The sequence below is a fragment of the Triticum dicoccoides genome, chromosome 5B (assembly GCF_002162155.2).
Source record: "Triticum dicoccoides isolate Atlit2015 ecotype Zavitan chromosome 5B, WEW_v2.0, whole genome shotgun sequence".
NCBI classification, from domain to species: domain Eukaryota; kingdom Viridiplantae; phylum Streptophyta; class Magnoliopsida; order Poales; family Poaceae; genus Triticum; species Triticum dicoccoides.
The window spans coordinates 553,881,422-553,952,878 of NC_041389.1; the positions used below are offsets into that span (position 1 = coordinate 553,881,422).

Genomic DNA, 71,457 nt, shown 5'->3' on the forward strand with positions numbered 1-71,457 from the left:
TTTTTACATCATATATGGATTGCCATCTGCTTACTTGCTTACTATATAAATCATATATTTGAATTATATCATGCCATCATGTTTACATAGTACATACACATCATCTATCTGAATTATGGCATGGCAACCCATTTAATAAAGACATCATATAGTTATATCATCTCATCCTGTTTAGTGTTTACAGTCATCATATTTTGAATTATGGCATTCTATCCGTGAATGTATGTGAATTATGGCATGCCAACCTATTTAATAAACACATTATATAGTTATATCATGTCATCCTGTTTACAAAGTCAACATATTTTGAACTAGAGAAAAATTCACTAGAGGTCCTTATACTTGTCGCGTTGGCCACATTTCTCCTCGTACTTGCAAATACCCAAAATACAGTCCTACAACTTGTCTCAGGTGGTCGTCTATGGTCCAAAATACCATTTCCTCTACGTACGTGTTGACTTGGCTGTTGACTGGCTAGTCCACGCGGGCTTTGACCGCCAGCTCAGCAAAAGACGCCCTAGGCGGGGGGATAGGGGGGAATGCGAGGGGGTTTATTGCAAAAGCGTCTGGCAATAAAACATCAGCCGCCACCTGGTCGGACCGATCCATCCACCTGGTCCGACCCGACCAGACCGAGCCGCTCTGCTCCCCTCCCCTGTTCGTCATCGTTGCCCTCCTCTCGCCGGGCGTGGTGGTCTGTGGCAGTGCCCGCCATGAGCTCGTCGTCGGACGTTGAGCCGCCGTCGTCTGCTCCGTTTGGTCAGGGCCTGCGTGACGTTCCTCTCGCTCCCTCCTATCGTCAGGATCATGCCGAGCCGCCGCTGTACAGTACGTCACTGTCGTCAGCACCTTCTCTGCCCAATCTGTCCGTTTTGGCTAGGGGAAAGAGTGCGCGCCCTACTCAATTGCGCATACGGGGTAGGGTTTAGGGTTCTTGGCCATCTTTTTCTGTCACGGGTTTAGGGTGTAGGGTTTTAGCCGTGGATGGTGAAGTTAGTGGCAGATGCAAATTAGGGTTTCATGAGGCCTTTCGATAGGTTAGTTGTAGATGAAATATGGTTGTGCAGAGGTAATAAAGGTTTTGATTACTCAAATTGTTAGGCAAAGTGGATGCCCTATTTTTTGGCCGTCAATGTTAGTTTAAATTAGGTTACATGCGTCGACCATATGTTGTTTTGTTAATGAGATGACTGTTTGTTTGCCAGATCCAGCAAAGGAACAGGCTTTTGGACGTGAAAGATCATCAATTTGTTTACTTGATATGCCATGAATGCCATCATTTTGTTCTGGAAATGTCTGAACTTTCAATTATCTATGTCTGAACCTATATCTGATACATTTGTCTACATTGTCTATTTTTGGACCTGTATGAAAATTGACATTTTGGTTAGATTGGTGCACTTACACTGAGCATATTTGTAGTAAAGATGCTTTCAAATAGCATGGTTGGGTCATGTCTTCAACTAGCTGAACATTTTTTGTCTGAACATTGACAGTTTTGTTATTACTGACTTAACATTTTTTTGTCTGAACATTGACAGTTGTGTTAGACTGGTGCAGTTACATTGTGTCAATTTCCTAGATCAGATGATCTCAAATAGCATGGTTGTGTCATTGTGTAGTTACATTGTCTCTTCATCTCTGTTATTACTGTTTGTTATTGCATTGTGCAGTTGCATTCTCTGTCATCTCTGTTATTACTGTCTGTCTAAAGATTTTTTCATTTCATTTGTTTTCCAGGCCCCTTAAGCAACCATTTCTCTGTTGAGGTCATACATGGTGGCTATTTCCTATGTGCAAGCAAGCATAGGGGTTATCACAAGGGCCACTCCATTTGGTATGACTACTATGATACAGATAATTGGATACCTACAGTTGTTGCCAGTCTGGTGGAGGAAATTGGGTATGAGTTTGAGGGCAGGATAAGGGCTTACTGGTGTGTTCCTGGACTGACAGTCTATAAGAATGGCTTAAGAGAAATTAAGTTAGGGGACAACACAATGACAGAGAACATTAAGGATTGTGTTCTTAATGGGAACCATTTCGAGCAAATATTTCTTGATCATGATGACAGTATGAGGTCATATATTTCCCTTGTTGAAGTTCATTCTGATGATGAAGATCCTCCTCAAGTCAAATTCAGTGACCTGAGACCTAAGAAGGAGCAAGTGCCAGTGCAAGAGGATCATTCTGACCAAGTGCAAGAGGAAAATGCTGATCAAGTGCAAGAGGAGCAGGCTAAGCAAGATCAGTTGTATGATGCAGAAAGTGAGGAAGAGTCAGAAGAAGAGGAGTACATACCAGGGCCTCCTTGGCCAGGAGAATATGTTCATATATTTCAATTTGAGTTCAGGGGCAGAAGGAAAACCTGTAGGGTTTTAAACATGGATGCAGAAGATGGAATTGGTGATTCAGCAATGAGATCTTCAGCAATTCATGATTCTGATGAAGATTTCAATCCACAACTTGTTGATTCAGATATTGATCTGCAAGATGATGATGACTTGTTTGACAGAAATGTTGATTGTGATAAAGGTAAAGGTTTAGCAGTCCAAGAACAACCTGATGATCCTGTTGAAGATGTGGACCTGTGTTTGCCTTCTTCTGACGAAGATAAGGTTAAGCTCAATTTCAAAAGTTTCAGAGAAGAAGACCTGTCTAAACCATAGTTCCAAGTGGGACAGACATTTGCAAGTGTTGAGTTACTGAGGAAAGCTATCAAAGAGTACAGCTGTAGGGAAAGGGTTGACATTAAGTGCCCAGAAATGATAGGAAAAGACTACAAGCCATTTGTGAAGAAGGTTGCCCTTGGTCTTTGTTTGCATCATTTGATTGCAGAACAAAATGCTTGATGGTCAAGAAATACAATCCAAACCATAGTTGCATAAAGAAATGGTCTGTGAAGTCATTCACTGCTCCCTTCATGGCAGGAAAATACATTGATTCTTTCAGAGTAGATGAAAACATGAACATGAAGAATTTTGCAAGGGTGGTTCAGAAGGACTGGAACATGACAACTACAAGGAGCAAACTTAGAAGGGGTAAGAGGCTAGTCAAGAAGGTCCTTGAAGGAGATGAGTTAGAGCAGTACAGCAGCATGTGGTATTATGCACAAGAAGTCAGAACATCAAACCCAGGTAACTCTTTCTATGTGGGTGTCAATGATGGCATATTTGGAAGTTGCTATTTATCTCTGGATGCCTGCAAAAGGGGTTTCATGCAAGCCTGCAGGCCTGTCTTATGTTTAGATGGATGTCACCTAAAGAGCAAGTATGGAGGTGTTATGTTGTGTGCTGTTGGGATGGATCCCAATGACTGCATTTACCCTCTGGCATTTGCAGTCATGGAGGTAGAGAACACTGATACATGGAAATGGTTTTTGTCAAACCTGAAGAGTGACTTGGGAATACTCAACACAGAACCATGGACTGTTATGTCAGACAAACAAAAGAGGCTGATCAAGGGAGTGAGGCAGCACTTTCCTGATTCAGAGCACAATCATTGTGTCAGGCATATATGGCAGAATTTTCAGCAAACACACAAAGGAGATGTACTGAAGAACTAGTTATGGAAGTGTGCAAGGAGAACAACACCTGAACTGTGGGCTGCAAACATGGAGGAGCTAAAGGCCATGAGCTTGGAAGCCTACACATGGCTTGAGCAGCTACCACCAAACACTTGGGTGAGGGGTTTCCAAAGAGAATTGCCTAAGTGTGATATCCTTCTGAACAACAACTGTGAGGTTTTCAACAAATATATCCTTGAGGCTAGGGAGATGCTGATCAGATCAATGGTTGACAAGATCAAAAGCCAGCTTATGGTCAGATTCTACAATAAAAGAAAGGAGGCAGAGAACTGGCCTGGCTCTATATGCCCAAAAATAAGGAAAAGAGTTGAAAAGAATATTGAGCTGTCAGCTACATGCATGGTTTCAGGGGCTGGTGATGGCATTTTCCAGGTTGGCAACAAGAACCGGACATACATTGTTGACATCAAGGAAGAGAGTTGTACATGCAAGAGGTGGGATCTTAGTGGAGTTCCATGTCACCATGCAATTGCATGCTGCAGACATGAAAGAATTGACCCTGAGACTTTGGTGCACTCTTGCTACAGTATTGAGGCATTCAAGCTAGCATACCAACCCATTATCAAGCCTTGCAGAGATAGGAGAGAGTGGAAGAAGATGAATGGGTGTGAAATCAAGCCACCTGTCTATGAAAAAAAAGTAGGGAGGCCTTCAAACAAGAGTAGGAGAAAGCAGCCTTATGAGATTGAAAAGAAAGATGGAACCAAGGTGATGAGCAGACATGGAGTTAAGATAACATGCTCCTACTGCCATGAATCAGGCCACAACATCAAAGGATGCAATCAAAGGAAGGCTGGCATTTTGCCAAAGATAAAAGTGAGAAGGGGGCAAATGGCTATACCTGATGATGTGTCAGATGATGACCAACAAGTTGCTGGCCAAGCACCACATGCTGATCAGCAAGAAGGCTAACTCCCACAGCAGGAAGTCAATCTAACACAAGATGGTGGCCAGCTCACACAGGATGAGGTTAATCTAGCAGAATATGATGCCCAAGTACCACAGCATAAGGTCAATGTAACACAAGATGATGGCCAACTCACACAGGAGGAGGTCCATATTGCTCAAAATGCCGCTCAAGAAGATGAAGAGTATGATACACCAGTTGTATTTCAGGTAAATGCTAATCTTTTGTCCACTTTTTACCAGTGTATTTCAGGTAAATGCTAGGATGCTTATAAGTTGTGTCCACCTCTTGTCTTTGAACAGGTGCAGGACTTTGGATGTACAATGCTACACAGGATGCAGCAAGCTAGACCAGTGCCTAGAGATTGCAATGAAACCACTGTGCCAGATTCAACATTTGTCTCTATGGCAGCTAATTCTCAAGCTACAACACATACAACAACAGCTACAACAGCTATAACTGATGGGAATCTGACCATGAAACTGTTGAAGATGAAGAAGGACAAAGAAAGGCAGATGGCAGCCAGAAGAGATGCAGCACTGGAGTCCATGAATGAGTTGGCAGAGAAAAGAGTAGAGGAGGCAAAAGCAAAAAGGCAAGATGTTGCTATCAGGAAAGCAGAGCAGGCAGCAAGAAGAAGAAGAGCAGCAAAAGAGAAGAAGGGTGAGGAAACAACAGCAAAGCATCAAGCAACAGTAGCAAGGAAAGCAGCATTGCAACAAGAGAAGGAAGCAAAAGCAATTGAAGCAATTGCAGCTAAAGCAGAGGCATCACTTAAGAGAAAAGAAGAACAAGAAGCAAAGAGAGCAGAGGCATCACTTAAGAGGAAGGAAGATCAAGAAGCAAAGAGGAAACAACAAGAAGAGGCCAAGAGAAGAAGAGCTGAGGAGAAGAAGCAAGTAGGGCCAAGTGCACATGTGCCCAAGAAGCACAAACGAGTCACTATGTTTGATGAGTTTAGATGAATCTCTGGTGTTGTACTTGCAGCCATCTCATTTTTTGTCAAAAACTTCATTCTGAGTGCTTGAAACTATTCAAATGTGCCAGCCATTCAGTGTTTGAAACTATTGAAATGTAGTTCAATCATTGGCTCATTCAGTTAACTGCATGTTTGACTAATATTTATGCAAGTTAGTACACCCCCGTGGCCATCTCATCTGAATGTTTTGACTTACATTTATGAAAGTTGATTGTTTGAGTTCATACAGATCAACCTGAGTGTTTTGATCTGATCAGCACTGATATTTTTTGATTGAAAAAAGACATTAAAAATGTTTGGCCTGAATGTAAATAGGTGTATTTCTGATCAGCACTAACTAGATGAAAAATGAATTTTTGATTCAAAAAAAACAAAAAAATGGCTAGCCTGGGGCTCGAACCCAGGCCTGTGGTATGAAGAGATGCGTGCATTGCCAGTGGGATAGTACTAGTAGTCTGACCAAATGCTACTTGACACACACCTTATTATTTCATTGTGGCCCTCAGGTCCAGCGTTCGTTGCACATTATATACGGCGACCGTGCGCTGTGTTGTCTGCATGCCGTTTTGGTTTCTCCGACTCTGTCTTTAAGCCCACCCACCCACCCGCTGCTCTCCACTCGCCACTCGCCACTCGCCACTCGTGTCCACAGTCCACTCGCCAATAGCGTCGCCTAGGTTTCTCCTCGCTCAGTCACCGCCGACGACCACACCGCCTTCACCGGCATGGAGAACAGCCCCGCCTGGCAGAGGGTCATCGATGACCTTGCAGGCAACGACCAGGTGATGCACGCCGACTCGTCTTGGTCGACTGGCTGGGAGGAGCCAGAGGTGATCGTTCTCTCTGACGACGAGCTGGAGGTGCAGATGGCGGTGCCCGTCGTCCCCAAGCCGGAGGTCCAGATGGTGGCGCCTGTCGCCAGGGAGGGTGACAAGCACCGCCCAATTGACGTCGACGTGCTTCTATATGTTCCTGACATCGTCAAGCAGGAGGTGGAGGTGGTCTTGGCACTTGAAGCACATGCAGAGGTGGCTGACAAGAAGATGAACAAGAAGAAGAGGAAGATGCCTGAAGAAGGTGTAGCTGAGGTTCGCCGGTCAGAGCGCCTGAAGAAGATGTCCTGAAGAAGTGAAGGTGGTTAGTTAGGTATACTGAAAGTATAGTATTTTCAGCATATAAGTTATAATTAAAGATGTTTGGTTAGTTAGGTGTACTTGTATAATGTGAGCACATAAGTTAATTATTACTGCTAGTCTTGTTTGGGTAATGTGAACAAGTGCTATGGAATGATGAATGTTGCTGTCATGTTTGTGGACAAGTACTATGAACTACTGTCATTGTTGCTGTCATATTCAGTTGTTAGGTATGCTGAATGTTGTCAACATTCAGTTCAACATTTCTGTCTTTTGTCAGCACCAAATAAACAACTAAATAAATCCTTGCAGTTGAACTGTTAGGTATGCATATGTGGTTAGCTGCTGGATAAACAAATTGACTTGAATAACATCAAACTGGAATTTGAGCTAGTACAACATCAGTTCAATCAAATTCATTAAGCATCTAGTACTACATCAGTACAACATTAGTACAACACCAGTTAAATCATTCAGCATGTAGTACAACATCAGCTCAATCAAAATCATCCAGCATCCCCTTAAGCTTCCTTATCTTCTCCTTGGTGTCCTCTTTGTGTTTGAACAAGTCACCAATCATGTATTCAAGCTTTCTCTTCTCTTGCTTTAATTTATCCCTCTCTCCAATGACTTGGTCCCTCTCCTGGATCACTTGATCTCTCTCTTTTTCTGCCTTAGCCCTAAATACCTGATGAATGCTTGTTACTGTTTTGTCATTCATCTTCCTCTTCTCAAGCTCTGCCCTAAGCTTAGCCATAGCAATTTGTGTGCTACCTAATTGGCTAATTGCATGCTCCTTCTCAGGCAAAAGATTAGCAAAATCAAGTTTGAAATTGCTAAGCTCTTTTTCCAACTTCTTCTTCCCTTCCAAAATCTTCAAGTTTTCCTCGGCATTCAGAACATTTTGTCTGAGATTATGTTTTGTCTTCTCTTCATACATGCTCCATATCCTAGCTAGGCTCATCTTCATAGCATCAGGCCACTCAGGGTCAACCCACTCCACATAGTTGCAGCTAGGTACTTCCTATGAATTTAAAACAAACATAATTTCAGTTAACTAATCAAGAAATTCAGTTAACTACTCAACAAATTTCAGTTAACTAAACATAGCACTTTAAATGGCATACAAATTGACTACTCAAAAATAACTAAAATTTGAGCTTTTTAAACTTTTGACAGTGTGAATGAGTTTGTACTAACCTTCTGGGCACAGGTTAGGAACCTCCTGCCAGTATTATCCAAATGCCACAACCTTCTCACACAAAGTTCCATGCTGACATGTAAAACTAGGCAAATCTATGGCCAGGCCTCTCCATTCCTCACAGAAAATTGTGGCAGGAGCCTAAAACAAATCCAGATTTGGATTCAGACTGAAGAAACAAGAGAAAAACCTAGCTGTTGGTAACCCTAGTAGGAGATGAGGAGATGACCAACCTTGCTGGTAACAGAGTTGTCTCCAAAAGAGCTAGGGAGATCATCCCATGACACCTTGGATCTTTGTGGTGCTGGAGAAGAAGAGAAGAACTTTGTGGCGCTGGAGAAGAAGAGAAGAATGGGAATGAGTGGCTGGGGGAGGAAGATATACTTGTGGCTGGGGGAGGAAGCACAGGTGGATCTGGTGGTTGTGGACCAAAGGCAAACATACAATGCAAGTTGTAGGGTGCCAGTGTGCATTGTTGTGGACAAATCAGTTAACTGAATATTTGTTCAGTTAAGTTCAGTTATATTTTGGCCATATCAAACAAGCTCATTTAACTTAATCCTTGTTCAGTTAAGTTCAAATACATTTTGGGCATATCAATCAAGCTCATTTAACTGAATCTTTGGTTCAGTTAAGTTGATTTACAATTTGGCCATATCAATCAAGCTCATTTAACTGAATATTTGGCTCAGAAAAGACCAAGTGCAGTCAACATTGACACTGACCAAGTGCAGTTAACTGAATATTTGGCTCAGAGAGCTCAGAGAAGACAAAGTTAACTAAATATTAACAACAAATTGGAAGATTCAACATTGACACTGAAACATCGATATTACTTCATAGATACATATCCATTACAACCATACAGCCAAAATAACATCATATCCATTATAGCCATTGATACATATCCAGCTCAGACAGCCATAGATACTAATTTATCAACATCTCACTTCTTCATAATGAAGATGAAAGACAATACACAAAGAACCACAACACTAGCCATAAGAAGCTTTAGCACTAGAAGGATCTCTCTACCTAATCTAAGAAGCATAGCAACTTGCTGCTTGGTAGCAAGGTTTTTCTCACTAGGGCTGTCAAAATTCACCCTGCCTGCAATGCCTCTTCCAGCCAAGGCCCTTCCAGCTAAGTTTCTTCCTCCCATCCACTCAGTCCTCTTCCTCTCAAGATCTTCCCTCCTGTCCTCAACTGCACCAATTGCATCTACAGCAACATTGCCAACAAGAACTCTAGTTTCAACCAGATGCTGCACATATTCCATCTCCCAGCGCCAGAAATCACAGGTGACCTACAACCAAAGCAATGCAATGTGTGAAAATGACTGACAAAGTGCAGTTAACATGAAAAAATGTTAAGTTAAGGACTAAATTTCAGTTAACCATGGCTACTGAGCACATTCAAGACTTCTAATCACATGATGACTACTGAACATTCAGTTAAGAGATCTCTCCAATTAACTTCTAAGCACATCACAACTAGTTAACGCAGCCATCATGCCTACTGAGCAGAGCATGGCTACTGAATATGGCAGGTGCATGAATCGAACAGAGCAAGACTGAAGCTTACATTGTCGTGGGTGCACTTGTAGAAAACCCAACCATCATGCTCATCAGTGCTAGAGCGGTAGCACTTGATGGGTTCGCCACAATCGGGGCATCCGACCAGCGGCACCTCAACAGAGCGGCCACGCAGACCAGAGCGCACACCGGAGCGGGAGGATCTCACAGATGACATGCCGTTGGTGAGAGGTAGCAGCAGATCCAGGCGGTGGTGCCTGCGGCGACGGCGGCGGAGCAGGGGGCGGTGGTGGAGCAGGCGACGGTGATTAGGGTTCGATACGGGAGAGGAGAGGGAGAGGTGCGGTGCGGTGCGGTGTGTGCGGTCCGACCAGGTGGGTGCAATCGCGATCCGACCAGGTGGGTGGGTAAGGCGCGGTCCGTCCAGGCGGGGGACAAACGAAAATTCATTGTTTTTGCAATAAACCCCCTTGTATTCTCCCGCTCAGGTGAGCTGGCGGTCAAAGCCCGCATGGACTAGCCAGTCAACAGCCAAGTCAGCACATACGTAGAGGAAATGGTATTTTGGACCGTAGATGACCACCTGAGACAAGTTGTAGGACTGTATTTTGGGTATTTGCAAGTACGAGGAGAAATGCGGCCAACGCGACAAGTATGAGGACATGCAGTGAATTTTTCTCTTTGAACTATGTCTTTCCATCTTTTTTAGTTAGCCATCATAATGTGAAATTGTGTCATGCTATCCTGGTTAGTTAGCCATCATATATGTGAAATTGTGCCATGCTATCCTGTTTGGTTAGACAACATAAATATGAATTATTTCATGTCCTCTTTTATTCCCCACTATCCATTGCACCTGTCTATATACAATGTCTATACTTTCAATTACTTTTCTTGTTTATCAGCCATTTGAATTGGAGAGGGTGATGGCAGTATCTAAGGGAGTAACAACATGATCTTCAGAAAAGATAGTGCTACCGGTTGATGCAGATAGAACCATGGTTGTACTTGCCCAAGGACCAGATCCACCACACATAACCCAGACTCTCGCAGATTGTACCCCTACCCAGTTGGACAGAGAACCAGCTACACCCCTTCTAACCCCAACCCCGGCAGATAATAACCCAGTTCCAGTTGACACAGCACCGTCTCCACCACAGAGCACCCAAACACGAGCAGTTAGTAAGGGAACTGCAGTGCCCAAAGCACGAGGACCACCACTCCGAATCCCAACTCAACGCTTAAAGGAGAAGAAGATTTGTTCTCAGGTCAGGTTATGTAGCTATGGTTCATACTCCTTTGCTCTTGCATTACTGTATTTACTCATACCAACTATTTTCAAATTTGAAGGATGGAATTGAAACTCCAATGGTGCAACAGGTATGTTTCAAACCTGTTTCTTTAACTGGTTTGCTGTTGTAACCTGCTCTATGTTGATTTCAGTTTCAATTGAATAAACAGTTATGTTCTCATGTCATGCACATTAAAAGTGTTGTTATTGCTCTATAGTTTCCCACACTTATATTCTGTCTATTCTGCTTTGTCTTGAACAAATATTATTTGAATTGTGTCTCTATCTTGATTTGGCAACAAAAACTAGAATGGTATAGACCATAAAGTGACCATGGTACATAGATATATGTTTGTTTCATGTTGTTATCCTGTCCACTTTACTACTGAACTCATTTACCAAAATGAGTTTCATATACAACATGGTAAACTTGTGATGTATCTGCTTGTTTCTCTTTTAGAATGCGGACAAAATATTGGAGAACAGTACCGCGTTATGCAATGGTAAAGGAAGTAATGCATATAAGGTTCAAGATAGTGAGACATCCCTGTTGGTCTCCAAGAAAGCTGGTAAAAACTATCTTGATGACAGTGAGAGAACCCAAAAGTCATGTCTTGATGTAGTGTTCAAGTTACTGGCCACTACTGCTGGCACAAGCTCTTCGAACTCGCTGCCTGAATCAGTTCGTCTTCTTGAGTCTCAACTTCAAGTTGAAAGACATCGATCAGATGTGCTGCGACAGGAAGCTGAAGGACTGAGGAAGTCCCTGCGGAATTCAGATGCATATTTCCTGGTGCAACAACAAGCGTTGGAGGATTTAAGCACCAAACAAGAGAAAGTTAATAAGCTTGCTAAGCGTCTTGCCAGCATTATGGGTACCCAGGATATTGTTTCTTGAGATCTTCTGAAGTGGTTTCAGTTCTAGATTTGTTTTGTTGCGGCGTTTATTTATGCTGGTCGCCAACTTTGACAACCAGTGTATATGATATGCTGCTTTGTTCCCTATATTTGCACTGGTGGCGAACTTCGATGCCCAGTGGATGTAATATGTGTAATAGCCATGATAGCCTAGCGTTAGTTGCTTGCTTATTTATTTCCTTTTTGTCTTGTTTATTTGTTTGCTTGTAGTCATTGCAGTTCTTTTTCCGCGGTTTGCTAGTGGCTGCAATAACCTATTTTTTAAAACTAGGCCATAATAACCATGGCTAATATTTACTGTAGTGACATTGGGCCTCCTACGGGATGTAGAAACAGTGGGCCTTCTACGGGCCGTAGAAACAATGGGCCTTCTACGGGCCGTATCATCAATGGGCCTTATACGAGCCGTATGATCGATTGGCCAAACATGGGCCAAACAGACCACATTATGGCCGTAAACGGGCTAGAGTTGGAATCGCCCGTTCATGGGCCGACCATAACGGGCCATCGTTAATAGGTCGTATTTGATGACGCTATGAAAACAGCCCAACGTATTAACGGACCACAAACGGGCCGACTGTAACCACGGGCTGAATTTGGCCCACAAGCAGAAAATGACAGTAACGGGCCATAAGTAAGCGAATGCTGGAAATGAGCCCAAGAATAAATGGGCTCTGAGAAGGCCGAAAGATAACATGGGCTGGAAACGGCCCAACAGAATAACGGGCCGTTAATGGGTATAAAGTGATACACTGTTCATTACGGGCCAGTTTCAGCATGGGTCGTTAATGGGTGTAAAGTGATACACTGTTCATTACAAGCCAGTTTCACGATGGGCCGTTAATGGGCCAAGAGTTACAAAGGGCCTCATATGGGCCGAAAGACGTCATGGGCCATACATGGGCCAGAAGTGAAAACGGGCTGGAATCATATTGGATGGCCCAGATGATGCTATTGGGCCTAATTTGGATAGGGCGTAACGTGCCTTGGGTTAGTAGGTTGTAAATGGGCTATATGCAAACAGGCCGTTAACAAGCTTTCCATGGGCCGGCCTGCCACCTTTTGACCAAGTCAAACGGGCCGGCCTTTTCACAGGAATGGGCCTCTGTTGGGCCGTGCCACGTGTCAACGTATCATAGGCGCCTTCTATCCAATGAGTGGATGACATCTGTCCCAACGATGAGCCGACACGTGTTTCCTCCAGCCAATGATGATTTTACACGTGGAAAATCCCCATTGGTCGGGGCTGTTAACAGGTTATTAGATCCAAAACCCGACCCGATAGCTTAGCAGCGTTCCGTTACGGTGGATGCCACGTGTCGGTCACCCTTGACGAAAGCACTTCTGTGACGCGCGATTTATCGTCATGGAAGTGGACACTTCCATGATGATAATTTTGGTAATGTCATGGAACACTTCTACGACAGCACATGTATGACTATCTTGATTCTGTCATAAAATCGTCATGGATGTACATGCATGACAAAAAACGCGACCTACTGTGGCAAACACATATCATCACAGAAGTGTATTTTTTTTGTAGTGCTCCCACATCCCTTCTTCGCCCTATAAAATCCCAAATATTCCAAAACCCTTCGGGGTTAACCTAGATCAGAAGTTCCGCCACCGCAAGGTCTCTATATCCGTGAAAACCAATCTAGACCTTGTTTCGGCACCCTGCTGGAGGGGAGAATCATCTCCGGTGGCCATCTTCATCATCCCGGCGGCCATCACAATGAGGAGGGAGTAGTCCACCCTCGGGGCTGAGGGTTTATACCAGTAGCTATGTGTTTGATCTCTCTCTCTCTCTCTCTCTCGTGATCTATATCATGGACTTTGTTAATATAATCGGATCATATGATGTTTCTCCCCTCTATACTCTTGTTATGATGAATTGAATCTTTACCCTTCAAAGTTTTGTCTTGTCGGATTGAATATTCAGAGATGAGAACACATGATATATGTCTGGCAATATGAATACTTGAGGTGACAATGATGTATCTTATTGATTCACTTGATATGTGTTATGGCATTCAACTCGCGGATTCCCGCGGTGATATTGGGGTAACCTATGCATAGGGGTTGATGCACGTTTTTCTTCGACGAAAACTTTGGGATCTCTTTATAGTTCTTTGTGCGGATTGAGTAATGAATATGAATTCATTTTGGTATTATTCTAGTACGAACTCTTGAATAGATCGAATAGAAAGAATAGCTTTGAGGTGGTTTCGTGACCTACAAACAATTCCTATCTTTTGTTCTCCGCTAATAGGAACTCGGGAGTGATTCTTTATTGCACTTTGAGGGATAATCATATGATTCAAGTATGTTAGCATTGTTGAGAGGTTGCACTAGCGAAAGTACGGACCCTAGGCCTCATTTTTAAGCATTGCAACACCGTTTTTGTGCCCGTTTACTATTTGCTACCTTGCTATTTTTATTTATTCAGATTATAAAAATATATTTCTACCATCCATATTACACTTTTATCACCATCTCTTTGCCGAACTAGTGCACGTATACAATTTGCCATTGTATTGGGTGTGTTGGGGACACAAGAGATTTCTTGTATTTGGTTGTAGGGTCATTTGAGAGAGACCATCTTCATCGTACACCTCTCACGGATTGATAAACCTTAGGTCATCCACTTGAGGGAAAATTGCTACTATCCTACAAAATTCTGTGCTTGGAGGCCCAACACATGTCTACAAGAATAAAGTTGCGTAGTAGACATCAGACAGCACCCCGATCAGCATCCAAGAATGGAATAAGAAGAAGCACGTTGAAGTATCTTATGTCAACGATAGAAAGAAAGATGAGTTTTGGAACTCGCTCATGACAAAATTCAGCGTACCGCCAGAGGAGGATCCAAATAACCCAGTTATACAGTGACAAGTCAAGGCGTGGGCTCTTAAGAAGATGGAAGAACAATTCAAGAACTAGAAGAAAAGATTGAACGAGTTTGTTGAGAAAGACAAGACTCCAGAATTCAGCGGTCAATATGCAAAGATAAAAGATCACTAGCCCGCATTTGTAGCGTACAAGAAATCGGAGAAAGCTAAGACTAGGTCACAGATAAATAAGCAAAATGCTGCAAAGAAGAAGTATCACCATGTTATGGGTTCAGGTGGCTACAACTTTTCCCGGCCTACGTGGGACAAAACTGAGAACGACCTGTTTGCTAAAGGGGTCCAACCAGCGACATTGAACTGGCCCGAACGGGCAAGTACTTGGCTCTTCGGGCATGGGGGAACTTTGGACCCAGAAACAGGGAAGTGTGTTTTCACGAAAGCTCAACTTGAAACACCCATCATAAAGATTCAGGAAACAATCAAGGAAGTGTAGGAAGGGAGGTTCCATCCTGACAGAGAGAAGGACGAGCTATCACACACCCTCGAGAATCTTGAACACCCTAGACGAACATGAGGCACATCAGGCTCAAGCATGGGTTTCCTGAAAGCACTGGTTATAGAAGCCGAGGGAGAAAGAAGAAAGAGGAAGCAGACCAGATGCAGAAGATGGAAGAAAGATTAGCGTTGCATGAGAAGAAACTAGAGGCACTTACCAATCAGCGAGCTACCGGCCCACCATCTCAGCAGCACGAAGATCCTTCATTCATGTTGTCCACGAAGAAGCTATCCCACCATCTCAGGGGAAAAGCAGTGTGGCTTCCAAGGAGCTCGTTCGTCCTGATATCACAGCTCCTCGCTACCCCGTGGATGATATCACGGAGAGGGAACATTGTGAGCTAATGGCGAAATGCTTGAACCGAACCTTGAAGGTGATGGTCGGCTATGTCTTACCTCCTGCACCAGATGGAACTTTCCATTGCAATCCGATTCCAGATGGCTATGCTGTTGTTGGGGTGGATGAAGTTACCAACGTATTCGAGGGGCTGGACCATGACTACCCTATAGGTGAAGGGGAGACTCATCTGGTAGATGTCGTAAGGACGACCATTCTATGGAGAAAGGAAAACATTGCGCTTCCAAACTGGACGCGGCCTCAGCAGACTCAGCTGGAGGAGGCCCCTCAGCAAACTCCTCACATTCCAGCTCTATCTCCGTTGCATCAGCTGCCTCCGCCGTGTCAGCGGACTCCAGTAAAGGAGGCCCTCAGCAGAATCCTCCTCCGCCTCAGCTATCTCTGCCGTGTCAGTGGACTCCGCCTCCTTCGCCATGTCAGCTGACTCCGCCACCTCAGCAACGGCGAAAGAGAGCCGCCGCCGCTCCGGCGGCTATTAGTACAATAACAAAGAAATCCAGAGCAGGTACAAGCGTCAAGAAGGCTCCTGCCAAGTTACCATATGAGATGACTGAGGAGGAAAACAATGACATCGTGGCTACCGATGTGAAACGCCAGCTTGCACCAAAACGTCCACCTCCAAAGGAGAAAATAGATCTGGTAAAAGCAAAGCGCATACTGGATGCCCTTAGGCGACCACCACCGCCTCCGCCACTATCACACTATGATCGTTGTATTGTAAAGACATATGAGAACCGGTTGGGAAGTACTAGCAATGCTGCAAAAAGTGGGAAAACAATTCTCCAGCTCGTCAAACAGGAAAAGCAATCATGCCCCCGCTCAAGGTGTTTACCGATATCGTTAATGATCCGGTGGTAGCGGCCGGTGGTCTTGGTCTCACTCTTGGTGATTACTTGGGTGATGAGGATATTGATCTATAGTTCGAAATGGTTGAGGTAGTAGCCTTTAGATACGAGCACGGGAAGCCACTCGTCAAACCTGAGCAGCTCCCGCATCTATCAATGATGATGCGAAGATTACATGACTGGTACTTGAAAACCTGCAAGGATGGGACCGACAATATCTTGCTGGGGATTAAAGATGAGCACGACTTCATTGGAGTCGACATGTTGTACGTTGAATTTGAAGAATTATTCCAGTTATACAATCAAGACACCCTCGACAAAACTCTCATGAGTTGCTATTGTCTGTAATTATTATTTCTGTAATTAAGTCTCTAGCTCAGCTTGTTCATTGCATGTATAATTATCTTGAAGATCCTCGAATGCAAAAGAGGACAAATCTATGATATTGGGCTCATTAACCCGAATACCGTAAATGAATAAACGGTACAAAAGAACCCCAACGGAACTGAGAAAAACTTGCTAAAGGCATTACTTAAACAACAAAATAGAAGGGAAATACTCTTTTCTTACAACTTCAAGTGAGTGTTACTCTCTTGTGCATATTATGTTTCGCTTATTCGAGGTTAAGTGTAATTGATGAGTTGTGTGTGCGCAACTTCCACTTTATTCTACTAGCCATTCAGCTTGACGCAGGGCTAGTAATTGTGTTGGACTCGAGACGTAAAGAGCCTAAGGAGTGAGCGGACATCAGTGAAATGCTTTAGAAGTAAGTTCAATCATTATCGCACCATATTGGCAACTTTTGTTCATTTCCTGATATCAAGTAATCATTTTCTTTGTTGGGCAAGGTTTGGAAAAAGTTCACCAGCAAGGTACCGGGTGAATGGAAAAAGGAGCTGCGATTTTCACACCCCAAAGTAAGTCGTATTAGCTAGTTCCGCACATCTCTCATTGATTCTAGTTTGAATACCATTATCATGCTTGATTATCATTTTGATTGAACTCTATTCTCGTAAAGTGCTTGTGGCAGGCACCCGGGAATAATTTATGTGGATACCACGTTTGCGAGTTCATTTGCCACTCAACCTTTGAGCGGGGCAGATCTTCACGTCAATTTGAAGTACGTAAAAAAATCTTCACTATTTTATTTTATTACCATCAATTGTGTTGAGTTTCATTCATATATATGTATTGACCCCTTCTTTAAATTAGATCTAAGAGAAGCGGGACAAACTCCTACCAAATGATCGCATCAGAGCAATTCAAGAGGAATTGGCGAGATTCTTTGTTGAGCACGCCATACCTACAGATGGAGAATACCATTGGGAATTGCAATGCGATTTTGGTAGATGTTAGGGATCTTAAGAGATGTTATATTGTATATATGCATGATCGTGTACTATATGTAGTAGCGCCGGATAGATATACGAAAACTTGTTGTTCGGCCAAGCACAGAGAAAGAGAGGTCACTTCTCTCTATATATGTTCATGACGATGTTGTGTAATGGTTCCTTCGTTGCTATATGTAGTAGCTAGCGTCGAGTTGAATGGAAAATATAAAATAAAAATGAAACCCTAAATGTAAAAGAATTGAAGGGTAAACACAAAAATAAAAAGGGGAAACACAATATGAAAACCCCTAAACCCCTCCTTAAAAAAACAAAAATCCCAGCGCCTGCAGCTGCTGACGTGTGGCTGCCTTTTTTAGTCCCGGTCGGTGTTACAAACCAGGACTAAAGGTCCTCCTGCCTGGGCGCCCCACAGCGGCCACGTGGAGCCCTTTAGTCCCGATTGTTTAGTCCCGGTTGCAGAACCGGGACTAAAGGCCCTTTGGAACCAGGACTGATGCCTTGTTTCCTAACAGTGATATATTGCCTTCCTCCAAGCATGACATATAGCCCATAGTGTCACGTGCACTCGGACAAAGTCTGGATGTGGCAATGAATCCAGTAGAAAAATATCAAATGATTGGCATCAGGTTCCCTCATTTGGTTCATCTTTTCCACTAGGTCCTGGTCAGCTAAAGCCTAGACGCATTGTGACATGGTGCAATTCATAAGGGAATGCTTCCAAGAATCATCTGCCCAACAAAGGGCGCAGTTGCTAGTGATTGCCATGTTGCGATGATAAAACGGGTCTGCACGTGGGATGGACTCTTGTGCAAGACTCCGTAGGAAGATTCTAATTTTTTTGACAAAATTTGCACTTTCGACAACTTGCACCACGTCTGTTTCACTTGCTTGGAGTTTGATGAGTCCGCCCGACCATCAAGCCACGCCTCACATCAGTGCTTGGTCGAGACTATCATTCTATAAGTAGACTTCACCGGAAAGATACCTCCGCAGTCATAATTCCATACCAAAAAATCTTGAACCTACCTGGTACAAAGTGAGATAGCTAGAATCGCCTAGTCATCAACTTGTATGAAGGTGTTCTAGATTAGTTCCGTGTTCCAGTTCATCACATTTGGTAAGATGAGGTCACTTACTCGACGTGGTGGGTCTTGGCCGAGACAAGTGCTTGGCATCATACTGTAATCAATAGGTATCCAGTCGTCCCTCCATATATCTGTCGTTTGGCCATTGCCAATTCTACGAATCAAGCCTTGGGAAAGCACATCTCTTCCTTCAACTATTACTCTCCAAATCTGAGAAGGTGAATTGCCTAGTTGGGCTTGCAAGAACTCGGAATCTGGACAATACCTTGCTGTGACGATAAAAGCGCTAAGAGAACCTAGATTTTGTAGGATGTACCAATCCTGGAGAGCTAATAAACCAAGATTAAAAATTTCTATGTCTCCAAGCTTCCCAATAATTTTGGCTTAGTCATGACATCCCAATACACCAAGGTTGTTTTCCTTTCACCTTACTTGCTTCCCCGCCAACATTTGCAGATTAATGAGTTGATGTGTTTTTTAGAAGATGAGTTGATGTGTTGACACAAACCTCGAGGCAATTTGAAACTAGACATAGAATATATTGGGACCGGTTGTGCAACTGACTTGATCAACACATATTTTCCACCAGCTGAAAGAAGTTTCTCCATCCAACCCTTGACCATGTTCCCTACCCTATCTCCCAAGTATTTAAAGGCTTCAGTTTTTGGGTTGCCAACATCTGACGACATTCCCAAATATTTTTTCAGAGAGAGAGAGAGAGAGAGAGAGAGATTCATTTGGTACCCCAAGGATTTGCTTCACCTCATTCCTTAGTACCTCGGGACAGCCCTTGCTGAAAAAGGTAGAAGACTTGGCCAAATTTATTTTATGTTCCAAAGCTTTACAATAGCATTCCATCACCATTTTCTTGAAGAATAGCAGACTATCATCCACAAAAAGCAAAGACTCATCAACGGAGCTGACTGAGCCACTTTTATGCCACTAAGGTGTGATGACTGCGAATTTGTTTTTAAGAGGCATGAAAGGTCCTCCGCTGCCAACAAAAACAAATATAAAAAATAGGTTGCCCTTGATGGATACCATACGTAAGTTTAAACTTCTCAAGTTTGTCATCAAACAAAACCAAAAATTTAACAGAGCTTACCAACCCCATTATCAGAGAGATCCAAGCTAGTGCAAACCCCAACTTTTCCATTATAGCCTTCATTCCACTTGACTCAGTCGTAGGCTTTCATCATATCCAGTTTTAGAGCACATAACCAGTTTTACTTAGTTGTGTTTCTCTTCATCAAGTGCAAACATTCATATGCTAAGATAATGTTATCAGTGATCAGGTGGTCTGGAACAAAGGCGGATTGCTATTCGGAAATAATCTTGGGCAAAATGAGCTTCAGACGATTAGATACCACCTTGGAAGCAATTTTGTACAGGACATTGCATAGGCTAATAGGAAGGAACTAAGAGGAGAGTAGGGTTAGCCACCTTTGGTATACGAAACAAGATTTTCTCATTAAGCACTTGAACACCCTCTTCCCCACGCAATATTCTCATAACAATATCACTGACCTCCTCTCCCACGAGATTCTAGTTGCATTATAAAAAATGTGCGGGATACCCGTCCAGACCTGAAGATTTGTTGGGAACATCTGGAAGATGGCCGTTTTCACTTGATCATTAGAATAGGGAGCAAGTAGTTGATCGTTCATCATAGTTGTGACTTTAACTAGAACCTTATCATTGACGTCTTCCATCCCCGAAGTGCCTTCATCCGAGAACAAATCTTTGTAGAAGAAGGTTGTCAGATTTTCCAGCTCCTCCGGGTCCGACGTGGTGGTTCCATCACCAAGAGTCAACTCTTTTATTATGTTTTTCTGCCTTCACATGCTCACACGTTGTTGGAAGAACTTTGTGTTTCTATTGCCATCCGACAGCCAATCAATCCTCGAGCGCTAACGCATAAGGATTTCCTCCATATATGAGATCGAACAGATGGAATTGTCGAGATATATAGGGAGCTCCTATGTGGCGCCTTCAGTGCCACTTGGGGAACCGGCGCCTCAAGCGCCCCTCCTCGTGGGCCGGCCCATGTAGAGTGCGGTTGACCATTACAAAATACAAAAAACTGGAAAAAGTATGAAAACCGGAAAAAAGAAAAAAATTGAAAAATTCGTGAATTCAAAAATGTTCATGGATTTTGGGAAAAGGTTCAAAAATTTTACAAAAAGTTCATGAATTAAAAAAAGGTTCAACAATTCTCAAAAAATTTCATAAAATTCAAAAAAATCATCAAATTCAAAAAAAGTTCACCGAAATTTGAAAAAAGTTCAACGCTTTTGAAAAAAAGTTCACCACAAAGAAAATCAAATCAATTTGAAAAAAATCATTGATTTTGAAAAAACGTTCACCGAAATTCAAAAGAAGTTCATGGATTTTGACAAAAAAATCATCGATTTGAAAAAAAGTTCATCAATTAAAAAAAACTTCACATATTTGCAAACAATTCATCGGCCAGGAAAAAAAAGAAAAAAACTGAAAATAAAAAAGGAAAAAATGAAAACAAAAGAAAGGAAAAAAGAACAAATAGAAGACACATAGGTTAAAAGGTTAGCACATCCATGCTGTTTGGCGGGGTGGTTACAGCAGCCAACCTTCAACAAGGAGGTTGCAGGTTCGAATCCTTCACGGCGTGCTCTTTCTTTCTATTCTAACAGAAAAAGGAGGAAAGCAAAATGAGCCGAGCCCAACTAGCCGCGCCCTTCTGGCGACCACCCTTCTTCCATGAGCTTGTGCCAGTCGCAAGGCAGAAAACTGTAACAACAAACAGGTTGTCCTCCACCGCTCGGAACGACACACCTCACTGGCCACTAGATCAATGTAGAATCTCTCAAAAATCCGCTTTTTGATCAGTGATTCACCAGCCACTACATTCTTGGATCCCACCTTATTCTCAAACCTTTTTTTTTTAGGGATAACCTTATTCTCAAACCTGGTGGCTCGCTTGATTGGCAGTCTATTTGGTTCGTTTTTCCTGACTAGCCCATCTACACATGGGCCATCAAGTAGAGAGCTAGCCCATCTTATTCACATCTGGGCTCGTAAACATGTTTTTCCAAATTCGTGACTGGCCCATATATACAGTAGGCCCGCTTTGAACAAGATAGGATTAACAACAAACATGTCGGCCCAGTATCACAAGCACAGTCAGAGAGCACTAACGTCCAACGATTTCCATTTTCGCTTCGCGTCACCGCTCACCGGCGGCTCACACCAGCCGCCGCACGCACGCCGTCGCAGCGTACGGCCTCCAAGCCCACCGCCGCCCAGTGCTGGCCTCCTCTTCGTCCATGGCGGCTTCAGTGCGAGGCGGCCTGGTAGTCCCGCTCCCGCCTCCGCTCGCTTCCCCGCGCCGCCTCGCCCCGTCCCCGCGGAGGCGCCGCCGTCGCCTCCCCAGGGTCCGCGCGGCTGCGGTGGAGCCCGTCGAGGTGGTGGGCGTCGGGAGCCGGAAGGACGCCGTCATCGACTTCTGCCTCGGCTCGCGCACCCTCTCCTCCACCCCGATCCGCTTCTGGTACCGCACTGGAACCCTCGCGCTGCAGCGCAATGTGGTTTGGGATTTGGGCGTAATCCTTGTTTGAAGCAATGCCAGTGTTAATTTTTTGAAAATGTGGAACCGCCGGACCATTTTGCATTCTCCTTCAGACAATGCCGATGACGATTTAGTGTGTGGCTTCGGTTTCACACTAGTACAGTAGCAACCTAGTGTAGTGTTTTGGTTACAATAACTATGGAGTGGCATGCCTGTCTGTCACAACGTTAGACAACTAATTAGGAGGACATTTCCTTCCTGTCACAACGTTAGGCATTTCCAAAGGTGTATGCGGTGATGCGTTGGAAAGTCCTTGTAAAAATTCTGCAGTGAAAATTAATCATGTGATGTGAGTTTCTTGTAACAAAATGGTGCACCTCCCTTATTCAACACCAATCATAAAAAGAACTGCAAGCAGCCCAATATGGTATCAAATTTTATAAAGCTAGGCACGTGCGTCGTTTTCAGTACTTCGTAACTTGCCCTCGCATGCTTTTATTTGTAAACGGTTATGTCTTACATGTAGTTTTGTTTCAGGACAGTACACGTGGATAATTCTGAAGTGCAATTCATACCGAGAATTCGGGATACAGGTCAACTTTTCTGTGCCTTCTTCTCGCCCGATTGTTTATTCTGCATCAACAACGTGTACACATTTTTTTCATGTCTTTATTCCCTCTCTTCTAGTTTTTAGCATGAACCTGGCAGTTCTTTATTTTCAGAGACAGCAGTTGGAGACTTGGAATGCCCCTTATCTCTTCATCCTTGCCCGTCGGCGGTTATTATTGTTTGTACACTTCCCATCTCTCTGTTTGATGCGATTTATTGTTTTCTTGTTCTTGTCAGAATATTAAGTATGCATCAGTTGCTCTTTGGATATTAGAAACTTGGACTTATTTTTGTGTTTGATAATGTATTGTCGTGTTACTAGTTCTGGCTGTGATCATTCTTTTTAGAAACAAAAAATTACCTTCACAGCTTCAACCCATGTTGCCTGATTTCATTATAGTGCTAATTTCACTATAAATCTGTACTATCTCTGCTATTCATGTCGTGTTTAATTACTTTGATACCTACATAAGTACAAGGTCAATGCAAGAAAAGATACTTAGTCTGGCAACTGTTAACAATCCAAGTATCTGTCCAGAGCATGTTTCATGTTTTCATTTGCCTGAGAGAGAGGTCCTGGTTCATGGATCAATTCTTGGTGTAAATTTAAGATTGTAATTTACCCCCCAAGATGAGAATACTCCTGAGCTAGATCCAGAAATTGTATATAGAGGACAACAAGTGAACTTGCCAATTTACCATGTTGTATGCAATGATACCCCCCACACGTTTCTTACTAGTTTTTGAGAAGCACTTCTAACAAATAATGGGATGAAATGACATTTTTGTGGGAAATGTGATCGAGCATTTTAGAACAAGAAGGTGAAATTGGTCTTTTTGGTGCTGATATAGGTGCCTCTGGATCACAGCAGATGATATGTTAACATGAACTTCCAAACACTATATCTTGCTACTGATTTTCAGATTTTGTCGGCTAAGATAGATTAAGATTTTTCATCTTAAAGTGATTGCATTCTGTAGGTTGCAAGTGCCGGACAGGAGGCTGATCAAATTGCTGCACTGGAGCTTCTCAGTGCTACCAAATCTGCCGATAATCTGGCTGCATCAATATTTTTGAAGCCCTTTTGTTTCGAGGGACAAAGACGGCAATTGGAGGTGGCATATTTGTGCAGTGATATCTTCATTTTTTGAAATGTGCATTGCTCCGTACAGGCTGCTTAAAGAAATCAAGATTATTATGTTGTCTTTTTAAGTTATCATTAACTGTTGTACTTTTTGGTTCTGCAGGCATCTGATTTGATTGTTAAATTTCAAGCATGCTCGAATTTTCACATTGGTAATCCATTTTCCGGCCTCCCTGTTACAGCATGCTTTAACACTTTTGCACTAGAGCTGAAGTAAATTGACAATACTCAAATATTTTATGAAAAAAAAAACAATACTCAAAGAGGGCTTTCACTTTTTTTCTTTCTATTTGGATTTTATCTTTGCTTTGTTATGGATCTTGATATAGTGCTCGTCCCACCTTTTGCTTGTAGAGAGAACGATAGTAAAAGTAGGTTGACACATTTGAGCTTGTTATGTGTTTTTATTGAAGTTTATGTACATGCTCATGACCCAGAAAAGGCGAGCCATACATATGTCCCTTATTTGCAAAAACTAAAAAGAAGCCGAGGGAGCATGAGCTTCTGGTTCACTTTGTAGGGATTGCAGAAGGGATGATATAGTAGCACTATGTAATAAGTATGTTGACTTTTTCTTGTGGTACTAGAGGTAGCAAAGTAGTAAGGATCAGTCATGTATTTTTACTGATGTAGTTTGAAATTCTATTATGTAGTTATAAACTTGTAGGCTGTGTTTGATGGCGAAGTATTGAAAAACTACAGTAATTTAACAAGTAGGTACAAAATACCACAGTTTTGACATTACAACGAAATTTTGAAGTATTCAGAATACTGTGGACCTGTTTGGCAAAAGCTTGTATGCGCTGCAGTTACAAACACACTCATTGCTAGCTAGCTGGAAGTTGCAAGCTGATGAATAGCCATGCACAAACTAGTACGACCATGCACTAGCTGAACACCCAATATGAACACACCATACACAAGCTCGATGTTACACTGATAAAAAGGAGTTAGTTGTCGACTACCACCCATGCCATCACGTGCAGCAAGGACATGATTAGTCCATCTCGACCTGGCAAGTCCAGCATACATAGCAAAAACAAAACCAAATCCCCACACACCTGCGCTAGATGAGGATCTGGTAATGTAGGGAACACAATGGGATGATATGACTTCAGTAGGGAAAATCTGAAGCAGCGGCAATCGGAAGCAGCAGGCAGGAGGATGCAATGAAGGACAGTGTAACCATTTTCATCCCCTTTGTTATCTTTTTATTTGTCCATGACTGCCGACCAAGACGACAGGCTGTGGTGACAGGTTGGAAGTGAGTCGAAGATAACACACGTTCTTTTCGTCTTCTCTGTTTTTTAAAAAGAGGTCGGAGGTTCTTTTTTATATACAGAGAAAATACCAAGGTTTTGGAAAAACTTTGGTATTAATACTAGAGTTTTTTGTTGTAGCCAAACAGCTCACAGTAATTAAAACCATGGTATTCCTAAAAACTGTAGTATTCTCAAAATACATAGAAAATACTTTGCTATCAAACAGGGCCAGTTTGTAGTGCAATTTAGTATCATATCAACTACACTTCAACATCTGGCATTAATCACAGCCCAAAACAAATGATATGTAGTTAAAATGGATTGGATCTATCCGGCTGCACTTTATAATATATTTTTTTATTTTTGATAAATAAGAAAAGTGTGCACGATCTTGACGAATTACTATGTATTTTTCCACCCCAGTTATTGAAGCTGATTCACTGCTTGAGACGGAAGTGGAAACTCTTGCTGAAGCTATGGAAAGTGCCAATAATGCTGTCCTCTCAACTATTAGTATGATATCCATCATGATGTCGGTGAGTCTTAAGTTCTTTTCTGTTTTCTTTGTATCTAAAATATTATTTTACTATTCTAATTGACTAATCTCGTACCCTTGACATATCAGGGATTTAATCAAATGTTCTGGAGCTCCCTTGATGCACAAATTAAGGAAGTTGATCCTGAGGAAGTAGGCAAAGTAATCTACTGAATTCTCTTACTACTCAGTGGTATGACCAGCATGTGAGTTTGTTTCTTGATTCTTACACTGTACAATTCTAACAGCTACTCAAAAGCTATGGGGAAGCTAGGGTTGGATTTGGTGCTGGTTATAATGTCCAATCAGCTATTAAACAGGCTGTTCTTCACTGTCCATTTCTTCGTGGTGGCATAAAGGTGCACACAATTCTCTATTTACACTATGAACTGTTAAATCTGCACCCACTCGTACCAAGAGTAAATGTTGCTATCACTTGCAAAAGGTAACTGTCTATTGTGTGTGTCTACACCCGTGAAAATTCTATAACCAAGTATTCAACCCCTGACATTTTGCATGTTAGTATACGATTCACGCAAGCCTGCACTAATGCTCCCAAATTCTGGATATGGTAGTAGATAACTAATCAGTTAATAAAGAAAAAAGAAAAGAAATCTCCAATACTATTTTCTCTCTTATAATACTGGTCATGTTGGTGTGTATGATGATGGAAATATATATGCTGAACAAACAACTCATGTAGTCAGGTCCTTGTTCACATTTGTAATCTTGCTTTGCACTAGCCAGTTCATCTCAAGCATGTGGGAACCTGTTGTTTGAGGCTTTGAGCTCTCCCACATTAGAATTATTAGGGCAATGCATTATTTGATTTTTGTATGCTTCTTATAACTATGATGAATTTCTATTGTAGGGGAACACTGTTCCTGCTCATAACTTATCTCTTTCTGTAGCAATGTTCTGTTTTCTTGGCACTGATCTGGGTAATACAATATTTCGATGTAGGACTTGAACAATGTTGTTTTTCTCTCGCTTACAACTTCCCGGGTATTGGCTCAGAGTGATATGATCTCCATTCTACACATCTTTCGTCGAGTTACTGGGTTCACTAAGGACATTATATTTTCTAGAAATTCTGAACCTGATCTAGAGCCAAAACTCATAGTAGTTTCTCTTCTAACAATTCGGTAAGCTCTTGCACGACAAATTTTACCTGATTGAGAAAATTCATACTTATGCCGACTCTTAATGTCTCATTCATTTAACTTGTCCAATCACATAGTCCCGCTACTTATGCATGTACTGAATCATGCTTTGTTAGTCTAACAGTATTCAGTTAATCTTTCAAGTTATATATATTTCACTACAATCAACCTATACTTTTACGCCATGTCTCAACTATCCGATGAAAACAGAATAGCAGTCTGAACCTGTGAGCTTGGAGTGAAAAAAGAACATTTAATATTCATTAATCATCTATTACTTTCTAGCAGACATGATTGCCTCTTCAGTTTCTTATACTTTCTATATCAGATTTTTTTTTGTTGGCAGGGAATATCAAACTTAGTATCCTTTTAACTTTAATGTCATACTTCTAGTATGAAATTGCCCGGCCCATGTCACTGTGTTAGATAAATAGGTGATATATAGTAGATGCTTCAAACTGATTCATGGGTTTTGTTCCAGAACTTCTTCATGGTTTGAATCGCTATTTTTGTACAACTTTTAATTAAGTAATGAAGACTATTTGTATTCAGAAGCTTACCGCCCAAAGTACAAACATCGTATAGTATCTGGTGTTTTTTCCAGCTTTGGCGATTAAACGGATTTCTTGCTATATTATCTTGGGGACGGATATTCAGAAACAGGGGTGCCAGTTTTCATTGTTTCTTCTAATGGGGATAGCATTCAGACAACCATTGCAATTCGTGTAGTATCTTTTTCATAAGGTGTAACTGAGACGTACAAAAATTGTGCATTATGGTCTGGATTGCAGTTCTTTATTCAATGTTTATGCAGATAAGTAGCAGCATATAAACGAATGATAAATGTGCTCATTGTTCGTTTCCAGAAATACCCGTGATGAAAATGTTGCCTCAGTAAAGGAGGGGTTTCTTCTGAGCATGGCTTTGCATTTTCCTTTTATATCATCTCTTATGGGAGGAGATACTCAGGAGCTTAGACAAGCTCGGTTAAATCACTCATTCAGCCAATTGCCTGACATTGGATTGAGCTTAGCGGATCAAGGATTGCCAGAACATTTCAGTGTTTCTAATGATGCTACTGTTTCTAATTTACGTTCTGACAAAATAGAATATATCAAATCTGAGAGGTAATATACATACCCATCTTTTTATTTCCCAGTGAATATTATCCCTTCTTTAGTTTAACTTTCAGTTACTTGATGTTCATTACAATCTTTCTTAGGGAATCTGATAACAATAATGGGAGAATACATCCAGAGTTTAAAGGAGCTAATTTAGAGTCTGATGGAGAAACTAGTATAGATGTTGGCAGAGGTAAAATTGATTGCACTAGGTTTGCTATTTGCTTCTTTGCCTTTTTTGGTGGAGCATCCTAACTTTATTCTTCATTGACAAGAGGATCCAAGTTCACAACAGGAGCGTAATTTCTGGAGTAATGCCCCTGCCTTTGGTATTGCACAATTGTGGGCTAAAGAGAGGACCACAACAGGTAGAAGCAATAAAAGGAATGAGCTCGATTATATCACTCTGCCTGTTGGTGTAAAATCTCTTGAGGTTCAGTATGATCATTCTCCAAATACACAGCCTGAAACCCGTAATGCTACCAATAGCACACCTCTATCTACTGGGCATGCTGTCTCTGGAACCTCACTTTCTGGTGTTGGTTTGGAGAAAGTGATGGAGATATGTAGTTCTGCAGCGGCATTTCTAAAGGGCAGAATGGATAAATCTCGAAAACGTGGCTCTGCTGCCAGCCGAGCTGCATCGATGCTCGTTAGTCCCTCCCTCACTGTCTCTTTATATTTAGACTTATCTTGGATTTCTCCTGGTATAGTTTTGTTCTTAAGATTTTCTTCATCTGCAAATAGCTTGTATATCCTAATCAAGTTAAGTTTTGTTCATCACATTTGAGGATGAGAACCACCATCATTTTTTAGTACGATCTTTTTATTGCGTGTAGGTTCATCAAATCGGATGTCTGGTTTCGCCTGCCCAAACTGGGTGCACTCAAAACCACCCTCCTAATTCCCTCTCCAGCTATTCATCATCATCATGTATTGCAGTTGTTCCTTCGTATTTTTGCCAAATCAGACGCCTGGTTTTGCCTACCCAAATTGGATAAATGTGCATCAAAACCATCCTCCTGGTTTCCTCTTGAGCTACTCCTAATGTGTTGCAGTTGTTCCCTTGCATTTTTGCCATTGTTCCTATGGTGTGGCGACTCATCAGTTTCTCTCTCTTTGTGATACTGAAATAGGTTTTCCATTTACTCATGTGTGCGCACTGTGGTGTGTGGTGGGCAGCGGTGTTTATGCCGCAAGCACAACTTGGTTATTATTTGGTTCACAAAATACTGAACAAACTAATGTTCTTCTTTCTCAGCAATGTTTCTGTGATGAAATATTTGTTTGAAACCCAAGCAAGTACACTAAGCTCCGTTTTAACTTGTCTTTGGAACTGTTGTCCATCTCCAGGGAAGCTTTTCATTATCAGTCATATCTGAGACACAGCTGCTTATCATTGCTAGAACTGTGCATGGTCTAAGCCTTTGGTAGATACTGTTCAATAGCCTTAACAAGTTAACATCTTTAGACTCTTGCTATAAATTTATTCGCATGCCTGGGTTGCTGTATGACAACTGTAATCTCTTATATATCTTGTAGCACGCAGAAAGAGAACCCGAGAAAACATGGAGCCCAATAGTTGAAATACAGTTTGGAGAAGGGACTTACAGAGGGAGATGCCAAGAAGGTGTCCCTGAAGGAAAGGTGAAGCTCATTAAAGCACTTGATCTCTCCTAGTTGGCTGGCCGGAAGTATTACCAATCCTGTTTTCTTAACTTCTCTACAGGGACGCTTAACCTACAGTGATGGTAGCATCTATGATGGGCTCTGGAAGTATGGCAAGAGATCCGGTTTGGGAACGCTTTATTACAGCAATGGTGATGTGTTTCATGGAACTTGGAGGGACGATCTTATTCATGGAAAGGTAGGGTGCACTCAGTTGCCATCTGTGCATGATACTTCTGAAATGTTCTAGTTAAATTATCGGAAACATGGTGATATCAGAAATTTCGATTTGGTTATCAAATCAGGCACTCTCCATGTTAGATTATGCTTATTCTTCCATGCTCTATTTGATTAGTCTCATGATTACTTGATGAGAAATAAGCACTTAATGTCGGCATACTTTGGTAGTTTAATCAAATATTGCCATGTGACCTGCGACAGTTGGAACATTTTAGATAGATTTGCTACCTAACAATTTATACTCGCTTTTCAATTTCATTTGCATACTTATATGTGCATGTTTTCCCCTTATTTTCTTATGCACCAAAATCCTGTTTCAAGACTTCATCAGAAGACTCCGAGTCTTGATTTTGATTGCTTACTGTGACTGAACATGTGCTCAGTTGTATACTTGGTAAAATCTAATAGTAACATCTTGTATAGTACTCCCTCCGTAAAGAAATATGAGAGCGTTTAGATCATTACTTTAGTGATCTAAACGCTCTCATATTTCTTTACGGAGGGAGTATTAAATATTGACCATGTATTTGCTTGTTGGTTTGAATATTGCAACTCCCTTTCAAGTTTGTATGTGAAGTTCTGAGATTTCCTTCTTCTCTTTAGGGTTGGTACTATTTTCACAGTGGTGATCGTTGGTTTGCGAATTTCTGGAAGGGGAAGGCTAATGGCGAGGGAAGATTCTATGCCAAGGATGGGAGTATACTCTTTGGCCATTTTCAAAATGGATGGCGTCATGGAGAGTGCCTGTTGATAGATGGGAACGGATCAAGGTGGTTCTCGTCTATTTCTCGTTTAAATGTGCTCTGGAATGGGTAGATCTGCAAAATATGAAAGAAGAATAACTATACGTTATTTTAATCTGACAAACTTTTGATTTTAATATGGATCGTGACTACAGGTGGCTTGAAGTTTGGGACGAGGGTGTACTTACCGGACGGACTAAATTGGAAGAATAGGATTCTGGTTTCTCCGGACGTCATTGGCAATGCCTTGCTGCTTAAAACAGGGAGAGCCATGCTTCAAATGCTGTAAGACACCATGGTATGACTCTCCATTACACCTCATCCCTTCTGTGTCTAACATGATGTTAATTTAGCCTTGCCCATCTTCCGACAGGTTCCCCGCTGGAAGCTTTGTTGAATGATGAGGCGATTGCACCAATTTTTCAAAGCTTGTGCGCTGCACTGGTTGCCGGTTACCCCCTAGAGGTATGGGAGAGGGTTTCCTTCATACTTATGTTGTTGAAATTGGGGAAGAGCATCGCAAATTCACAGGCACAAGTGCACCAAACAAGAAGTAGGCCTGCAGATTCATTTCATTTTGTTGATAGGCGCCGTATGTTTCTTCTCTGATTAGCTAGGCTCTGTGCATAGATGAAGAAGCCCTTGTCACCCACATTTATTTCCACTTGGATACTGGAGTTTCCACAAAACCGGGCAATGTCGCCTGTATGTGTATATATGGTGTCCACTCTACATGCCGATGATCATCTTCTTAAGTTTATTCATCTCTTGACGGTTCAGTCGGTGGGCGCCTGAGAATTTGATGATCGGTGATCACAGACTGTTGCTACCGAAAAAGCGGCACGTGGTCAAATAGGGGAAGCCCACGCGGCAGATTAGTGTCTCCTGTTTCATCTTGACTTGTTGGTTCGATGCTTTGGACGGCCGGAGTGAAGCAGGGTCGTGTCAAAACTTGACTGGTGGACTATAAATGGTATGGTCCTTGCTTTTCTTTTCTGATGATGGTCCGGATGAATGAACGCAATCCATCCCTTGTGCTGTGCCTACCCTAGTATACAGGCAAATCAGTAGAGAAAAGGACGGACGCTTTGTAGCTCAGGTGGTATAAAACGAATGCGCAAAGGATAATCAAGTTTAACTGTGGGAATGGACGGTAGGGAAGACGCTGTATCATCATCGGTCAATGTCAGGTCAGGCTGGATTGAACGAGTTTGTTTACTTTCTGTTCATGGACCATCGCGGACATGCAGACACCGTCTGCTTGCATCTCTACCGTGCCCAACTACAGTGGTACGTCCATCCATGGTAGAGATGTAAGCAGACGATGTCCGCAAGTCCGCAACGGTCCAAGAACATAACAAAACTAATCTGACGCGGTTATTAAAGGAACAAAGATTAGTGCATTTTTGCTTCGTGGATGGTCGTAGACATGCGGACGCCGTCTGCTTGCAACCCTACAAAAATTGCATGTTCATTGGTCGTACTTAACTACAGTTAAACATCACATGATGTAGGAATCCCTTGCTCGATGAGGGCGTTGGTGAAGATGATGGAGGCCGAAAAGGGATTTAGAACGGTTCTTGACCACGGAGGGATCCAGCGTGGCGATCCTCGCTAAGGGCCCAGTGCATGCCTAGATCATTTTCATTTTATAGTATTGGTCATGTATTAATTATACTCCCTCAGTTCCTAAATACTATAAGTCTTTTTAAATATTCCAATATAGACTATATACGAAGCAAAATGAGTGAATCTATACTTTAAAATATGTTTATATACATTTGTATGTAGTCTGCATTGAAATCTCTGTCTTATATTTACAAACAGATTGTAGTTAACTGTTGGCTGAGCATAATTTTTTTCAAGACGAGAGCATAGTTAATTAGTTCAGGCGTGTGTACATCTAACAGTTGGCTGAGCTGATTAGTTGTTACTAAATTTCATATCAATGCATCCGCGAGCGTCGAAGAAGGCACGGCAGACGTGCCGTGCTCAGGGGCACGGTAGAGGAGCCGCCTCCAGCCGGATCCTCTACCGTGCCTTTGAGCACGGCACGGCTGCCGTGCCTTCTTCGGACGCTCGCGGGCGCATTGGAATGGGCTAGAAACTAGCCAAAACTAATCAGCCCAGCCGTGCATTGGGCCATCAGAGTGAGGATCGCCCATTAGATCTCTTCGTCCAGGGACCGCCCACGAAGGAAAAAAATGCACTAATTTTTATTATTTTAATAACCATGTTAGTTTGTTTACTTTCTGTTCATGGACCATCGCGGACATGCAGACACCGTCTGCTTGCATCTCTACCGTGCCCAACTACAGTGGTACGTCCATCCATGGTAGAGATGTAAGCAGACGATGTCCGCAAGTCCACGACGGTCCAAGAACATAACAAAACTAATCTGACGCGGTTATTAAAGGAACAAAGATTAGTGCATTTTTGCTTCGTGGACGGTCGTAGACATGCAGACGCCGTCCGCTTGCAACCCTACAAAAATTGCATGTTCATTGGTCGTACTTAACTACAGTTAAACATCACATGATGTAGGAATCCCTTGCTCGATGAGGGCGTTGGTGAAGATGATGGAGGCCGAAAAGGGATTTAGAACGGTTCTTGACCACGGAGGGATCCAGCGTGGCGATCCTCGCTAAGGGCCCAGTGCATGCCTAGATCATTTTCATTTTATAGTATTGGTCATGTATTAATTATACTCCCTCAGTTCTTAAATACTATAAGTCTTTTTAAATATTCCAATATAGACTATATACGAAGCAAAATGAGTGAATCTATACTTTAAAATATGTTTATATACATTTGTATGTAGTCTCCATTGAAATCTCTGTCTTATATTTACAAACAGATTGTAGTTAACTGTTGGCTGAGCATAATTTTTTTCAAGACAAGAGCATAGTTAATTAGTTCAGGCGTGTGTACATCTAACAGTTGGCTGAGCTGATTAGTTGTTACTAAATTTCATATCAATGCATCCGCGAGCGTCGAAGAAGGCACGGCAGACGTGCCGTGCTCAGGGGCACGGTAGAGGAGCCGCCTCCAGCACGCACACCCGGCCGGCGTCCGAGATCGCTACAGCAAAAAATAAAAAGAAGACAACAACAAGCCACGAGAGCGGACAGGATATGCTCAATCATGCATGGTGCACCCCGCCCCCACCAGGTGCTCCTTGTCTCCGTTCCAGCGTCCACGTGTCTGTCAGCCCGGCTCGATGGTCACCGCCCCCTGCCGGCATGTGGCCGCGCTGGACGTGGGACGGCGAGGCGACGGGGGCAGATGCATGCATCCATGATCCACGTCCTCGCCTCTGGCTCTACCTCTGGCTCTGGTCGGTGGTGGTCTGGTCACCATCGAATCGTTCGTTCGTTCGGTGCTGGTCAATGGCCTGGCCGGTGTGACACTCATATGGATGGTGGTTACTCCACTAACTGACAGTAACATACTCACATGCATATATCTGCGTGTGTGGATCTGTGCGATCCATGGAGGATTATTCCACTGGTCGATCATATGGTCGGTAAATTCCTACATCCATCGATCGTGTCGGCCCATCTCCGCCTGCCTCAAGCTTGCTCGATTGATTGTTTGTTGGCAACAGAATATCCGTCCATCCGGCCTGCGTGCAGTGCAGCCAGTGGCGTCGCGTCCTGGCGTCCAATCCAACCGACACGCGGGTCAGTTCGCGCGCGCACTGGAGAAAAGTGGGCGGGTGCCCATATCCATATGCTGATCCAGCCGACACGTGGCCGCTCGCCGCTCGGCCACACCCACCCACACGGCTCGACGTTACAAAAAGGCCGCTACCCAGGACCAAGGAGTAGCAAGCCACCGAAACGCGCGCACACAACACAGTGACCAACATCGATCCGGGATCGTTCTAGCTTTTCCAGCCATGCTCTCCACCGGCCGCGCGGTGACCTCGCCCGCGCGCGCTGCCCAGCACCGGTTCATGGGCGCACCGAGGACGGTGGTGTTCCTCGCCGGCGACCACGGGAAGCGAGCTGCTGCTTCTGTGGCAGCGCGCGCCGCGGGCTCGTCCCACCCCGCTGTCTGCCTCGAGGCGGCCGCGCCATGGAGCATGGACTGTGTCGCGGCGCCGGCGACCGTGTCGCACGAGGAGAGCGCGCGCCAGGTCGTGCTCAAGCAGGCGGCGCTCGCGGCCTCGACCACGCCGAGGAAGGCGCGGCTCGCCGGGCGCGACGCCGGCGTGCTGGACGCGGCCTTCGCGCGCTGCGGCGCGGTGTGCAAGGAGTACGCCAAGACCTTCTACCTGGCCACGCAGCTCATGACGCCGGAGAGACGGCGGGCGATCTGGGCGATATACGGTAAGGCCCCCCGTCGATCGCGACATGCTGCCACTAGCTAACTTCCACGTTGGTGGACGCAACGCAACAGCAGGAGGTCACAGATGTGGTTACTAACTTCTTGGATGCATGGCGCAGTGTGGTGCCGGAGGACGGACGAGCTGGTGGACGGCCCGAACGCGGCGCACACGTCGGCGCTGGCGCTGGACCGCTGGGAGTCGCGCCTCGACGGCGTCTTCGCCGGCCGGCCCTACGACATGCTGGACGCGGCGCTGGCCGACGCCGTGGCCGCCTTCCCGGCCGTCGACGAGCGGCCGTTCCGGGACATGGTCCAGGGCATGCGCATGGACCTCGCCAAGTCCCGCTACGCCACCTTCGACGAGCTCTACCTCTACTGCTACCGCGTGGCCGGCACCGTCGGGCTCATGACCGTCCCCGTCATGGGCGTCTCCCCGGGCTCCCAGGCGGACGTCGAGACGGTGTACGCCGGCGCGCTCGCCCTCGGCGTCGCCAACCAGCTCACCAACATCCTCAGGGACGTCGGCGAGGAGTAAGTGTCAGTTCAGTTGTATATATACCTCGCTTTCTGAATTCACCTGCTCTTGCCGCTGCCCGCTCATCTCTGACGCCGCCATTGTTGCACAGTGCGAGGAGGGGCAGGATCTACCTGCCGCAGAACGAGCTGGCCACGGCCGGCATCTCCGAGGCGGACATCTTCGCCGGCCGCGTCACCGACGAGTGGAGGAGCTTCATGAAGGGCCAGATCGCGAGGGCCAGGGCCTACTTCCAGCAGGCCGAGCAAGGCGCCGCCGAGCTCAACCAGGAGAGCCGATGGCCGGTAAGTGCGACGGACACTTACGCATGACACTTTCTTCTTCAATCACCTCGCAGAAATTCCATCAAAGATTAACATGTAATTTGTGCATGCAGGTGTGGGCATCTCTGCTTCTGTACCGTCAGATCCTGGACGAGATCGAGGCCAACGGCTACGACAACTTCAGCAAGCGGGCCTATGTTCCCAAGGCCAAGAAGCTGGCGGCGCTGCCCAAAGCTTACCTCAGATCCCTCATGCCCCCTCCTTCGCAGACGCGCCGTTAATCAGTTGGCTCTGACCCTCTAGTGTAATGATGACACACAGAGAGCAGATCCTTGTACTAGTGTATAGCAGTGATGTACAGTACAGATTTAAGCTAGACCTTGTGAGTAAATTTTTTTTTTTGCAATGTACAGAGTGTTGAAGAAAAATTATGTGCTTGTTAGAAAATGATCTTGGTGAAAACAGAGACGTATTTACTGTGGATGGTCATCTTGGTGAGCTGGGTGGGGGTATCTATCTGCAGGCAGGCCTACATCATGCAATCACTAATTATTTAGTCCACTATACTGAAAATGGCAAGTGATTGTATATGAAATGCTGTTCTTGTCAGCATAGTTGTTGAGCAAGAAAGATTTCCATCCCTGAAGTCAACATGACACTTCATAGAAATATAACGAGTACAGATAGCATCGTTTGGTAGTGCAAGAATCATAATCGTACCGGCATGAGCTCACCAAGATCTTGAGTTGTGCTTCCCGAACCATCAAGTGTTAAATAGGAAACTGTATTTTGGTCGTGTGGTTGAAACTAGTGCAACTGAGAGGAGGAAACACAAAGATACCCTCAACGACACCTCGTCTAGCCTTATTTTTCAAGAGCCTCGGCACACGAAGAACGAGCTCCATTCACTAGAGATAGGTCTTGAAGTGACCGCCGAACCCTTACAAGCTTCTAGAACATTTCAACCTAGAAGCTTCCGAAATGGCTCCAACAGTCCAGGAGTCCTCACAATTGAGGATCACGATTTGGTTCGATGAAATCTTGGATAAGGTCTCCTCTTACTTTCCCCACACAGAGTTTCTAACTTATGGAATCAAGCTTTTTTTAGGTCACTAATGTTGTTTAGCTCAAATCCAGAATTAACTATGAATAAATGGCAGATTAGATCGCAACCTAATTGGACTCACATGTCATGGCATTTACCTAAGATTACCACTCCTTATGGGTTTGAGAATATACTGGTTGCAGACAAGTGGGGCATGTTGTAATTTATGGCCCACCTGCCAACAAATGAAGACATAAGTCTTGCCCGGAGGATAGATCAATTCAAGTGTTGAGAAGCCCAAGCTTGAAGTAGAATTTCATCCTATGGGGTTCGACATAAGACAGAGAGCAGAGTGAAATGAAACAGAGATGTACTCATTGTGGAAGGTCATCTGAATTGGGTCGGGTATCTATCTGCAAGCCTACATCCATCATGCAATGACTAATAATTTAGTCCACTCTACGGAAAATGGCAAGTGATTGATTCATTCGATTGTATATGAAATGTTGCCCCTATCAGCATAGCTGTCAAATTTGGTTAGCAAAGCTGACAAATTTGGTTAGCCAGAAAGATTTCCATCCTTGAAGTCAACATGCCAGTTTAGAAATATAACAAGTATAGATGGCATCGTTTGGTACTGCAAGAATCATATTCATATCATATCATATCAGTATGAGCTCACAAAGATCGTGGTTGTACTTCCCCAACCGTCAAGTGCTAAATAGGAAACTGTATGTTGGCCGTGTGGTTGAAATTAGTGCAACTGAGGAAAGGGAAACAGAAATATACCATCAACAACACCGTGTCTAGCCTTCTTTCAGAGAGGCACCGTTAGTTAATTAGCTCTAATCCTCCAGTATAAACTGTAACACTACAGAGAGCAGAACCTTGTACTCATCTGTTCCATAATCTAACTAAAACCACAACAAGAATTATGGAACAGAGGGAGTACATAGCAGTGATGCCAACTTAATTGTGTTCTGCTGTGGTGGCCTTTGAGATTGATTCATTAGAATTTTAGAATACCAAGTGTGTATATCAATAGATACATCATAAGGTATATTTTCGTACTGTTTGTATATGCTTGGTATTGTAGATATAAATGATTTTCTCGATAAACTTGGTCAAAGATTACTATGTTTGACCTTTAGAAATCCTCGTCGACAAGAATTACTATGTTTGACCAAGTTTATAGAGAAACAGATCCTACACTGATGAGCCAATACTCTCATCTTTGCTTACCACACTGACGAAGCAATACTCATACTACATCAGAGTTTTTTGGCTGGGTAACCCTATGAGTCTGATCCTCTGTGTGACGCAGATCCTCAATAAATGATGTTCTTTTGGCGTCGTAGAGATCGAGTTGCCCGATTGTGTGAGAGCTTCCCAAGGGGACAAATAATTGTCATTTGTTTGCTGAACTCTGCATTTCAAGCATTCTTCAGAAAATTCCTTCTTTCTAGCATATATTAGACAAATAAGGACATAATCTGAAAGCCTATTGCAGCACCAACCTATTATTTCCGTAGAGCAGCACTAATAACCATTCAAAAATGAGAGTTTGCTAACATAGGTAGTATAAAGTATATATGACCAGGTTGAGAAAATACTAAGAAGCTGAAGTTCACATGCTCAGCGTTCCAATGTGGAATTAATCATGCGGCATTCCAAAGTCCGGCGTACCAGGAAATCTGTTAATCGAATATAGAGGTTTGGCAATGCAGATATGCAACATTGTGAGTAATAGTATTAAGGAAAATGCAGCTTAACATATAAATAACCTACCAGTACACGTACAGTTTAGTCTGGAACTTTTCAAGAAGAACAATGTTGCAGCCCTGCGGTGAAACAATGATAGTTTAATCTTAATAGGCTATTTTCCAAACATAAAATCTATGCGAGGGTCCAAGGAAAATGGTAAGTGAAATCAAACATGCACCGTTTCTGTTCTGAAGAGTACATTGCACTGAACCGTTTCTGTTCTTAATAGGCTATTTTTTTCCTCATCAAATTAGACGCTTTTTCTCAAACAAAGGAAGAACACATGCATTGCTGTGCCTCGGTGCCATTTAAACTTAAATATGTAAAGCTCCACATGACCACATGAGAAGCCATATGCTTGCAATTGATTGACAAATGAGACAATTATTATTAGAATCTTAGGGCTGGGGTACAGGATTAATTAAAAAAAACAGTATCTGCACATACTTCAGGTCAGGATATGGGTACAGATTTAAACAGATGTGGAGCTGGCCTCAGATCAAGCACAATTGTACCAAGCCCAAGGAATATATTTTCTGGTAAAACGTCTGGAACAGCAAATGTCCAGGCCTGGCTGAGTGGGACTTCTTGTAAACCCCAATGAACGCACCGATAAAACCACTGTTCATACAAGTAAAAACGTCCTGAACACTGGGTCCGTCTTGAACAAGACAACTACAATACACACCCAATGCATTATGCATGCTGGTTTGATAAGTGTCTTGCTTTTTCTATCAGCTCCTGGACACACTTAATCGCCACATTAACAGATTCCACCATCATGTCCAACTCAAAACTGAAAAGTGCATTTCAAAGGTCTTCTAGAAATTCAATCATGTGAAATGTTGTGATGTTACACTGTGCTTGCACTCTCTGTCCGAGAGTGGAACATCAGCATGCACCATGACCCCATGCCATGACAATTGACATAAATTGGCGATGCGAGTCTTATTTACTACTCTCCCTCCGTTTGAAAATAAGTGTCATGGTTTTTGAACTAAAAGCACGACACTTATTTTGGAATGGAGGGAGTATTTCTGAAGTCTTGTAAGAATGTTGATGCTTTTAATCAAGCTTGGAAATAATTATATCAAATCTTGTTTTCAAATACCCCCTCTGTCCGGAAATACTTGTCGTAGGAATGGATGTATCTAGACATATTTTAGTTCTAGATACATTCATTTTATGCATTTCTTCGACAAGTATTTCCGGACGGAGGGAGTATATCTTAATGGCAGAGTTCAACTTGTGACTACAATGAAATTCAGTGACCCGGACCCATAGTCTATCAAGCCTTTAGCTAACTATAGGTGTTGTATGGAGCTTCAAACTTCAAAGTTCAGGTTAAGGTTGGCCAGAGTTGCAATGGAGCAGGAAGCAATTCTGCCATTTACCCTATAAACACCAATATTCTACTGACAACTTAAGATGGCTTAAATCTGACAACTCAATTCTGACTGCAAGAGTAGTAAATGCACATTTGTTTGATATATTGCACAAAAACTTGAAAATCAATCAGATCTGAAAACAACTGGAGATGTCAGTCCTAAAGTGCAGCCTACCATCATACAGATTTACGATTATGCACATCATTCCTTATCCCTGCATGCAGTTTTGATCTGCACAACCATTTCTACCCTGATATCCAAGTGGGCTGTTGCAGTTTCTGTTCGCCCTCACACATTTGGCAAAAGAAAGAACACGCTCTGTACCATCAAAATGAAGACAAAAAGGTCGAGCATCTTCCAATATTTCTAAAATGTAGTTATACCTAATTCTTTCACAACTAAAAGTCTGACAAAAAACTTGTGTATAGATATTCAGAAAGATGCACTGCACATGTGCGATGACTGAAAGAATAAAAACAGGAATGATGTTCACCTGTATATCCAGAACACTGTGGGGGCAAGATCACTCATATGAGATAGCACAGATGATTCTTTTTCTCAAGGAAAGCATCCTTGATCGCCTGCACATGACAGTCTGAATTATATCAGGAACCGTTGATGCCACAGCAGTTCGGAGTATTGACGAACACGCCACCGAGCCCTGTCTTGACCGTGCGGCTTACCACCGCACATGTGCTTCATGTTGCTATGTAATCAAATCCAAAATTTCAATTGCTTCTAAGAAAGCTCTTGTAAAATGAGTGGAAAGAAAAGGCGCATGAACGAAGTTAAAAGAACACTTGCTGTAGTACTCTTGTGTTGCAAAGAACACCAGGGTTAGATCGCCTACTGTGGTACCCTTTAATAACATGTGGTACTCTTTAATAATATGAATCTCCTGGGCACAAAATCCACACAGCAGGCCTGGCAGTAAATAAATTAACATCTGGAAGGTGAGCACTCTTCTTTCTCAGATTTTTGGGGTGGTGAGAGATTCTCGTGGTGATGACAACTAATTTCGTTGCCAGTGCAAGGTCAGTGTGGTACCTAAACTCATAGATTCTTGAATCTGATGCTGGGTTGATAAGGGTGTCAGACAGCAAGAGTTCACACAGGTATGCGGCGTGCTGTCAAGCTAACTCTGCTAATAGTACTCCCTCTGTAAAGAAATAAAGAGCGTTTAGATCTAAACGCTCTTATATTTCTTTACGGAGGGAGTTTACGGAGGGTGCTTCAGTTCTCAAGCCACTGTTTGGTCTCTATATTCATTGCTTCCTCCCTGTAGGATAGTCAGATTGATAGGACAACTTATGCACATGCACATTAGTGCAGCTCAAGAAATTGGTGTGCTTGGAAGTTGGAACCCTGTGATGTTGGGATCACATCTATGGACATACAAATCTCTTTGTTACAATTTGCCATCATGGCATGGGATCTCATAAAAGGGTAATTTCGGGGTGGTAAGATTGGAATAGGCTTTTAAATAGCTTTTCCACATAACACCCCAAAAGGTTACCCTACTGTTTATAGTTTAAAAAACCACCCCAAAAAGCTTTTAAAGAGCTTTTGAATACGTTCAATACCATACATAATCTACTTCAGCAAATTCAGGGTCTGCAATTCAAGAAACATTGTTTCAGAAAATAAACCCCAAGCCTAGACGAATTGCAATGAAACAGTCGGCTTCAGATCACACACAGCCTCGAAACAACGACATCAAGCCAAAGCATCCACCAAACTTCAGTGACAGCGCAACGGACAAAAAATGGTTATGCATTTACAATTATCAAAACATAAAAGCCGGATATCACAGCTAGGAGACTATTCCAGTCCCGAGTATCAAGAGTGCAATAAGTTCACAGCAGTGCCATGACAGAAGGAAAAAAAACTAAATATCTAACATTCCCAAAGTACTGAAGAGTCCATATACTTCTCATATCTGAATTTCAATCTCCGGACTGCAATTAGGATAGTACAACTGTACCTAGTACAGCAACACACTAGGCTCTGAATGTATTTTTGCCTATCTAAACAAACATGGAAGCTTCATTCATACAGTAGAGACTTACCAAGACAGACACATCAATGAAATGAGTGTAAATTTCAAAACTGAGATATGTACTGTGAGTTCAACAACCCTACACAAACATCACCATGAACTTACAACACCCCAACTAATAAAGTTATTATTGTGACACATCCGTCTGTTCATATTCAGTAAGCACACACATCGACGACAATGGGAACCAACTTTACACAGAGCCACTCTCTTACAATGGATGGAATCGATTGATCATAAAGCATGTATACTGACCTATCCATCATCTTGGCTAGGAGGCGTACTGTGGTGCCCGTGCCGCCATCCTAGCGACCTGCGCCTGCTGTTGCGCATTGTTAACCTTGGTGCAGAGGACACGCTGGAAGAACTGCTCCCGTGCAAGTGCGCGCACGCTCCTGAGGTAGCCATCGAATGGCACCGATCCTTCCTGAACAGCCTTGTCAAGCGCGTAGATGGTGTCCTCAAGCGCAAAATCAGTAGCTGTGCACTCAAGCATCTGCCTGGACAGCACGTCAGCTGGCTGGATGCCCCCCTCCACCTCGGCGGTGTCGTCGGCAGCCCCCTTGCGGTTCTCGGCAACCCAGGCTTCAATGACGTCAGTGGCCATCACCACATCCTGAAGCCGACGCTCGAGCGTCTCCTTCTCCTCCGTGATCCTGCGCACCCCGTCGTTCACCGCCTCCCCCCGGCCACGCAGCTCGGCCTGCACAGCGAAGAGGGAGTCGACCTCGGCCTCGCGGGCGGTGCGCAGAGCGGCAGCGGCAGCATAGGCGGTATCGACGAGCTTGGAGATGGCGTTGCGCTTGAAGACCTCGGCTGGGTCCTCTGTGGGCGGCTGGCGCGCGGCGAGCTGGGGCGATGCCGGGAACCTGTATGGGCGAGGGACAGGGGCGTAGACGGCCTCGGGGCGCATGGCGGGGGAGGCGGCGGCGGCGGGAGGAGGAGCAGGATGAGCGGGAGGAGGAGTGGGAGACGGGGCTGCGACGGATCTGGTGAAGAGCGGCGGGTCGAGGCCGAAGAGGTGGGAGAGGGATCTGACGAGGTCGAGGAGGTTGGAGGAGGGGAAGACCCAGGAGCGGAGGTAGGGCGCGTTGGCGACGAGGCCGGAGCGGTCGACGAGCGGGTGGTGGGGCTTGATGAGCATGTCGCGGGTGGGGGAGAGGAAGACGAGGGGCGGGGAGCGCGGGTAGGTCTCGGGCAGCCAGATGACGGCGGGCAGGTTGTAGGTGGCGCCGGCGTGGTGGATGGGGACGGTGCCGTCGGCCTGGAGCAGGTGCGCGGCGCGGCCGTCGTTGTGGGTGAAGAGGGCCGCCTTGGGGTGGAGCGAGGGGAAGGCGTCGGCGAGGGCGACGAGGTGGTTGCGGATGAGCCACTTGACGTCCTCCGCGTAGGGGAGCGCCGAGGGTCCCCGCTGGGAGAGGGCGGTGTTGAGGAACTGGTGCGCGTACTGCGCTCCGCTCGCCGGCGGCGGCGGGGACGGGGACGGCGCCATCGGATCGGGGCGGCGGCTAGGGTTTGGTCCTCCTGCCTTCTTTGTGGATATTTGGGGGAAGGAGGAAGAAGAGTGCACGACAGGAAGGGGAAGGAGGGTTCGCTTCCTTTGCAATGAATGAATCAAGGAAGACGAATACTTTCTCAAAAAGAATAAAAAAATTTGGTTCGCTTCCTTTGCAACGAAGTAATCGATTTTGGGCAAATTTGACAATTTTGACCTGTGGATGAAATCAATTCACAGAATGAACTGGTTGTGAAACTATTTCACACCCCTGATCCTTTTGTGTAGCGCCCGCGACGCCGGCGCCACACCCTATGGTGCAGCACCTAGCAAGTGAGTGTTGCACGCCAGTCCACCCTGGCAGTCCTGGACCCCTCACCCAGTTGTGCAACGCCTCGGTGCTAGACGCCTCACAATGTGCAGCGCCTAGCCGTCGGGCGCCACACATTTAATGTGCAGCGCCTAGCGCTTGGGCGCTGCACTGTGACTTATCCGGCTGGCCCCCCCTCCCCACTTCCCCCACACCACACACTCTCCCACCCCCAACCCGAGCTTTGCCCCTCTCCCACTCTCTTCCCCTCACAAATCATCTCCCAAATCTTGCAAATCTGAAGAATTTGTCCATGGATTTCGAAGTTAAACCCTCCCTCAAGGTAATCTTCTCCGATCCTCTTGTTTTGATTCAAGTAATGTTATCAAATTGCTCATTTGTTGCTAGTTTGGGGAAACCCTAGTTTTGTTTGGATCTAGAGATTTGCATGAAGATGTGAGATGTTTGTTTGCCAATTTCCTATGATTAGGCTTTGTTAGTATGTTAGGGTTATTCTTATGGGTGTTCTTATGTTGGTGCTAGGGTTAGGTTTAGGGCTAGGGTTATGCTTTTGGTTAGGGTTATGGTTAGGGTTAGGGTTGTTGTTTCATATATATACTAGGGTTTGTATCCTTGGATTAGTACTCATGGAAGCAATGTTACCTTGTGTCTTTTGAATGCTTATAGCGATGGAAAGAACATGTGTGTTTGTTCATCATGGGGACAAAGACGCCTTCTTGAAAGGTAATATTGAACCGGACCCGGATGAGTTTGACATGGTGTTTGATAGTAGTCCTAGCTATGCGGAGCTCTTGCAACAAGTTAGGAAAGATTTGAATTGGATGGACCCTAGTGATATCGTTGAGTTGGAAGGAAGGCATAATGTTGGTTTTGGAATGCACATCCGTTGGAAGACAATGTGTGTCAACTCGGAGCAACGTTGGGTTGCATACAAGGAGACGGTGGCCAAATCACTAGACAAGGCTCTTGAGTTATTTTCACGAAGAAGGTTGATTCAAGGTTGCATTTGGACTTGAACCGGAGCCCCTCCCCTTTGGTTGCTAGTAGCCCCCCACCCTTGAAGCGAGATGAAATTGTTGGACCTCTTTTGACCCAAGAAGTGAGGCCAACATTGAGCCCGTTTACAAGCAACCAAGATGAAGCTTTGCAAGAGGAGAATGATGAGTATGCGGACGATGACAATGAAGTTGATCTCCATGACAACAATGTGGGTGATCTCGACAAATATCATTTGCAAGAGACAATGGACCATTCCATCCCTTTTTCCCGTGCATATGCATCGGACTCGGATGACGATGGTCCCGACGAACAAGTTGATGCGGAGGGGTTCACGGTGAAGGAGGCCGAAGCTTTCGAGAAGGTATTCGGTCGTGATCATCGGACTACATTGTTCAAGGATGTTAGTCTCGCGGATGAAGCCGTGGTAGATGGTGGCCAATGTATATCTATTGGGGTTAGGCCAAGCTCTCACCGTGATTTGGGAGATGATAAGAACCGGATTGCAAAAGGGTCTAAGTTCGAAACCTTCTTGGAATTGAAGATGTGGCTCGACAACTACTCGGTTACGCATTATCGTCCACACAAGGTGGTGCACTCGGACGTCAATGTGCGCTACACGGTTGCATGTGCATGTGAAGATGAAATATGTCTGTGGATTGTGCGTGCAAGACCATGGAAAGGAGGTCCCACTTGGCACGTAGTGAGTTGTGTGCCAACTCACATGTGCCAAGGCAAAAGGGTGGATGGCAAGATTGTGTCCCAAGACCACAAACAACTCACGTCCGAGTTCATCGCTTACAGGCTCTCCAACTCAATATCCACACTTCCAACAATGAGCGTCCAACATGTCATTGACCTTGTGAAAGCCATCTTTCATTACAAGGTGAAGTACGGCAAGGCATGGAAGGCGAAGCAAGCCGCATTTAAGATGTTGTATGGTACTTGGGAGGAAGCATACAACCGAATCCCTAGGTTGTTGTTAGCCATGGCCGCGACAAACCCGGGCATGTTTCATGTGGTCGAGCCTCATGGGCACCAAACAACGGTTCATGAAGGAAGGAAAGTCTGAGTATTTGGCTGTGCATTTTGGGCGTTCGAGAAATGCATGAGGGCTTTCGAACACTATAGGCCGGTCATCGCCATTGATGGCACGTTCTTGACCGGACAATACAAGGGCACCTTGTTGGTTGCGATAGCAAGTGATGCCAATAACCGGGTGTTGCCATTGGCATTTGCTTTGGTTGAGGTGGAGAACAATGACAACTGGGAGTGGTTTTTGCGTCTTTTGAGGATGAAGGTGTTACCCGCTCAGAGGGAAATTTGTGTCATATCGGATCGGAATCAAGGTATTCTTAACGCGGTGGAGATTGACATTCCCGGGCATGCTCTGTTGCACCATCGATGGTGCATGAGGCACTTTTGTTCGAACTTCTATAGGGAATGTGGCCTTAAGGAGTTGGCCGATGATCTTCAAGATTGTTGTCTCGCTTTCTCCGACAAGCGCTTCACCACTTTGTACAACAAATTGCTTGCACACAAAAAACTTGATTCCGGGGGTCAAGACTTTCTCAATAGGCACATTCAATACCGGAACAAGTGGGCACGTGCTTTTGATGAAGATGGCTGGAGATACGGTTAAATGACAAGCAATATGGCCGAATGCTTCAATAGGGTGCTCAAAGGTGCACGTGGATTACCCGTGACGGCAATAGTTCAATACACATTTGACAAGATGAATGCATACTTTCTAAAGTACTCGATGGAAACGGATGCACAGATAGTGGGTGAGAACCCGCGCAAGTACAAGTACAAGTTCCCACCCAAGGTTGATGAATGGTTGGTATTTCAATCACGGAAGGTGGACTCAGAAGAAGCTATATTATATGACAACGAAGAGTGGAAGTACGAAGTGAAAGAGCCAGGAGGAACCATAAATGATGGCCGCCAACATGGAGGTCGTGCTTTCAAGGTGTTGTTAACACAATGTGATTGCTCTTGCAGGAGGCCATTGTTGCTTCATCTTCCATGCTCACACTTGTATACCGCTAGTCACGTTAAGAATGTGGACATCAATCACCCACGCACCGTGAGGGAGTCGGAGTTCTCAATCATGACGGTCAAGAAAACATGGGCTCCCCGCTTTCACCCATATCTTGACCAATCACAATGACCGGAGTACCATGGTGTTCAACTATGGCCGGATCCGGAGTTGAAGGTTGTTAAATGGGGTAGACGTAAGACAAAGCGTCTTAGAGGCGACATGGACGGATGGGGCCATGGTGGCCGCCGTGAAGCGGGCAACGACCAATTCCAAGAGCCTCGTGAGAGCTCCCGTTGTGGGGAGTGCAAAGGTCATGGCCACAACAAAAGAAAATGTATGAAACCAAGGAAAAGGTCCAAGAAAAATGATGCAAGCACAAGCCAACAAGGAGCTACAGAAGGAAGCCAACCAAGTGGTAGCCAACAAGTGCCAAGGCAACCAAGTGGTAGCTAACAAGTGCCAAGCCAACCAAGTGTTAGCCAAAGAGGATCTAGGCAACAAAGAGGTCGGCAACTAGGACTTATAAGAGGCCGTGGTGGTGGTAGAGCTCGTGGTGGTGGTGTAGGCCGTGGTGGTGGTAGAGCTCGTGGTGGTGGTCTTGGCCGTGGTGATGGTCTTGGCCGTGGTGATGGTCTTGGCCTTGGTGGTGGACTTGGCCGTGGTGATGGACATGGACAAGGTCGTTATAGAGGAATGTTTGGATACCTCGATGGACCATTTTCGTATGTTGCTCACTAACTATAATGTTTCATATGTTCTTATTTTTCATATGTTCTTCTTGCACATGTTCTTCCATTTGTTTTTATTGTCTTTACTGACCATTATGTTTCACTCATTGTAGGTATGGCGGCTTCCCAACCCAACAAACCAACAATGAAGGAGGATGGCCAAGATGAGATGGCGGGATGGTGGGAGAAGGCTGCGAAGAAGCTTAGAGATGAGGATGAAGCCGCACTAAAGAAGAAGAAGGAAGAGGAGCTTGAGAAGGAGAGGAAGGAAACAGAGAGAGCGACACGTGCGATGTGGGCTAGGGACCAAGCTTCGGTGAGGAAATGTGAGGAGGCACAGAAGAAGCGTCAAAAGGATTTTGAAGAAAGAACCATGAAACTTTGGGCATTCGCAGCTGAAAAAGAGGAGAGGAAGAACAAGATATTCATGGAGAGGGTGGTTAAGGAGGCTCACCTCATAAGGAAAAGGGAGAAGGAAGAGGAAGAAGAGAGGAAGAAGAAGAAGGGAAAGGGGCCTTGCTCTACACAATAGAGCTATGTCATCTTCAGCTTCAACTTGCTTGTGGACGATGATCGTGTTATCCTCTAAAATATGCTCTTCGATTTGGTTGTGAACTACTATGTGTAATGGCCTACTATGCCTCCTCCTCGATTTGGTTGTGAACTACTATGTGTCGTGAAGTACTATGTATTTCCTCCTAAATTTGGTTGTATGAACTACTCCTCAAGTTGAAGTACTATGTGTTATGAACTACTATGTGTCGTGAATTACTTTGTGCATATGTTGTCTTCATAGTTCTTTGCTTGCTATGTATCAATACTACTTCACATCATCTTACTATGTGGGCATATGCAAAAAAATACTAAGTCCCAGTGCAGCGCCTAGCATATGGGCGTTGCACTGTCTAGTGTGGCGCCTGCATGCTAGGCATTGCACAGGTCTGTAGCTATCCAGAGAGCAACATAAGTATTGCAAGTTACAGACCTGTGTGGCGCCTAGCATGCAGGCGCCACACTGGACAGTGCAGCGCCTAGCACGTGGGCGCTGCACTATCCAGTGTGGCGCTTGCATGCTAGGCGTTGCACAGGTCTGTAGCTATCCAGAGAATAACAGAAGTATTGCAAGTTACAGACCTGTGTGGCGCCTAGCGTGCAGGAGCCACACTGGACAGTGCAGCGCCTTGCACGTGGGCGTTGCACTATCCAGTGTGGCGCCTGAAGGCTAGGCGCTGCACATGTCTGTAACTTGCAAACACTTCTGTTGCTCTCTGGATAGCTATAGACATGTGTGGCGCCTAGCCTGCAGGCGCCACACTAGACAGTGCAACGCCTAGTAGTTAGGCATTGCACTATCCAGTGTGGCGCCTTCCAGCTAGGCGCCACATAGATCTGTAGCTATCCCTGGTCACTTGTTGCTCTATGTTACCCTGCATAATTTTGCTCAAACTTGGTCATTTTAAGTCATAGATAGTTGTATCACAGAATAAACAGTAATTTCAACATTACTATGAGCTAAGTTCAACATAGTGTGACCATCACGACAAGTTCGACATAGTGTGACCATCACGTTCAAGTTCAACATTAATAACAGCTTCAGGTTCAACATTACCTAGAGTGACCATCACGACAAATTCAACATAGAGTTCAACATAGAGCTACAACCAACATAGAGCTAGTTCCTTGAGCTACAACCTAGATCTTCTTCACCCCCTCTTGACAATGACTAGGACGATGACTAGTTCCTTGAGCGCTTGTTGGCTCCTCCCCCCCTCTTGACGGAGATCTTCTTCACCTTCCTAGGAAGAGGAACCCGCGCCGGCCGGCACCGGCTCCGTCGCCTCCACGCCATCCACATCGTCCTCCAAATAGTCATCCAAAGCCGCCATCCGCGAGGTGCCGACCGTCCTTTTGCCTCTTTGGGTGAAGTCTTCAGGTGTGTATTTGTTGATTCCCTTCCTAGGCTTTAACTGGTATGCAGACCGAACCTGGTATGTCTCCTCATTAGCAACCTATGCATCAACAAAAGATAGTTGAGAGACTGTGTGTGAGGATATAGTATGCAATGCATCAACAATTGGATATATGCTCATGCCATACCTCTTGGGTGATCACACCCACATCCTCATCCTTCAAAGGGTCACCATGGCCCTGGCCCGAAGTAGGATCTGATGGTGTCGCCGACCTAGACCATTCTGGTGATACATACTCCAGGTCACGACAACCGAAAAGGTTTGATAGCCGCCTTAACTTTTGGCCCTGGCGCTACAACATGTACAAGTGAATGAGACATCGAACGTAGCAAAACATGTAAGTGCTAGTTTGAAGGAGATGTGAACCTTAATGAATGCTCGAAGTGCACCTTCCCCATCGCTTTTGCCAACCGGGGTTGTTTCCAGAATAGTCTCGGTCTCATCAGCTGCTTTCTTGATTTGGGCACGCTATGAACAGAAACGGTATTAACGTGTTAGACAAGCGAAAATGAGAATAGTGCGAATGGAAAAGCAAAAAGGCCAAATACCACAAAGTTCATCATTGGCCCCGCAGGGATCACTGAGTTGCCTTTCCTGACTAATGTGTTGTACTGGTGCTGGGATAGCTCATCAAAAACGGTCGGTTCTTCCAAGATCTCATCAGCATACACCAGCTTGCATACCTCCACACGGGTACTTTCAAGAAACCATGCGAGATAGTTGTTGAACGCGATCGGACAGTGCTCACGAAGCTGGGCTTGTTTTCCAACCCTAGCTTGCTCCACACTAAGCGCGAACTGTATGACATACTTCCTGTGATGCTTGACCCAATCGTTGATCTTCCGCTGCTTTTTCCTATCCAACCTACAAGTTAGAAACATAATATTATCACCATTGAAACCGCCGAGAAGCCGTTAAGTGCTAGTTAGAAACAAAAACTTACCCGTGCAGCACCTTGTCCGTGTCCTCCCACTCCAGCGGAAATGACTGAAACAAACCAAACTGGCGGAACACCCGATGTGTCAGGTGAAGCTCAACCGCCCAGTTGCATATAAGTGGGCACCGCATATGCCAGAGATCCCTATCCCTAGTGCACATCGGATTCAGACTGAACTCTATAGGGTTACCAACACTCTCTCCTTTTCCATACGGCTCCCATTCCACCTGCAAAATGGGATAGAATGCAAAATTGATATCGAGTTACGATAGAAGCATGATAATCACTTATGCAATGTCCATTCACCTGCTCAGGCGTGATCGCGTCCAGCTCGCTCTTGTACAACTTGTACATGACCGACGGATCATCCGTCGTCTCATTTAACACATCCCACTTGTAACCCCAAGTGGGGCGCCGTAGTGGGTCATGTTTGTCGTCCCAATCCTCGTACTTCACGATCTTCGATCGTCCAACCGGCAAACGCTCCCAGCTCCATATGGAAAGTGCGAGCATACAACCACCAATACCTCGAGATGGCCTACAACAGGCTTCGTCCAGCTGCACATAAAAGAGAACATGGTTGAATTAACAACAAGATCGCATTGATAATGTAGCAATGAAGTGAAAAGGAAACAACTTCATACCTACCGATACAAGTAAGCCAGTGTCGCCGAACCCCAACTCCATTTGCTATCGAAGACGGTCAACGCCTTCAGCCACATCCATGGAGCATTCTTGCCTGTGCCATCAGCAAACATAGTCCTGGATATCACATACCACATGTACACACGAGCATATGTCTTCACCGTGTCCTCGTTAGCATCCTCAGGGCAAGTACCAAAGTTCGACTGAATCCATGTGAAAGGAGCACCGGCTGTGACTCTTTCCTTCTTCTTGTCTTCTGCGTCTAGTTCATGAGGCTCCAGAGGAACCATACCGATAAGGGCATGCATCTGCACGCACCACCATCAGAATTGGTGTTCATACACAAAGGGTTCCCATCGATAGGAAGACCGGTGATCATAGCCATATCCTGGAGCGTCACGGTCATCTCCCCAGTCTGAAGATGGAAAGTATGTGTCTCTGGCCTCCAATGATCAATAAGCGCGGTGAATGCTGTAGCATTGTTGGGTGGCGTCGACCGGCTGACCAACTGAATGAAAGGGAGAAGTCCTGTCTCCCTTACATACGGTGTGTACCGCTCATCATAGCGCATCCACCCAAGGGTGACCCCGTGAGACCGAATCTTCAAAGGTGCAAGCTCCTACAAAGAAACAAACAAATCATTACATATGGGACATTTGTGTTTGAAATAAACATGAAATTCATAACACCGACAACTTTCATTATTACCCGCTGCTCCACCGACATTGCATACGACCGGTGTTGTTTGTCCCAGTGATCATCGAGAAGCTAAACCATCCTAACAATTTTTAAAAAAACTTTCTTGTCAACACAATTATCTTTCAAATACAAATAAACTAAACTACGCCTACTAGATGCAAAATTCAAAGCATATGTATCCAAAGCATTCTTGTCAAAACAAATATAAGTTCAACACAAATAAACTAAACTAGGCCTACTTCATACAAATATATTTTCCATAGAAATAACATGTCAACCTATGTATCTAACCATATTTTTTCGAAAAAATAAACTAAACTAGGGTTCCCGAAATCAAACAAACAAGAGTTCTAATACATGCAAGATTCTAATCTAATCAAATCAAACAAAGGTTCCCCAAATCTTCAAAATACTATATTTTCTATGGATAGAAAGAAGGGGATCGGAGGAGAGTACCTTCTAGGATGGATTGGTGATGAAATCCACGGACCAAATCATCAGATTTGAAGGATTTGGGAGAGGGGATTGAGAGGGGGAGTAGATAAGGCCGCCGCCGCGACTTCTTTTCTTTCTGTAACTGCTGCAATGGGTGGGTGGGGGAGGAGAGGGCCATCGCGGCTGAACATAACTCACAGTGCAGCGCCCGACGGCTAGGCGCTGCACATTGTGTGGCACCTAGCACCGAGGCGTTGCACAACTGGGTGCGGGGCCCGGGGCTACTGTCGGTGTCAAAACCGGCGGATCTCGGGTAGGGGGTCCCGAACTGTGCGTCTAAGGCTAATGGTAACAGGAGACTGGGGACACGATGTTTTACCCAGGTTCGGGCCCTCTCGATGGAGGTAATACCCTACTTCCTGCTTGATTGATCTTGATGATATGAGTATTACAAGAGTTGATCTACCACGAGGTCGCAGAGGCTAAACCCTAGAAGCTAGCCTATGGTATGATTGTTGTTGTCCTACGGACTAAACCCTCCGGTTTATATAGACATCAGAGGGGGCTAGGGTTACATAGAGTCGGTTTACAGAGAAGGAGATCTACATCCGAATCGCCAAGCTTGCCTTCCACGCAAAGGAGAGTCCCATCCGGACACGAGATGAAGTCTTCAATCTTCTATCTTCATAGTCCAACAGTCCGGCCAAAGTACACAGTCCGGCTGTCCGGATACCCCCTTATCCAGGAATCCCTCAGTAGCCCCCGAACCAGGCTTCAATGACGATGAGTCCGGCACGCAGATTATCTTCGGCATTGCAAGGCGGGTTCTTCTCCAAATCCAGAGTACCTGTCGTGGCAAACAGTGTCCGGCCTCCATTAATGTCGTACTCCTTGGCTTCTATGCTTCAATAATGGCTATCTCCACGTGTCAAATGAATACGAGAAGTCGGGGCATTTTTACATTTGCCACCCTGACCCTGTAAGCCAACCGTCTATTTGAAGAGATGGGGATCCTCAGATCCAAATCACACCATCTTCCTCCCAGCAAGCATTCAACAGAGCGTGCCCGGGAAAAGCCATTCCATCATGGCCGGCCGCTGAAGCTCCTCCTCTCGCACCCTTAGCTCTAATCCAGACGATTGGGAAAAGTGTTCTGTCCCCCATAGATGATTAGTGGAGTTGCAGACCCAGGGGTTCCTCCCTCCTGCATACATGGTCCCCGTCCGAGCCGGACTAGCCACCTATAATGGCGGGGAGCAGGCGGAGAACTTTCCGAAACCATCTAGAGGGGAGCGGATATGCCTTGTCCCGTATTTGCTGAGGGGCTTGGGTTTCCAATCCACCCATTCCTCCACGGGCTCCTGGAGTTCTACGGTCTCCAGCTGCACAACTTCACTCCTGCCTCCATACTGCACATCGCAGGGTATGTTGCCTTCTGCGAGCTCTTCCTGGGCTGCGAAGCTCATTTCGAGCTATGGAAGAGGCTATTCTGCCTCGTCCCTCGCAATCAGGAGGGATCTATATATCAAGTGGGTGGAGCCGAAATATGGCGCATCGCTCAGGCAGGATACCTGTCCGGCACTCCAAAGAAGGCATCCGAAGATTGGCCCTCGGAGTGGTTTTATGTAGATGACGTTCCCCTTTTGGACCCAGTCCAAACGGGCCTTCCCGAGTTTACCAACGCCCCGCTGAAGAAATGCCAAAACTGGCGCCCGCGGAACCCCCAGGAGGAAGACGACAGAGAGGTCCTCTATCTGATGGACAGGACAAAAATTCTGGCCAAATCAGGATTGACAATGATAGAGGTTATGTCAATATGCATAATGCGGGGGGTGCAGCCACTCAATATCGGGGGAAACCCATGTGGCACTTCAACAGAGAAGACGACGCCACCCTCTACGGTCGTAAAGGTCCGGACTCCGCCACCGCACTGGCGAAAATATTGTCTGATTTGTACAAAGGGGAAGAAGAGGAGTTCCTCCGCATTAAGCCGCGGGACCGATTTTCCATGTACAACCCCCCAAGCTGGGTAAGCTGTCATTCCTTACTCGACTCCATTCACACATGTGTCCTTTGTCACCAATCATTTATCTTGCTTTTTTCAAAGCAGGAACTGAGAAAGGCCGTGGAAGAGTTCAACAGCCTACCTCCGCAGCCAAAGGATCCTGGCCGGGCTCTCGACCCCGGACTTGAAGAAGATCCGGATATATCTGTGGAGCTTGTAGATGGGACATTTTATTAAGCAAGTCGCGACGGTGCTTTAGTGGCCATCCTTGCTGATTATCCCGGGCTGCTCCCGGTGTCGAACGTAAGTAAAGTCGGAGCCCTAAATTCCGAATTATGTTGTGCCTTAAGCGCACATGTTGTATTTTTGCAGAAACAGTCATCAAGACGCCGTGCCGAGCCCACAGGGGCTCATCAGCAAGGGGCATCCGGTTCGGGCAGGCGTAAGAGGAAGGCGGTTAGAACTGAGATGCCGGGCAGAGGTACAAATTGGACTTGCTCTGTGATTATCTTTGCCGAATTGTGACAGTTTGCATTATGTCCTGGCAGAAAAAACATCCGCCGGACTACATCCGGATCCCCTGCTGGCCACGCCTCCAGCAGCCGGATTCCTGAAGCAGACTCACGGGTGGAGGCTGATGTGGGGGCAACGCCGGATTACCCTCCCACAGAGGATGCAGACATGCTTTCCGCTTCAAACTCCGAAGTGAGGAGTGCCATGAGTCACTGGCATAGACGGGCCGTACTCCGCAATGGTATTTTCTTCGAGGAGGCTTTTGATGCCTTCAACTCCGGAGATGCATATATTCGCGCCGCTCAAGATGGACTTGCCAAAGCAACGGACCAGTATGCGAAGGATATACGGGTAAGAAAATCTGATAAGTATGTGTAGTAGTAGCCCCTGAGACTTGAAACAGTTGGCACAACTGATTTAAGGATCATTGTATGCATAGGTTCTTATAGAGAAGAATACCCATTTATCTCAAGAACTAGAGGAATGTAAGACCCAGCTGAAGGCCGCTGTTGCCGAACAAGAGGAATCAAAAAGGGCCTCTTCTGGTAAGACTAACCTTGTACCAGTTATTTATTTGGCATGGTTTATAAATCTAACAAGAGACGCTGCACACAATCCCGGGGAGAATCCGAAGATAGCCACATTTGCGAAGTCAGCTGAAGGCGGGCGAGCGCGTGCTGACGAAGGCTATTCGAGAGAGAAATAATCTCCAAGATGCTAATATCCGACTGAGCGTCGAATTAAAAGATGTTTGGGCTCATCTTGCTGACTCCGTGAAGGAGAACAGGAGGCTTCAACATGGCATTTATAGTAAGTGCTTAAAAGAACTGTAGTATAGTTCGGCGAGGAAGCGTATTGACATAGTTATGTCGGCAGGTATGCTGACGAGCCGTCCTGAAGAGGAGATGCCCGGATCCGCAGGCGATATGCTGCAAGATCTTTCACAACTGCACGAACGAGCATGACAGGTGATGCAGGGTATTACCCAGGCATTGTGGCCATCCGCTTCCCTGCCTGGAGGCATGAGAGAGCTTGTGGAGATGCTCAAAGGAGCACGTCGGCGTTTCCGGTTATGGAAGATATCAGCCTGCCGACAAGGTGCGAGGGAAGCCTGGGCCATGGTGAAGACGCGATACGCCAAGGCTGATCCGAACCATATGGCCAAAGTCGGACCGGTGGGGGCAGATGGGCAAGAGTGAAAGTGCAACTATCCCTAGGTGGTTTTGGTAATTGTTAACAACATATAGCTCATTGAGCTAATACTATTCCAAGACAAATATTTCAGGAAAGCTCAATGAATGGCATGGCATGGTTGAGGAAAGTGGATCCCTCAAAATACTAAGGATAAAAGGATTGGCTCAAGCTCAAAAGCTAAGTCTCTACATTTTATATTTTAGTGATCCAAGATCACATTGAGTCTATAGGAAAAGCCAATACTATCAAGGAGGGATTAGGTGTTGCTTAATGAGTTTCTTGCTCCATAGTGCTTAGTGATATGATCCAAAAACCCTCAACTGCTTTCTCATATCCACATATGACCCAAACCAAAAGTCAAACTCGGTCCCACCGATTCTTTCTATCCGGTGCCACCGAGTTTAGATGTCATAGCCACTGCCACAAACCCTAGGCAGATCGGTCTCACCGATAGGGATCTCGGTCTCACTGAGATGGGATTGTAATCTCTCCGTTTCCCTTCGTAACGTTTCGGTCTACCCGAAGTGAGTGATCAGTCCCACCGAGATTGCAATGTAAACTCTCTGTTTCCTTTCTGTAACATTTTGGTCTCACCGAAATGAGCGAATTGGTCCCACCGAGTTTACCTGACCAACTCTCCGGTTAGCTTATTACCAAAATTGGTCTCACCGAGTTTGTGTAATCGGTCTCACTGAGATTACATTATGCCCTAACCCTAACCATATCGGTCCTACCGAGTTGCATGTCGGTCCCATCGAAAACCCTAATGGTCACTAGGTTTACTAAATCGGTCTAACCGAGTTTGTTGATTCGGTCCCACCGAGATTGGTAAATTGTGTGTAACAGTTAGATTTTGTGTGGTGGCTATATATACCCCTCCACCTCCTCTTCATTCGTAGAGAGAGCTACCAGAACAAACCTACACTTCCAACTTACCATTTCTGAGAGAGAACCACCTACTCATGTGTTGAGGCCAAGATATTCCATTCCTACCATATGAATCTTGATCTCTAGCCTTCCCCAAGTTGCTTTCCACTCAAATCTACTGTCCACCAAATCCAAATCCTATGAGAGAGAGTTGAGTGTTGGGGAGACTATTATTTGAAGCACAAGAGCAAGGAGTTCATCATCAACGCACCATTTGTTACTTCTTGGAGAGTGGTGTCTCCTAGATTGGCTAGGTGTCACTTGGGAGCCTCTCACAAGATTGTGGAGTTGAACCAAGGAGTTTGTAAGGGCAAGAGTTCGCCTACTTCGTGAAGATCTACAACTAGTGAGGCAAGTCCTTCATGGGAGACGACCATGGTGGGATAGACAAGGTTGCTTCTTCGTGGACCCTTCTTGGGTGGAGCCCTCCGTGGACTCGCATAGCCGTTACCCTTCGTGTGTTGAAGTCTCCATCAACGTTGATGTACGATAGCACCACCTATCGGAACCACGACAAAAACATCCGTGTCTCCAATCGCGTTTGAATCCTCCAAACCCTTCCCCCTTATATTCTTGCAAGTTGCATGCTTTACTTTCCACTGCTCATATACTCTTTGCATGCTTGCTTGAATTGTGTGAAGATTGCTTGACTTGTGCTAAGTTAGCTAAAACCTGCCAAAGACTAAAATTGGGAAAAGGTTAAGTTTTTAATTGGTCAAGTAGTCTAATCACCCCCCTCTAGACATACTTCAAGATCCTACAAGTGGTATCAGAGCTTTGGTCTCCATTTTCTTTGATTTCCATAGCTTTTGGTGGTCATAGCCTTGGTTTCACAACCTAGGAGAGTATGGTGTCTAGCGAGGGAAATTATCACCATAGAGGTCCTTACTTTGATGGTACTAATTTTGCTAGTTGGAAGCATAAGATGAAAATGCATATTCTCGGACATAACCCCGCCGTTTGGGCTATTGTGTGTATTGGCTTGCACGGTGAATTCTTTGATGGGAGAGAACCAAACCGTGAAGCTAGCGCGGATGAGTTGAAGATGCTACAATACAACACTCAAGCTTGTGATATCCTCTTCAACGGATTGTGCCCCGATGAATTCAACAAAATCAGCCGTCTTGAGAATGCAAAGGAAATTTGGGATACTTTAATTGATATGCACGAAGGTACCGACTCCGTCAAAGAATCCAAATTGGATGTGCTCCAAAGTCAACTTGACAAGTTCAAAATGAAGGATGGTGAAGGTGTCGCAGAAATGTACTCTAGGCTTGCTCTTATCACAAATGAGATTGCGGGCTTAGAAAGTGAAGAGATGACCGACAGATTCATCATCGAGATCCTAAGAGCATTGGATGGAAAATATGATACCGTGTGCACATTGATCCAAATGATGCCCAATTACAAGAATCTCAAGTCAACGGAAGTCATTGGAAGAATTGTTGCTCATGAGATGTCACTCAAGGATAAGGAGGAACTTCACAACAAGTCAAGTGGTGCTTACAAAGCCTCATGTGAAGCCCCCACATCATCAAGTGAGAAACAAACCTTGAATGAAGAATTGAGCTTAATGGTGAAGAACTTCAACAAATTCTACGAGAGTAGAAGCAAAGAGAGAAGCTTTAAGTCAAGGTCCTATAATGACAAAAGATCTTCTAGTCGATAGCACAATTGCTACAATTGTGGGAGACCCGGACACTATTCCAATGAGTGTACGACACCCTACAAGAGAAGAGAAGATTCTCCCAAGAGAAGAAGTAGAAGAGAAGAATCACCGCCAAGAGAGAGAAGGAGTAGAGATGATTGTTATGAACGAAGAACATCCCGGAGAAGCAAGGATTTGGAAAGGAAGGACAAGTCATCAAAGAGCTACACAAAACGAAGACATCAAGCTCATGTTGGTGAATGGGTATCAGGTTCCGACTCTGAACATCACTCCGAGAGAAGCTATCACTCCGACTCCGAACATACTCAAGATGAAGGTGTTGCCGGTCTAGCACTCGTGTCAACCAACTCCTACGACATATTTGATTCACCAAATGCAGGAATTGGAAGATACTTCATTTCTAAAGGCCCTAAGGTAACGCACCCTGAGTATGTTGATTTCAATAGTGATGAAGATGACTTGCTAGGTGATGATGATTTACTTGTTGACAACTCTAGTGATGAATACTATGATGAAACGTCAATTAATCATGCTAATCAAGATAAAACGAATGACAATGATAAGGAGAAGATTGAGTTTCTAACGAAAGAACTAAACACTCTTAAGTTAGCGCAAGAAACTATCTTAGAAGATCATCGAGAACTTTTAAGGGCTCATGAGAAGTTACGCTTTGAAAAGCTCAATCTTGAGCAAGAGCATGAGTTCTTAAAGGCAATCAATGATGATCTCCGTAAGAAAAGTTCTTCTTACATTGCCAAGCGTTTACTCTTATCTACTTACATGCCTCAAGTCAAGTCCATTAACAAGAACAAGAAAGATTCTTCCTCTAGTAGTAACAATAATCATGCTAAATCCAATGTTGTTGCTTCTAGTAGTTCTCTTGATTCCACTAATGATTCTCTTAGCCAAGTTACACTTGAGCAAGAAAATAGCTTATTGAAGGGAATTATAGAGAAAGGTGTTTACAAGAGCCTTGCCGGGAGTAAGCCATTCGAGGAAATTGTACGCAAGCAAGGAAGGCACCGGAAGAACCAAGGTGTTGGTTTTGAATGAAAGTTCAATGCCAATGGAGTTGAGTGGGAAGAAGATCAATATCCCAAGACGAAGTTTGTTCCTGAACAAGAGAAGTATGATCCTACTTCCTTCAAGGGAACACAAGCTCAAGATGTTCTTCCACCACAAGACCACAAGCAAAAAGGTAAGGACAAGCTTCAAGAGGAGATTGATGCATTTGAAGAAGCTCCTAAGGCCTTGGTCAAGTGGGTTCCCAAGACAACGTCAAGTTCTACTTCATCAAGTACAACTAAAACTCCAAGGATTCCCATCAAGATGATGTGGATCCCGAAGAAGAAGAACTAGAGAAGTTCTTAAGGGTGACTCCGCCAACATTCTTCACTCATGTCATTATGGCAAGGACAAGTGCAATCAACTTCCACATCTTGCACTAGTTCAAGGAGTCACAAACCCTCTTGTTGGTAAGACAAGGTACAAGGTAACCTAATGCTTTCATGGACATCATCTTGTGTGTGCATCACTCTATGTCCATGGATATACTTGTTTGTTCCTTGTGGGACTAACCCATGTAGGTATTGAAAGTGCAACTCACTCCAAAGGATTGCTCCAAATGATCTTCATCAACATTGAGCAACCACATCTTCAACACCTACATGAAGTCATCATCGACAAAACCCAAGGTTAGTTTATCCCTCTAAGGGGGGATCTCACATCTAGGGGGAGCTTAACTCTAAGAATTGAGTCAAAGCAACTCTAATGGTCTGAACACATCAATGCATTATGTAAAAGTGGTAACCCCACTTGAGCTTAAACGATGAGTATGACCTATGATCAAATGTTCTCATTTGACTCCTAAGTCAATATACTCATATATAGATGACCTAGTCATCGCCAATTGTTTGATAGATGCTAGAATTGGGTGTGCATGCTTTGCCACATATTCCATTTGCCATTTTATTATGTGAGCATGTTGGTTTCATAATTTAACTCATTCGAGGACATCCACTTGTTGCTTTGATTAATTGGCTTCCTTTTTTTCTTTTGCCAAGTGGATGAACAAGAATGCCTAAGAACCTTCTCTAGCTATCTATGCTTTTCTTGTCTCAAACTCTATTCATGCTACATCACAAAATTTGATCAAGTCAGATTCAAACCACTCTCTGTGAGGAGCACTCGGAGTCCCCGATTCGTCATAGACTTAAACTTCCAAAACTTCTTTGTGTGTTTCGGTCTGACTGATTCTTCCATTTCGGTCATACCGAGATCACTAAGTCGATCTAGGTTTTCAATCTCGGTGCAACCGATTTGAACTTTTCGGTCTCACCGAGTTGCTGTAACTGTCAACAGTTATGCATCTCGGTGCCACCGAGTTGTTCCACTCGGTTACACCGACAAGGTCAGGCTATATATACTCACGGGCAAAAATTTGGAAACCTTCTCCAAACCCCTTCGCCCGCGCATAGCTCGCTCTGCCTCCAAGGTCTCCGGATCGTCAACTTCGTTGCCAGCCGCCTCCAGTCGCTGGTCTCCGCCGCCGTCAACGGAATTCATCCCCGCCGTTGCCGCTGTAGCGAGTTCATCACCAACTAGGGTATGGACTCGATCACAGTGCTATCCCCGTCCAATTCATAGCACATTGTGTTCATCATGATTCTTGCCACAATTGAAATGCTTCTATCCAGTCAAAACAATCCTTAGATTAGACGTGAATTGAAAATTTAGGGTTAGGTTTCTGCCGAAACCATCTCGGACCCACCAAGTTGAAAAATTCGGTTCCACCGATTCGGCTAAGGCCATTGCACAAGTGATTCTTGGTCTGACCGAGAATTGCAAATCGGTGTGGCCGAGTTTAGAACTTTGTGAAACCCTAGCAGTCTCGGTGCCACCGAACTGTGACTCGGTCTGACCGAGTTCACTAGTTTAGGTTCCAAAAGCTGCTTCGGTATCACTGAATTTGCAAATCGGTTGATCCGAAATGCTTTTTGTGGAAAACTAAAACTAAGTTTTTGAATCATTCTTTTACAAAAACCTCTGCATTCTGTGATGCTTATCCATTCTATCTCAACTACATCTATTCACAGGGTCAGCAGTCAGTGTTTGCAGCATGTCAAACCAAAGTGACAGCCAGAACAGGGAAGAGGAGCAGATTCACATGAGTGAGGGCACTAGTCCCTCTAGCACCTCAGATAAGGGCAGTAGGAGCACTCCAAGCAACTTTCCCAAAGCTGCCACCAGGGCCAGAAGGAAGAGAACCTCAAACTCTGAGGATGAGGACTATGTGGCAGAAGAAGATGAGGCTACTTCCAAGAAGATAGTGCTCAAGAAGGAGTATGGCTCAACTGCATCCACAAAGCCAGGACTAAACAGGAAGGTCCCTGCCAAGAGGACACCTATGGTGAAAGTCAGAGCTTCAACTCAAGAACCTGAGAAACCTGATCCCAAAGAGGCTGTTGCAGAAGGGAAGAAGAGGAAGGAAAGGGTCAAGAAGACCATGGCCAGAGTTGTTGGACAACCTTCCATGATGGAAGAGGAGGAGGAAGAAGAGGTTGCTGCACCAGCACCCAAGGCTCAAAAGCTTATGGGTGATGCTATAAGGTCAGGGGCTGCATCATCAAAGCCCAAAGAAGCACCCAAAGCTGCCTCCAAGGCCAAGTCTGCACCTAAAAGGAATACCAGGAGCATACCAGCTGCTGAGAAGAACAAGGCCCCAGTGCCTGAAGTTGTTGAGGAAGAAGAAGATGAAGGACAAGTTCTGAGGAAGCTGAAACCCAAGATTCCAGACCACAATGATGCTCATCTAGTGGCTGAGAACATGAAGTTGAGAAAGGATGCAGGACTTAGACAGTGGAGATTGTCTGATCCATATGCAATCAAGAGAAGGACTGCTATTGACTACAGGTTCCACACTAAGGAACAACAGGATTTGTATGAGACTGTGCTGCTGGACAAGAAGCCCATAGTTTGTGACATGAGGTGGGTGGGCTGGAAATACATGAAGACAAATGAGGAACACTACCCAGGTGTGTATGACAGCTTCAGTGCTTGTGGAGTTGCAGACTTTGTGGGACAGAAGTTCACAAAGTGGAATGACAAGCTCATAATGCAATTCTACTCCACAACACACTTTTATCCTGATGGCAGAATAGTTTGGATGTCTGAAGGTACAAGGTACCAATCAACTATTGAGGAATGGGCAAATCTAATCAATGCCCCAAAGGAGAGTGAAGATGACTTGGATGTCTACTCCAAGAAGAAGAAGGATCACAACTCTATGTCACACATGTACAAGGAGATACCAGACAAAGCTCTTGAGACTTTCCAGTTTGGGTCTGTCCATTTCCTTCTGTTAGGGCTGCCAACGATCAACTGGATCCCAAGGCACACTCTCTTGCCCAAGTCAGGTGACCACAACATGATTAGAGGGCATGCAATAAACTTGCTACACATATTGGATGTGCCTCAGAAATTCAAGGTCATGAGCCTCATAGTTGAAACTATCAAGAGGACAGCAGCAGACCAGAAGAGAAGCTATGGGTATGCCCCACAGATCCAGGAGCTAATCAACTCCAAGATGGGCACAGGGAAATACTTGTTGGACAAGGAACACTTTGCTATCTACCCAGACTTTGAGGACAATCAAGTAGTCATGAATGAAAATAAACCATCTTCAGTGCAAGCTCAAGAGAAGAAGGAGAAGGCTGCCAAGACGCCAACTTTAGAGGAGGCATCTGAGTACTTTTTGAAGAGCAAGCAGGACCAGCTTGGTTACTTAATAGCATCAACTCTGAGGATTGAGAAGGGGTTGGCCACCCTAACTCAAAACCAGGAGAGCATGGAAAGAATCATGGAACAAAAGTTCTATGACCTAGATGTGAAAGTAACTGAGATCCAGTATGTTGTGGAGCAGCTTCAGGATGATATGCAGGAGAGGAAGGTCAAGACAACCACAGATGCATTTGCCAGAGTGCCTAGAGCTCAGAGATCAGCTGCAGTGCCAGTGACAGACACCAGAGCCACTTCATCTGCACCAGCTACAGGTCCTACAGCTCCAGTGCAACCAGCTTCAGCACCTTCACCTCCAGCTCCATCCACATCGACTGAAGTCTTCGTCCAAGGAGCCATCTCTACACCACCACCAGAAGACCAAGCCTGAGAGACGACATAGTACTATGCATTTTCTATGAACTTTTTGGTAACTTGTTGCCAAAGGGGGAGAAAAATGTATAGATCATTGGCTTCGAGAGAGAGAGTTTGCTTTTGTTCTCTCTTGCTTTGGTGGTTGAACTTTATTTGCTTTTGCTTGCTTGAGATACTACGTTATTGCCTGTGTGAGACATTGATGATCATGTGTTTGATCATAAGCTACATTTATGCTTGTTAGATGACTTTATCCCATTTATCTTTATATGATCATTCACTTTGCTTGGTGATGAGTGCATGTTTTCAATCTTTAATACTTTGAGCGCTCCACCAAGATGTATGTGACATGGAGGAGTAACCCATGAGCCTAACTCCTTGTGCATTTGCAGTCCAAAGCAAATCTTAAACTATGCACAAATTTAGGGGGAGCTCTTGCTTGTCATGTACTTCTCAAAGCGACAATGTTTTTCAATCTTATTATCATTTGTCGAAGCTTTGATCTATATGTTGTCATCAATTACCAAAAAGGGGGAGATTGAAAGTGTAACTATCCCTAGGTGGTTTTGGTAATTCCTAACAACATATAGCTCATTGAGCTAATACTATTCCAAGACAAATATTTCAGGAAAGCTCAATGAATGGCATGGCATGGATGAGGAAAGTGGATCCCTCAAAATACTAAGGATAAAAGGATTGGCTCAAGCTCAGAAGCTGAAGACTCTACATTTTATATTTTAGTGATCCAAGATCACATTCAGTCTATAGGAAAAGCCAATACTATCAAGGAGGGATGATGTGTTGCTTAATGAGTTTCTTGCTCCATAGTGCTTAGTGATATGCTCCAAAAACCCTCATCTGCTTTCTCATATCCACATATGACCCAAACCAAAAGTCAAACTCGGCCCCACCGATTCTTCCTATCCGGCGCCACCGAGTTTAGATGTCATAGCCACTGCCACAAACCCTAGGCAAATCGGTCTCACCGATAGGGAACTCGGTCTCACCGAGATGGGATTGTAATCTCTCTGTTTCCCTTCATAACGTTTCGGTCTAACCGAAGTGAGCGATCGGTCCCACCGATATTGCAATGTAAACTCTCTGTTTCCTTTTTGTAACATTTCGGTCTCACCAAAATGAGCGAATCGGTCCCACCGAGTTTACCTGACCAACTCTCTGGTTAGCTTATTACCAAAATCGGTCTCACCGAGTTTGTGTAATCGGTCTCACCGAGATTACGTTATGCCCTAACCCTAACCATATCGGTCCTACCGAGTTGCATGTCGGTCCCACCGAAAACCCTAACGGTCACTAGGTTTACTAAATCGGTCTGACTGAGTTTGTTGATTCGGTCCCACCGAGATTGCTAAATTGTGTGTAATGGTTAGATTTTGTGTGGAGTCTATATATACCCCCCCACCTCCTCTTCATTCGTAGATAGAGCTATCAGAACAAACCTACACTTCCAACTTACCATTTCTGAGAGAGAACCACCTACTCATGTGTTGAGGCCAAGATATTCCATTCCGACCATATGAATCTTGATCTCTAGCCTTCCCCAAGTTGCTTTCCACTCAAATCTACTTTCCACCAAATCCAAATCCTGTGAGAGAGAGTTGAGTGTTGGGGAGACTATTATTTGAAGCACAAGAGCAAGGAGTTCATCATCAACGCACCATTTGTTACTTCTTGGAGAGTGGTGTCTCCTAGATTGGCTAGGTGTCACTTGGGAGCCTCCGACAAGATTGTGGAGTTGAACCAAGGAGTTTGTAAGGGCAAGAGATCGCCTACTTCGTGAAGATCTACAGCTAGTGAGGCAAGTCCTTCGTGGGCGACGACCATGGTGGGATAGACAAGGTTGCTTCTTCGTGGACCCTTGTTGGGTGGAGCCCTCCGTGGACTCGCGCAGTCGTTACCCTTTGTGGGTTGAAGTCTCCATCAACGTGGATGTACGATAACACCACCTATCAGAACCACGACAAAAACATCCGTGTCTCCAATTGTGTTTGAATCCTCCAAACCCTTCCCCCTTACATTCTTGCAAGTTGCATGCTTTACTTTCCGCTGCTCATATACTCTTGCATGCTTGCTTGAATTGTGTGAAGATTGCTTGACTTGTGCTAAGTTAGCTAAAACCTGCCAAAGACTAAAATTGGGAAAAGTTTAAGTTTTTAATTGGTCAAGTAGTCTAATCACCCCCCCTCTAGACATACTTCAAGATCCTACAAAGAGATACCCATAAGTCTGGTATATGACCAAGTAGCATTAGCCACTAAGTATTCCCAACGGGATTGTAAGGTAGACAACCTGTTGGATGGTATAGAGGAAGAATATAGCCAATCTAAGTGACTATGTAATTTAAATGGACCTATGTAGTCCCTAGCCAGATTGAAAATCATTTGTCATGGCGGACCTTTTTGCTTCAGCCCCCGGACCCGATAGTCCGGAGTGTATCCGAATACCCGCACAGTTATGAAAAACCGGGGTATGCATGGAAACCAGGTGTAGGGGTCATAAGTGCTTGAACAGACAAGTACCCATCTAGTTATGTTATATTACATGGATAGTAAGAAACATCTTCCAGAGAGAATAGTTTCGTTAGGGGTTCCTTTCTCTGGGTGCGCATGCATCGATGTGCATGTCCGAACTGCGAACAGAAGCGCAGGAAACAAAACATCTAGGGATTCGCGTTGTAATAAACAAAAACATCTTTTGTTCACCGACCGAATATTCCCTTAAGAACGCTAGCTTTCGGCTTCACCCAGTCTGAGGTACACATCCGACTGAACCAGCAGTAACAATCATAGAGGTGCTCCCCTTATGCCCTAGCCGAATTAACGGGAACGTATGACATAAACACAAGAGCCAGGCAACCCAGCATGGCCAAAACTTAAGTCATATCGATGCATATAATGGTGAAGAAAAGGCACATATGGGAAAAAATGCATATGTGGCTGGCAGGAAGCCATTATAGTAGTTATGTTTAGCTTCCGTATAGGAAGCCCTCAGGTATAATGAGCACACGTAGTGCGGCCGGAGCGATCAAAGCATCCGTACAGTTTTTAAGGCTGTATGTGAAAAGTAAAAGAGGACGAGAAAGGAAAAAGGAGAACATATTTGAAGAAGTGGAAGTAAGGAGACGAACACTGAGTCCGGTACTAGGCATAGAATCTTCGGAGTCTGGCCGCGTTCCATGGGTTCAGCTCAAGTCTGTTATCAGATGCATTGCACAGATGGTACGCTCCTCCGGTGAGAACTTTATCAATGATGAAGGGACCTTCCCATTTGGGTTTGTGCTTGTCCTTCTTCTTCTCGGGGAGGCGTAGAACTAGTTCGCCAATGTTATAAGTTTTGGCCCGTACTTCTCTATACCTTCGAGCCTGTTGCTGATAAAATGCGGAACGGGCTTTTGCTACGTCACGCTCCTCCTCCAGAGCATCTAAGTTGTCCTGCCGATCTAGTTCGGCTTTCTTCTCTTCGTACATGTGCATGCGAGGTGAGTCATGGATTATGTCGCAGGGTAGCACTGCTTCTGCGCCGTACACCATAAAAATGGTGTGTATCCGGTGGTACGATTCAGCGTGGTCCGCAACCCCCAGAGTACGGAGTTGAGCTCTTCGACCCAATTTGTGTCTGATTCTTTCAAGGATCGCACTAGTCTGGGTTTGATGCCGCTCATGATGAGACCATTTGCATGTTCGACTTGACCGTTTGTTTGGGGGTGATAGACAGAGGCGTAATCGAGCTTAATGCCCATGTTGCCGCACTAAGTTTTCACCTCATTGGTTGTGAAATTTGAGCCATTGTTAGTGATGATGCTGTGGGGGACATCGTAACGGTGTACGACCCCTGATATGAAGTCTATCACTGGTCCGGATTCGACCGTTTTCACTGGTTTGTCTTCTATCAATTTGGTGAACTTGTCCACCATGACCAATAAGTATTTTTTCTTATGGCTCCCCCCTTTGAGAGGTCCGACCATATCCAGCCCCCAGACCGTGAAGGGCCAAGTTATGGGGATTGTTTGGAGAGCGGTAGGGGGCATATGGCTCTGATTGGCGAAGAGTTGGCAACCAACGCAATGTTGGACAAGGTCCTGCGCATCTGCTCAGGCTGTCGGCCAGTAAAAACCTGTACGGAAGTCCTTGCTTACAAGTGCCCGAGGTGCAGCATGGTGCCCGCCGAGTCCGGAATGGATTTCCGATAAGAGCTGCCGCCCTTCCTCTTCGGAGATGCATCTTTGGAGCACTCCGGTAGTACTTTTCTTGCAGAGCTCTCCTTCATGGACTTTGTAGGCCTTAGAGCGTCGCGCAATACAACGTGCCTCATTTTGATCCTCAGGGAGCTCTTGCCTATTTAGGTAGGCTAAGAAGGGCTCGGTCCACGGGGCGATGACAACCATGATTTCGTGGGCCGAAGGTGTTATTTTGGTGGCAGAGCCTCCAATTATGTCAGATGGTTCGGAATCTGGGATTGTATGTGGAGCCGGACTAATATTGCCGAACTCCCCTTCCCATACCACGGACGGCTTGAACATCTTTTCCAAGAATATATTAGGTGGGACAGGGTCGCGTTTGGCGCCGATGCGGGCAAGGACGTCTACCGCTTGATTATTTTCTCTGACCACATGGTGGAATTCGAGTCCCTCGAACCGAGCTGACATCTTGAGGACGGTATTACGATAAGCCGCCATTTTTGGATCTTTGGCATCAAAGTCTCGATTTATTTGAGATATTGCAAGGTTCGAGTCCCCGCGCACTTCGAGGCGTTGGATGCCCATGGAGACTGCCATCCGAAGACCATGCAACAGAGCCTCGTATTCGACTGCATTGTTGGAGTCTGTGTATAGTATTTGGAGTACGTATTGAACCGTGTCTCCAGTGGGGGATGTAAGGACAACACCTGCTCCCAATCCGGCCAACATTTTAGAGCCGTCGAAGTGCATGATCCAATTGGAGTACGCATCGTACTCTTTAGGGAGTTCGGCTTCTGTCCATTAGGTGACAAAGTCAGCCAGAACTTGCGACTTAATGGCCCACCGTGGTTTGTATGTTATGTCGAATGGAAGGAGCTCGATAGCCCATTTAGCAATTCGGCCCATTGCGTCGTGGTTGTTTATTATATCATTGAGTGGTACTTCGGAGGCCACCGTAATCGAAACTCTTGAAAGTAGTGTCGTAGCTTCCGGGATGCCATGAAGACCACGTATGCTATCTTTTGATAGTGTGGGTACCGAGATTTGCATGGAGTGAGGATAGTGGACACATAATATATCGGCTTTTGAAGCGGGAACTTGTGTCCGTCTGCCTCTCGCTCGACCACGAGCACTGCGCTTACAACTTGGTGTGTTGCGGCTATGTATAATAGCATGGATTCGCCAGTATTTGGCGCGGTCAGGACTGGATTAGTGGCCAAAAGTGCCTTTATTTCTTCCAGTCCTGTCGTGGCCGCATCCGTCCACTTGAAGTGTTCGGTGTGTCGAAGAAGGCGATAAAGAGGTAGTGCCTTTTCTCCTAATCGGGAGATAAAGCGGCTTAAGGCAGCCACACATCCAGTTAGTTTCTGGATCTGCTTGAGGTTCGTTGGGATAGCCAACTGTGACAGAGCTCGGATTTTTGCCGAATTTGCTTCGATTCCTCTATTGGAGACGATGAAGCCGAGCAATTTCCCGGAGGGTACACTGAAGACACATTTCTCCGAGTTGAGCTTGATTTCATATGTTCGGAGGTTGTCGAACGTGAGCCTCAAGTCATCTATTAAAGTTTCAGCGTGTCTTGTTTTAATGACCACATCGTCTACGTAAGCCTCTACTGTTTTGCCGATTTGTTTTTCCAGGCATGTCTGAATCATGCGTTGATAGGTTGCACCGACGTTTTTGAGCCCGAAAGGCATTGTATTGAAACAGAAGGGGCCGTATGGCGTAATGAAGGATGTTGCGGCTTGGTCGGACTCTGCCATCTTGATCTGATGGTATCCAGAGTATGCGTCGAGGAAACACAATGAGTCGTGTCCTGCGGTGGCATCGATGAGTTGATCAATGCGGGGGAGGGGGAAGGGATCCTTGGGGCAAGCCTTATTGAGGTCCTTGAAATCGACACATAGGCACCAGGATTTGTCCTTCTTTGGTACCGTTACCAGGTTTGCTAGCCAATCCGAATGTTTTATGTCTCTGATGAATCCGGCCTCGAGTAGCTTGCCGCTTGGGCTCTAAGAAGCGCCTAAGAGTCTGCTTGACTGGCTTGTATCCTTTCAGAATATTGAGGCTGTGTTCGGCCAACCTACATGGGATGCCCGTCATGTCTGAAGGATGCCAGGCGAAAATATCCCAATTCTCCCGCAGGAAATCTCGTAGTGCGGTGTCTATAGTGGGGTTCAACTGTGTCCCAATGGAAGTTGTCTTTGTAGGGTCCATTGGGTGGACCTGGAATTTGACTATCTCGTCCGCGGGCTTGAAAGAGGTCGACTTGGGTCGCTTGTCGAGTATCACGTCATCTCTGTCCACTGTGACTTGCAGCATTGTCAGTTCTTCGGCCGCGAGGGCTTCTGATAATGCCTCCAGGGCTAGTGCGGCAGTTTTATTTTTGGCGCGGAGTGCGATGTTTGGATCACTAGCTAGAGTGATTATTCCATTGGGCCCGGGCATTTTGAGCTTCATGTACCCGTAATGGGGTATATCTTGGAAGCTCGTGAATGCGTCCCTCCCTAAGAGGGCGTGGTATCCGCTGCTGAATGGGGCCACTTGGAATGTAATTTCTTCAGACCTGTAATTCTTCGGCATGCCGAATACCACACCCAGTGTGATTTTTCCTGCACATCGTGCTTCCCGACTAGGGATGATTCCCCTGAAGGTTGTGCTGCTTCGCTCAATGCGGCTCTTGTCAATTTCCATCTTGTTGAGGGTTTCCTCGTAGATGAGGTTTAGCCTGTTCCCGCCGTCCATGAGCACTTTAGTGAGCCGGAAGCCGTCCATGATTGTACTAAGGACCAAAGCGGTTGGTGCCCGGACTATTCGGAATTGAGGTTCGTCACTGGCATTATAAGTTATAGCCGTGTCGTTCCATGGATTTATTGTTGCCACGTGGCAAACTTCGGCGAGACTGCGTTGAGCTCGCTTGCGCCTATTATTTGAGGCGAAAGTCTCGAAGACTGTCAATACCGTATTGTTATTTCCGGCAGGATGTTTTTCTGCTGTATGGTTTATGAGGAGATCTTCGCCGCTCTTCGCTACCTGCCGGAGTATCCAACATGCTCTAAGGCTATGAGTTGGCGTGGCGTCCGGTGTGTGGTGAAGTTTGCAGGGCCCATTGAGCCATTCCTCCAATACGGTTCCACGCCTTGTATCGGGCTTTGGCTTTTTGGTAACTGAATCGGGTGACTTATGAGAGTTTTCCCTTTTAGTTCAGACGAAGGGTTTAGTGAGAGCCGGATTGTCCCAGAAGTTTGTTTTGGTTTTCCAAGTGCTTTCCATTGCACAGTATTTCTGCACTATGGCCGCTAAGTTAGCAAAGTGTACTATGTCATGGCGACTTATAGCGTCGAGGATCCCTTTGTCCGTGCAATTTTTGCAAAAGAGGGAGATTGCGTCTTCCTCGCGACAGTCCTTGACCCTATTTATCACAAGGAGGAATCTGGCCCAGTAATGATGTACTGTCTCTTGGGGCTCTTGTCTGATATGCGAAAGATTGAATAAATCTTGGTGGGT

The 71,457-nt window shown here is 45.0% G+C and overlaps 3 protein-coding genes across 9 annotated transcripts; 2 read left to right on the forward strand and 1 right to left on the reverse strand.

Moving 5' to 3' along the window:
• The first annotated feature begins 21,775 nt into the window (after window positions 1–21,775).
• LOC119311551 (protein ACCUMULATION AND REPLICATION OF CHLOROPLASTS 3-like) lies at window positions 21,776–32,329 on the forward strand. Of its 5 annotated transcripts, none has more exons than XM_037587190.1 (18): window positions 21,776–22,126; window positions 22,682–22,737; window positions 22,867–22,931; window positions 23,735–23,869; window positions 24,002–24,050; window positions 25,584–25,696; window positions 25,786–25,857; window positions 25,944–26,054; window positions 26,659–26,840; window positions 27,725–27,985; window positions 28,081–28,172; window positions 28,255–28,631; window positions 29,522–29,626; window positions 29,709–29,846; window positions 30,491–30,657; window positions 30,786–30,915; window positions 31,004–31,095; window positions 32,145–32,329. In XM_037587190.1, exons 1-16 carry the CDS (start codon window positions 21,903–21,905, stop codon window positions 30,841–30,843), a joined length of 2,205 nt encoding a protein of 734 aa, XP_037443087.1. In that variant the 5' UTR covers window positions 21,776–21,902; the 3' UTR covers window positions 30,844–30,915; window positions 31,004–31,095; window positions 32,145–32,329. The 5 variants fall into 5 exon arrangements, with proteins under 5 accessions (XP_037443087.1, XP_037443085.1, XP_037443084.1 ...); XM_037587188.1 differs by having other exon boundaries at window positions 30,786–30,928; window positions 32,145–32,327; XM_037587187.1 differs by lacking the exon at window positions 32,145–32,329 and having other exon boundaries at window positions 30,786–30,928; window positions 31,004–31,399.
• A 2,144-nt stretch (window positions 32,330–34,473) lies between these two features.
• LOC119311552 (phytoene synthase 2, chloroplastic-like) lies at window positions 34,474–36,243 on the forward strand. The gene is made up of 4 exons (XM_037587192.1): window positions 34,474–34,964; window positions 35,082–35,493; window positions 35,589–35,781; window positions 35,874–36,243. Exons 1-4 carry the CDS (start codon window positions 34,532–34,534, stop codon window positions 36,039–36,041), a joined length of 1,206 nt encoding a protein of 401 aa, XP_037443089.1. The 5' UTR covers window positions 34,474–34,531; the 3' UTR covers window positions 36,042–36,243.
• A 1,597-nt stretch (window positions 36,244–37,840) lies between these two features.
• On the reverse strand, window positions 37,841–43,606 carry LOC119311553 (protein ELC-like). Of its 3 annotated transcripts, XR_005151105.1 has the most exons (5): window positions 42,272–43,606; window positions 40,451–40,538; window positions 38,594–38,646; window positions 38,323–38,499; window positions 37,845–38,231 (listed from the first exon to the last, which is right to left on the reverse strand). XR_005151105.1 is itself a non-coding variant. In XM_037587193.1 (1 exon), exon 1 carries the CDS (start codon window positions 43,506–43,508, stop codon window positions 42,288–42,290), a length of 1,221 nt encoding a protein of 406 aa, XP_037443090.1. In that variant the 5' UTR covers window positions 43,509–43,606; the 3' UTR covers window positions 42,040–42,287. The 3 variants fall into 3 exon arrangements, 1 of the variants encoding a protein (XP_037443090.1); XR_005151104.1 differs by having other exon boundaries at window positions 37,841–38,499; XM_037587193.1 differs by lacking the exons at window positions 37,845–38,231; window positions 38,323–38,499; window positions 38,594–38,646; window positions 40,451–40,538 and having other exon boundaries at window positions 42,040–43,606.
• Between the last annotated feature and the right edge of the window lie 27,851 nt (window positions 43,607–71,457).

Excerpts from the sequence above, each read along its gene's own strand:
- LOC119311551 (XM_037587190.1), top strand. The coding sequence starts at position 21,903 with ATGGCGGCTTCAGTGCGAGGCGGCCTGGTAGTCCCGCTCCCGCCTCCG. Across the intron at positions 25,858-25,943 it reads ATCCTGAGGAAGTAGGCAAA|CTACTCAAAAGCTATGGGGA; the intron begins GTAATCTACTGA and ends CAATTCTAACAG. Across the intron at positions 26,841-27,724 it reads GTTTCTCTTCTAACAATTCG|AAATACCCGTGATGAAAATG; the intron begins GTAAGCTCTTGC and ends GTTCGTTTCCAG.
- LOC119311552 (XM_037587192.1), top strand. The coding sequence starts at position 34,532 with ATGCTCTCCACCGGCCGCGCGGTGACCTCGCCCGCGCGCGCTGCCCAG. Across the intron at positions 34,965-35,081 it reads GGCGATCTGGGCGATATACG|TGTGGTGCCGGAGGACGGAC; the intron begins GTAAGGCCCCCC and ends TGCATGGCGCAG. Across the intron at positions 35,494-35,588 it reads CTCAGGGACGTCGGCGAGGA|TGCGAGGAGGGGCAGGATCT; the intron begins GTAAGTGTCAGT and ends ATTGTTGCACAG.
- LOC119311553 (XM_037587193.1), bottom strand. The coding sequence starts at position 43,508 with ATGGCGCCGTCCCCGTCCCCGCCGCCGCCGGCGAGCGGAGCGCAGTAC.